At 31.9% G+C, this 65,342-nt stretch overlaps 3 protein-coding genes across 3 annotated transcripts; 1 reads left to right on the forward strand and 2 right to left on the reverse strand.

The window, feature by feature from the left end:
• Nucleotides 1-2,213: 2,213 nt before the first annotated feature.
• On the reverse strand, nucleotides 2,214-21,588 carry LOC139524429 (activating signal cointegrator 1 complex subunit 2-like). Its single transcript, XM_071319205.1, has 17 exons — nucleotides 21,456-21,588; nucleotides 18,975-19,130; nucleotides 16,587-16,645; nucleotides 15,725-15,836; nucleotides 15,037-15,234; nucleotides 14,336-14,568; nucleotides 13,746-13,820; nucleotides 10,687-10,794; nucleotides 10,288-10,353; nucleotides 8,802-8,876; nucleotides 7,133-7,331; nucleotides 6,137-6,244; nucleotides 5,433-5,536; nucleotides 5,169-5,282; nucleotides 4,595-4,795; nucleotides 3,648-3,723; nucleotides 2,214-2,596 (listed from the first exon to the last, which is right to left on the reverse strand). Exons 1-17 carry the CDS (start codon nucleotides 21,531-21,533, stop codon nucleotides 2,306-2,308), a joined length of 2,253 nt encoding a protein of 750 aa, XP_071175306.1. The 5' UTR covers nucleotides 21,534-21,588; the 3' UTR covers nucleotides 2,214-2,305.
• Nucleotides 21,589-21,744: 156 nt separating this feature from the next.
• LOC139524407 (BUD13 homolog) lies at nucleotides 21,745-33,313 on the forward strand. Its single transcript, XM_071319181.1, has 6 exons — nucleotides 21,745-21,914; nucleotides 22,687-22,874; nucleotides 25,527-26,191; nucleotides 27,260-27,414; nucleotides 28,362-28,543; nucleotides 32,852-33,313. The coding sequence occupies exons 1-6, from the start codon at nucleotides 21,802-21,804 to the stop codon at nucleotides 33,025-33,027; spliced, it is 1,479 nt and encodes a 492-aa protein (XP_071175282.1). The 5' UTR covers nucleotides 21,745-21,801; the 3' UTR covers nucleotides 33,028-33,313.
• Nucleotides 33,314-44,536: 11,223 nt separating this feature from the next.
• On the reverse strand, nucleotides 44,537-54,431 carry LOC139524430 (uncharacterized). Its single transcript, XM_071319206.1, has 7 exons — nucleotides 53,276-54,431; nucleotides 50,105-50,231; nucleotides 49,092-49,200; nucleotides 47,837-48,035; nucleotides 47,208-47,296; nucleotides 46,491-46,730; nucleotides 44,537-45,967 (listed from the first exon to the last, which is right to left on the reverse strand). Exons 1-7 carry the CDS (start codon nucleotides 54,225-54,227, stop codon nucleotides 44,666-44,668), a joined length of 3,018 nt encoding a protein of 1,005 aa, XP_071175307.1. The 5' UTR covers nucleotides 54,228-54,431; the 3' UTR covers nucleotides 44,537-44,665.
• Nucleotides 54,432-65,342: the final 10,911 nt, after the last annotated feature.

A 65,342-nucleotide genomic window follows, 5' to 3' on the forward strand; every position in this document is an offset into this window, starting at 1 on the left:
TTATAGATAGAGATAAACTGTAAACAGCAATAATGTTCAGCAAAGTAAGATCTACAAATAAGTCAACATGACCAAAATGGTCAGTTGACCACTTTAGGAGTTATTGCCCTTTATAGTCAATTTTTAACCATTTTTCGTAAATCTTAGTAATCTTTTAGAAAAATCTTCTCTGAAACTACTGGGCCAAATTTAACCAAACTTAGCCATAATTGGGGTATCTAGTTAAAAAAATGTGTCCAGTAACTCGGCCAACAAACCAAGATGGCCGCCATGGCTAAAAATAGAACATGGGGGTAAAATGCAGTTTTTGGCTTATAACTCAAAAACCAAAGCATTAAGAGCAAATCTGACAGGAAGTAAAATTGTTGATCAGGTCACGATCTATCTGCCCTGGAATTTTCAGATGAATCGGATAATCGGTTGTTAGGTTGCTGCCCCTGAATTGGTAATTTTGAGGAAATTTTGCTGTTTTTTTTTGTCATCTTGAATATTATTATAGATAGAGATAAACTGTTAACAGCAATAATGTACAGCAAAGTAAGAACTAAAAATAAGTCACTATGACCAAAATAGTCAATTGACCCCCTAAGGAGTTATTGCCCTTCATAGTCAATTTTTAACAATTTTGTTAAAATTTGAAGATTTTCAATAACATTTTCCACAGAAAGTACTGTTATAGATAGAGATAATTGTAAGCAGCAAGAATGTTTAGTAAAGTAAGATCTACAAACACATCACCATCACCAAAACACAATTTTGTCATGAATCAATCTGTGTCCATTGTTTAATATTCACAAAGACCAAGGTGAGCGACACAGGCTCTTTAGAGCCTCTAGTTTCAATATATTTCCAATATTCTGTTCGTAATTCTTTTTGTACTATTTGTTTTAACTTTTTATATTTTTCTGGATCTTTCTTCCTTTTTTGATAAGCTTTGTTTTTCTTATTTATAAGCCTACGCAGTTTGTCGGTTACCCAAGGTAATCTATGTTTGTAGGTTATCATTTTGTGTGGTACATTTGTTTCTATAGATTTTATGAGGTCTATCTTAAAGTATTCCCACAATTCATTTACATTACTGTGTTTGTATTTTTCTTGTATTGTTGTTAATAATACAGTGAGATCAGCTTTTATGTTCTCCCAATTTGCTTTATTAAATTTCATGATATATAGTATTATTGCCAATGAGAACTCCACAAGAAACCAAATGAAGCAGAAACTAACAACTGTAGGACCTTCAACAATGAGTAAAACCCTTTACTCATAGTCAGCTTTAAAAGGCCTCAAAATCACGAACATCAAACAATTCAAACCAGTAATCTAACAGCTTGAATTATGTGTTTTGCCTACTTACCATTTCATCTCAACTGCTGTTATTTATAGGACTATTATTTTGTTAAGCTTTATCAATGGAATAATTTGAGAATTGTGATTGAAGAGATCAAAGGTCAAGTGAACCATGTCCAGCTACTATATATGTACACACAAAGAACCTGAAACCTTGAAATAATGTCAAGGTCATCATGCCTTGTGGAAATGTACACCAAAAAAGTACTCTACAGAACAAATATTAACCTAGAATTGATTGAAAAGTTTAAACCCCTGTAAGTAAAATGATCATTAAATTTAAAAAAAAAACAACAAACCTACCAGTAGTCTATGCAGTTGTTTAATCATGAAAATGAGGTCAAGGAAAATGGCCATTAGCCAGATGGAAATGTCAGATGACGAGGCATCTAGAATATTTAGCTTTACTACCTTCTGAAATATATAGCTCTACACAAATAGTATACACTGCATCCACTGGATAAGCATAATTTTGCCTCTTATTCTAGATATGCTGCATTCATTAATAGAGATGTGGAGAAAACATTTTCATTTCCCAATTTTGATAACAACAAATCAAAACAAGTGAAACTGTGAGCTACTGCTCACTGATGATACCCCTGCTGCAAGTGGATAATGTTAATAGTGTAAAAATATGCAAGTGTTAGGTTAACAGGACGGTGTTGAGTGATGAATCTGAAAACGCATCACACGGTATAGCTGACTTATATAACCCCTGAAATTAAATTTCAGAAATCCTTGTATTGTAGTTCCTGAGAAAAATGTGACGAAAAATATTCATGGGACGGACAAACAGACTGACAGAGGTAAAACAGTATAATTCCCCCTTTTAAAGCAGGGGTATAACAAAGGTTTTAAAATATGCCTTAATGGTTGATATTTTAATAATTTAAAATTCCAATGACATTTTGTCAATAAATGTATATTCATATTGCACACAAATTCAACCACAAGAAGTTTATGCCATCCGTTTTCTATCTGCTTGCTGACGTCTGTTTCCTCCCTTGTGCTGTTCCTTCCATCTCCTATTTTGTGAAACTTTAGCATCCTGACCTTGACCTTTTGGTTTACCAACTACATCACGTCTTCTTTCAGCACCATCTGGATTTGAGGGTCTATTTTGGCCACGGTGATGACCTCTACCTCCTCTTCTCTGTGCCTGCCATCGTGCACGCTCCTCAGCTCTTTGTCTTAAAAGTGCTGGATTCTGACAAAATTCATCTCTAATAGGTTTATCACCATCTGAATCCTATAAAGAGAAATACAACCTTCACTAAAAATGTCCTTGGGGATAATTCAAGTTATAAATTGTTGAGAAAAAAATATCAACAGACTTTCATTACAAAACATTTCCTTCCCGTCAAACTTTTTTCTATTGTATTTTGCATAAATTAAACTGCAAGCAAGGACTATAACTCCTACCCAGAAAATATAGTTATTCTCAGCAAGTAGGTTGTTTATCATTCTCATGATGACATGTAACTTGCACTTTGTTGATTGTATTTCTCAAAATATAGATTTCATTTTTTATTTTTTTTTACATTCATTAATTGCAGTTTTTATTGACATTACCCCTTATCTTATTCTAACCATATTGTAAGGGAGACTAATCATGTTAGAAAGTGGAACATTGAAAATGATTTGTAAACAAGAATGTGTCCCAAGTACACGGATGCCCCATCTGCACTATCATTTTCTATGTTCAGTGGACCATGAAAATGGGATAAAATCTCTAATTTGGCATTACAATTAGAAAGATCATATCATAGGGAACATGTTTACTAAGTTTCAAGTTGATTGGATTTCAACTTCATCAAAACCTACCTCGACCAAAAACTTTAACCTGAAGCGGGACAGATGGACAGACACACAGACCAGAAAACATAATGTCCATTAATGGGGCATAAAAATGATGTTGATATAGCAAATCATTTTGTTTTAATATGAATACCTTTGTAAAGTTAGAAATTAAATTTTAAATGAATTACCGGTAGTTTTACGATAACAATAAATGTGTAACATACTGGTACATAGTCTGTGTTATCATGAACAAAGAATCTAAAAGAAGTATTGCATCCACAAGCAGCTGTTATGTTTATAGTGGAATTGTTAACATGCAATTGAAGCATTATTTTTTTTATACTGATGTAGAAGGGAAATTCATCAATGACTTGTTTTACCCTTTTGGCCTCTACATAAGGGCATTTTTGTTTGGTCCAGAGTAAAAATAATCCTTAAATAATCATTATAAAAAAATAATTAGATAGCAGAGACACGATATATATTTGTTGTTAATTTACCTCTGAATCAGACTCAGAATTATTGTTTCCATCATCTTCCCTTTTGCCGCCAAGTATTCTAGGTGTTGTAAAAGGTCTGCAATGATAACATAAAACAAACTTGTCAATCAAATTAAAACTGTCAAGAAAAGATGTTTTCAAATCAAGTTTTAAAGATGTAAGAATCAAAATTATATGACTAAAATTCATTGACCATGCTGAAATTTTCCTTTTGAGGTTTTTTAGCAAAACACAAATAAATGGGGAATGTGTTTATGGGACACAGATGATGCCCTTGCTTGCATATTATATTAATTTATAAAGAGACATAACTGAAGAACTGTAAAAGTGACCCTACCCAAATATGTACTTGATCTGAGTTTTGTGATTAAAAGCATTGTGTATAAGTTTCATAACATGAGGTTGAGGCAAACTTAATTTAGAGAACAGAAATGAAAAATTCCACATATTTTTCCATTTGTAAAGGTGCAGAAGAGTTAGAGTACTAGTGACAACACCAAAATGAAAACTTGATATGTATTTTGTGGTAATAAGCATTGTGTATAAATTTCATGATATTTGGTTGAGGCAAACTAAAGTTAAAGAACGAAAACCTTTTTTTTTTTATGGACAAGGGTAAAACTTAATGCCCCCTCCCCTACAGCAAAGGCATTAAAAACAGAAATGAGCTAGTAAAGGTGTCAATGAACCTGTGCATTTACATCAAAGCATGAAGCATTAAACTCTGTCGTCCCGCAAAACAAATGTATTCCATTAAAATGTATGTGGGAGGGTAGGAAGGGACTTTCAAAATATCCCTTCAACCAAGAACCATTCTTTAGATAATTTTGTATAATTGTAATAGTTGCATCATGAAAAAAGACCCATGACCCACATTCAATAATTAAACTTCCCTTCCTACCCTTCTACATACATTTTAATGGAATAGCCCTAACTAAGTTACAAACCTTCTAGCCGTGAGTTCATCAGCAGAGTCAGCATCAAATGCTCCAACATTATTAGTATCATATGTATCATCATACTCATCATCATACATATCATTCTCATCCCTGTTCACTTCCTCTATCTGGTACCCATACATCTCATTCAGCTGATTCTTCATGTCTTCTGATGGTTTGGTATCCAGATCTACCTTGTCTGATTTGCTACTGTAAATTTGAATAAAATATGTTTTCATTGTCAATATTTATTTTAGGATTTGAAATAATTTCCATTCCTATAAAATTGTCATTTTAAAGGAAATCTTTATTCAAAGTAAAAATAAAACATGGATGAAGTTAAATCTCAAAATGTTTAGTCACTTGCTTATCCTGTATGGTTTCATTTACTGCAAAACCAATTCTGAATTCAACACAGCCACCTGGACTGCTTACTTGCAAGAATTTGGGTTGTCAATATTATTTTTGAATACTCCTGTTGTAGATTAAAGATGCTTCAGAATGAACCCTTGCAAAAATATTTTCTCTGATTCATTATTTAAAAGATGCCTTTAATAACGTACAGTTCTTGTAAACAACTTACCTTTTTCCTTTGTGAATTTTACTTGTATCAATATCATCTTTTCTAAACACATCAAATTCGTCATCATCGAAAACATTGTGTCTCTTGGTTAGAACTGTCTCTTCTGGCTTGCTCCTATAAAATATATAAACATTATATATATTGATTTGAACTTAAGAGACAATTGAAGTTTGATGGTAGATTCCAAAACAGATTTGTTCACCAAAAAATTGAGATTTCATTAAATTCTAAAATAGATGAATTGATATGTCTTAATACACCTACCTGGGAAGGGTTCTATCAATTTCAATTAAAGATGGTGGTAATCTTTCTTCTAACACAGCATTAATTACTTTCTCCATGCTGTATCCCATCTCCTCAAAACACAACTGAAAATTGATAAATTTCAAGATTACTTTTACACATTTCATTTACACTTTTGCCATTTTTATTCAGGAGTGTTATCAGTGTTAACAGGAGATGGACTTGGATAGGTCACATCCTGAGGATGGACCTGTGGGAGGATGGACCTGTGGAATGATTATCAATTACCTTGACATGGACACCTACAGGAAAGAGAAATGTAGGAAGATCAAAAGAAACTTGGAGATGAATGGTAGATAAGAAAAGAACAGAATTTGGATGGAGAACATGGGGAGAAGCACAACAAGCAGCAGCAGACAGACAGACTCAGATGGATGGCTTCCATTCGCGCCCTATACGACACATGGCGCTAACAGGAGTTGTAAGTTGTAAGTAAGTTATCAGTGGTGGTCTTTTCTTATATCTTAATACTTTTTTCATTTTGAATGGCAAATCTTTTATAGTTTCTGTCAAATCTATTTCTAATCACAACTTTTTCAGACATTACAATTAAGTGCTTGACATATTGTATAGAAAGAAATCTGCATATTGTTATTAAGATCGTATGTTTGAAATAAAATATATGAACTACAAAAACAAGTCAAACTGATATATTTATGCTTTACCTCTATGAAACCCTCTCCAAGATCTGGTAACAAATCTTTAACTGAAGAAATTAAAGAATCCAGTTCTATTCCCGTCTTCCTTGGCTCACTACAGGCTCCTTCATATTCCTACAAAAAGTGGTTTGTAAAAATATAATAATAAGATAGTCTCTTCCTCTATTTTTATTTACATATTTCTACAATCTAAAGTGATGTTGGAATAAATACTGTAAACAAAACAACAGAATAAATATATTTTGTATTTTCTGGAAAGAAATCATAACTTAAACGATTTAGTAATAAGAGCAGATTTATTGGCTCAAAGCTAAAATTATGTGTCCAGGTGGAGTCACATATTATGTTTTCTTGTAATACTTGTATTCTAGTGGATTAAAAAGTTGGCTCAGCTTTTTAATCTAGCATAAAGTAAGGTTTCCTGTTTAATCTTTTGGTATGTGATAAAATTGGTCAGACACAATGGGAGTAAACCAATGCACTTAAATGATAAAATGTAAACATGGTATAGAGTGATAATCATCAACATAAAAATAAAAACTAGTTTCATCTTCATTAGTTGTTCCAAAGAACTTATTTCTCAAATTTTTGTGCAATTTTCACATTTTTTGACCAGTGTTAGAAAAATATTTCTCTTCACTAGAGAAAAATCTGTTCTCTGCAAATTATTGGTTGAAATTTAATTGTGATGTTAAATTTTCTTGTTTTCTTCTGAATTTTTTTATTGTGACGTCATGAAAAGAAGGCGACCATGCCTGATGTCGTCACATCAAAAGTACACAACTTTCCTCAAATCTTTGAAAAGGAAGGATAAAAATTATAAGAGAAGCAGATTCCACCCCTGTAACTCGTGTATTTCGATATTTCTCCACTCTCAACAGTTAAATTATAATTATTCAAAAAGCTCTGCAAGCCTCGCGCTTTAAATATTAAAATTTAATTGTCTCGAGTGGAGAAATATCGTCATACACTTGTTGCAGTTGTGGAATCTATATTTCTTACACTATACGATGCAGCATAATCATCTTTTGTGTTCTGGTTCCCAGCAGGTGCCCCTCCTGCTGCTACTAAAGGTTCTGGTGATCCATCTGGACTGGTTCTTCCTCCTCTATTCATTCCTCCTGTTGGTTTCCTCCTCTTACCATAGGTGGCGAAGGCTGAGTGAACAGCTTCTTGAATATACTGGATCCTTGTCTCATCACTATTATAAGAGCTAAGGAACAGCAAATTTCCAACCATGTGAAATCAAAGTGCATTTTTTATTCATTTTATTAAGTTTCTATTGTTAACTAATTTACATATAATTTAAAAGAACTAATTCAATCTTGCAAACACTGTAATAATCAAAATTATTGAAAAAACAAATGTGAAATTGGTATAATGCTATTGTGTTACTCTGGTGTTTCAGTGAATTTGAAATTTATGAAATATTACCAGATGCTCCGCAGGGCACAGCTTTATACGACCGCAGAGGTCGAACCCTGAACAGTTGGGGCAAGAACGGACACAACATTTATAAGCTTGATACAGCTCTGAATTTGGATTGTGATTAAATAGTTGACACAACACAGGATTCTGACACAGAATGAATGTGGTCTAACAACTTCAACTTAAAAACTTTAAAATTTTAGACCACATTCATTCAAAATCTAAATACATGGTTAGATTATGCATATCATAGAGCCCAAATAATTCAATTTTTGATGAAATCAAATAATGTTCAATTTTAGACCCTTAAGACCTCAATGTGGACCAATTTGATAACCGGGCCCAAGTATTAAAAATCTAAATACATGATTAGATTCAGCATATATTCCCCATATTTACATTTTTTGTTGAAATCAAACAAATTTTAATTTTGGACCCCGATTTGGACCAACTTGAAAACTGGGCCCATAATCAAAAATCTAAGTACATGATTAGATTCAGCATATGAAAGAACCCCAAGAATTCAATTTTTTTTTAAATCTAAACTAATTTTCATTTTGGACCCTTTGGACCTTAATGTTGACCAATTTGAAAACAGGACCAAAAATTAAGAATCTAAATACACGGTTAGATTTTGCATATCAAAGAACCCCAATAATTCATATTTTGATGAAATCAAACAAAGTTTAATTTTGGCCCTTTTTGGCCCCTAATTCCTAAACTGTTAGGACCAAAACTCCCAAAATCAATCCCAACCTTCCTTTTGTGGTCATAATCCTTGTGTTTAAATTTCATAGATTTCTATTTACTTATACTAAAGTTATTGTACAAAAACCAAGAAAAATGCTTATTTGGGACCTATTTTTGGTCCCTAATTCCTAAACTGTTGGGACCAGAACTCCCAAAATCATTCCCAACCTTCCTTTTGTGGTCATAAACCTTATGTTAAATTTTCATAGATTTCTGTTTACTTATACTAAAGTTATTGTGCGAAAACCAAGAAAAATGCTTATTTGGGCCCTTTTTGGCCCCTAATTCTTAAATTGTTGGGACCAAAACACCCAAAATCAATCCCAACCTTCCTTTTATGGTCATAAACCTTGTGTTTAAATTTCATAGATTTCTATTTACTTATACTTAAGTTATAGTGCGAAAAACCAAATGTCTTCGGACGACGACGACGACGCCAACATCATACAAATATACGACCAAAAAATTTTTGCGGGCCTATAAGAAAGGATACACATCACATGTAGACTGTGTTATGATATCTAGATACACTTGTACTTGGTAAGACCCATCAAAGTCAGCAAGAAATCTGAAAAATTTAACAAAAGATTCATTAAAAATAAAATCTTGAAAAAACTTTAGAAAGTAAGCATTGAGATTTATAGCCCTCTTCGTTTTAAGCTTCAATTGCTGTACATCTTTGTTATCTTATGACTGATGTGTTTTTTCATTGGACATTTCTTTCATATCCTTCACTTCGGTTAAAGCTTTGCTTAATACAAAAATATCTATTTGTATGTATGTGTGTGTTATGTTATTTCATAAGTAACTAGATCATATAATTCAAAAGGTAACTGATGAATGAATTTAGGTACATTTACTGGTATGTATCTCTTCTCTTTTTCTTCTCCTTTTCTCTAATTTTTGTGCTATTTTCACATTTCCTGACCAGTGTAAAAAAAATATTTCTCCTCGCTAGTGAAAAATCTGTTCTTGGCAAATTATTGGTTGAAATTTAATTGTGACGTTAAATTTTCTTGTTTTCTTCTGAATTTTCTTATTGTGACGTCATGAAAAAAGGCAACCATGTCTGATGACGTCACATCAAAATTACACAACTTTCCTCAAATCTTTAAAAAGGAAGGATAAAAATCATCAGAGAAACAGATTCCACCACTGTAACTTGTGTATTACGATATTTCTCCACTCTCAACAATTAAATTTTAATTAATTAAAAAGCTCTGCAAGCCTTGCGCTTTAAATATTAAAATTTAACTGGAGAACTATTGTAATACACTTGTTGCAGTTGTGGAATCTATATTTCTGTAATAACTTGAGTATAAGGCAACCTATTTTGTACTAGTAGATGATTTAAATATAATATAATTTACCTCCCTTATATGCAATTCTAGAGATAATATATATCTACCTGTATATTATACTTGAGTGAAAAATGCCAGCTTAATTCAGAATGATGATTCATCATAGAATCAAGACACTCCATTATAATTGTTATTCCCCTATTACAACTTTGCCTAATGACTAAAGGGATATAAAACACTGACAGAAAGTTTGAGCTTGTATCTCTTGAGATGATTTCAATTGATTGATCAATTTGAGTTTTACTCCACTTTCAACACTATTGTGCTATTTCATGGAGGTCAGTTTTTTACTGGTGGAGGGAAACTGAAGTGCATAAAAGAGAGCCACGACTCGAATAACCTATAATATATATATTTCAATATAAAATTATTGGAAACATGTTTTGTACATTATCATTGCTTATGATGGTTAACAACAAAATTCACATCCTCAAAGTTTATGTATGTTATCATTTAAAGTTATTGAACACATATGCTTGTAAATTATCATTGATTATGATTTTTAACACAAAAATTTACACCCTCAAAATTTTCATGCTTTTACAAGAAACACTGCACTACAACAAGTAACTCATTCAAAGCTCTTAAAATTCAGTGAGACCGTGATGTCATACAAACCTTCGGTCTCCAAGCAAGCCAGAAAAAGTTTCTATAAATCCTTCTATACAGTCAGTATTCTTTGCACTAAAAAAAAATAAGAAAACATACATCATTGCTTATATCAGATTGTTTTAACAAGGGCATAAAATACAGTTTGATCCCAAAGTGATTTTGACAAAAATTTGCATGAAAGCTAGTTTTCACCTAAGCAATTCAAATATTAATATAAAACATACCTTTGTGTGCTACTTTAAGAAATAAATGGGTTGAACTTTTACACATTAAATCAAAATTATGTTCTTTTGGACATTTTTATCGATATAATTGGTATTATTTCATGAGGAAATCACAGTAATTTAATGCAACCAATGCAATAAACCAGGTTTAAATGCAGAAACAGGTTTAAACATAACAAACCTTTGATCTAAAACAGGCTGTATGAAACAGTGGGTGACAATAGAATTCACAACCTTCATAAACGAAACAGAGGCTTGCTTTAATTTTCTCTTTAGTAACTTCTGATGGCTGTAAAAATAATATATATGGCATAAGAAAAGCAAACAACAAATCAACTATGTAACATAAAGAAATATATAAGAAAACATAACTGCAACACATATATATAGGAAAACACCAAAACGCTCAAAATCATAGTTTCAGTTGGCAAGATATTTAATCAAAGCGCTGTAAGCACTATAGGCAGTTAACCAAAAACCAAGGCAAACATAATTATGAAAACTGTGGCAATGTTGCTTCAATTTTTTTTTTAAAGATTTAAAAGAACAAACATTTAACATTCTTATATACATGTACATTTATGTTTATTTAATGAATTAATCATTAAGGCAAATAATTCATATTTTATCAAGGTTTTCAATAGCAACGTATATATCAAGTATATTTTTTTTCGTGGTCATGAGTCTTGAGTCAGCAGTGGTACAAATTCGCAATGATATACAAACAATTACGATCTTCTAGTTGATCGTAATTGTTCGTATTAGTTGACTGTTAGTAGTTCAAGTTGACTTTCGTACGAGCTTGTAAAAGTATGAATGGACTTGCTTCCCTGGAAAGAAAACTGAGTTTGTGTTCTACAGTACAAAAGTTATGAGACACAAATCAGACAAATGTTTACTACTACAGGGATCAATGGTGAGGTCTGACTGACCTGTCCATAGTAAATGTAAATGACTCCCACCTTCACTGCCAATGATGTCTAAGTTTGGAATAAAATGACAGGTGTTAGGTCTAACAAAGTGATATGCATATGTGACGCCTATGAGATTGACCTTGTATATCATTCAATATTTTTGAAATGACAAACAGGAATGAATATGGTTTAGGAGTTGGTATCTCAATCTTTTACAAGTTCTCAAAATACACACAAGAGGTTATGGGGTTACCCTAGGGACTACCCCTATTTTTCATTCAATTTTTTATATTGTCCCATACATGAATATATATGGTTTAGGGGTGGGGATCTCGACCGTTATCAAGTTTTCAAACAGGAGGGGGTGGGGGGACCCCAGTGACTTCCCCTATATTTCATTTGATTTGTTATATTGTCCAATACATGAATATACATGTATATGGTTGAGGGGTGGGGATCTCATCTGTTTCCAAGTTATCAAACAAGATTGGGTAGGGTGACCCTTAGGACTCTCCCTATATTTCATTTGATTAGTCCTTTTGTCCCATACATGAAAATATATGGTTTAATTTAAAGGTTTCCAAGTTCTCAAACAACAGGAGGGGTGGGTTGACCGCAGGGACTCACCCTTTATTTTATTTGATTTGTTATTTAGTCCCATACATGAGTATATATGGTTAAGGGGTGAGGATCTCGACTGTTTTCAAGTTCTAAAGCAGGATGTGGTGGGTGACCCTAGGGACTTCACCTTTATTTCATTTGATTAGTTATATAGTCCCATACATGAATGTATATGGTTGAGAGATGGGGATCACATCCGTTTCAAAGTTATCAAACAGAAGGGGGTAGAGTGCCCCAAAGGACTCCACATACATATCATATGATTTGCTTACATTAAGGTATCATATAATCTAGTTGCACTATATGTGTAAAATAAGAAACTTCCAGCTATTTTAACTGACCCATCAAAATTGAGAAAAAAAATACCCATTGAAATTGCAGTAATATGTTTACACTTTAAAAGCATCCAACTTGCTTTACCAACATTTATTACTGATAAAGAAAATTTATACTGTCACCAGGACCATATATATTGTTAGATATACTGTTCTCAGCTGTCACAAAGACTCACATTGTATTGGATTTTGACAACAAAATTTGTCAAAAAGTAATTTTGAGTTTCAGTACAAAATATTTTCTGTTTTTTCATTCTTTTACATATATCTTTTGGTTTTCAATTCTAGTGTTTATATTTATTTACCATGCAAAGATGTATTTTGTCATCTGTCTGATTTTTTTAAAAGTTCATCGCCTAAACCCGAATTACCCATATCCGCTTCCGGAATCAGATCCGATATTGTAATTTTCTTCTCATGTCAGCCATTTTGTTTTCAATGTTGTTTTTGTCAGATACGATTTTACTCGAATTTAAACATTATTTGTCGCTGATTTTCTGTATAAAGCTAGCGGCTGAACAAAATGAACATCGCTGTCATGAATAATAATGCTAAAAACAAGTTTTGAGATCGGATATTAGGAGACTTTGGTAAAAAGGTTTGCAAAGTAATTTTTATTTCCTCTCAAGTTTGGCATGTCGAGCGTAGCTAGTAACCAAGTCGAAAGTCCGACTGCAAAAGTGGAAGGTCGCAGACCTCAGACAACCGCTAATTTGAATCCCTGCCTCCAAATTGAAAAGATACAAAAATTTCGTCTTATAATTTAAAATTGCCCCCAACAGCATGAACAGTGGAACTTATTTTAAGACTACTGACGTAGTTGCCTACATATTGACGACAAACAATATTCCTACGACTTTTGCCATTTGGGAAATCTAAACTACTTGTCTTTAGAGATGTTCGACGATTAAACATTTCATACGTTTGTTCTTTGACAGCTTAGCCAAAATCTCTGGGGATAATAAACTACATAAAGATTTCTAATGTGCCCTACTTCCTATGTGCAACTTTAAAACTTTTGGATAAATCGACGATCATTTAAGGTTTTTCTGGTCATATTTTTTGTAATCAAGAATTGAAAGTTTGAAAAAAACTGTCCAATTAGTTATAAATAACATAATATCCAGCTAGATAATAACAATGGCACATATTTCATCATTTATTGGGTAGAACACAAATCTAGGGCACTCGCATAAGGCAGCTTAACTGCCTAAAAATATTTAAGATATATAAAATTATCAACAAAATCCATTGTTAATGCATTTGAAGTATTATGTTTGAATATTTGAACATATTCATTAATTCATTTTCAAGTTGAATCTAAATGAATTAGGAATAAAGACAAATATTTCCTTAGTCTAAAAACTTACTCTTTATTTTCAAACATTCTCAACTTCAATGCTTGAGAGATTTCAGGAAACACAACATCATAGAACTCTGCTAACCTGGAAATCATTAGAAGTATAAAATAATATTCTTTTTTAAATGTATAAGTGCATGTATGTAAGAATATAACATTATAAGATCTAATCTCAAGCAACAAGATATCATCTGTTTTATTATTTTGTTTTACTAAATAGCAAGGAGAAAGGCATTTACAATATTGAAATAATTTAAAAATATATGAATTCAAATTGTCATTACCATTTTGCTAAAAATATATATTTTAAGCTGCCCAAGATTATGGAGAAATTGTTAAGTTGACACATCATAACTCAAAGTTTGTTTTAAATCGGAAAAATCTTCAGAAGTCATTTTATTACCCTCCCATCTAATTCTTAAAAGTGCTCACACATTACAACTAATCACTGCTAATCTGCTGACCAAATGTTAAGTCATGAAAAGTGTGTAAAAATATTTGTTGGACTAAAAAAACGAATGTTGGAAAAAGTTAAAAGCAATATTGCCCCTTCTTTTAGAGGCGCTTTAAATACTTCTCTTTTAAGCAACTCAGATTTACCTTGGTATAAAGTGTTCTTCAAGGAACAGATCACATGACTGAGGATGGATTTCCAGAAAATTTGCTAAGGTCAAGGCTATATCTGCTAAATATAGAACAATATCCTGGAAATCAGAGATAATCATGTTTACTAATGGAGAGTTATCTGTCCTTGGACTGCTTAATTTCTGTGGTGACAAGCTTCCATGTTTGTCTATTGAAATTCCACATTTTTCTGCAATATCATGAAAGACCTACAATAAAAGTTAATCAAAATTACCAACAATTTCATTACATTTACTACATATATATTTTTATCTGAGTTATGAAAAAATCAGTTCAAAATGTTATTTACATGCATAAGATGAAAAAAAACAAAAAAACAGTAAATACATTTTCAAGAATCATTGTCAAAATTGTTTGTTCATGGTTTTCAAGTTTAATGTTTGTATGCAGAAAACAAATTTTAAATGGGTTTTTAAAACATTTCACATAATAAAGCAACGGACATAATCATGATAATGGTTTTCATTATGTTTGCTAAACTATGATTTCATGAAATCCCTGAGTATTAGTGAATTAAATTTCTTCCATTGTGTTGTATCATTACATTTATTTTCATTTACTTTAACAATCCATTCAAATGTTTTATAAACATTCATTCTTTTTGTATACTTTTTTTTATGACATTTTACATACAACTGATAATAGGAACACATTACCTGTATGACTGTAGGAATAGCACAGCGTAAATCATCATTATATTTCGGTTGTTGTGTAAAAATGTTATCTACCATCTTTGTCAACAGTGGACCATTTCCCTCGCCATACAGTACACAAAGGTCAAATATCTTAGGAATGTCAAATAAAAAGTTTTCATACACAATCTCTCCAAACACACAAGGAGTTATATGATGTTCCTACAATGAAAAATACAGGATAACTTAACAATAAATTTGACATTTGTCCAATCAGGACTGTAATTGTTGAAATAGACTATAGCAAGCAGAGCAATATCCTTGACAAGAATATAAATAAAAGAAGCTTGAATTAAATAAGAAAGGGAACATTTTCATTGTCTTCAATATTGTCATCATCATCATCATCACCATCATGTTGCTCAAAATGAGTACAAACTTATGTGAGAATGACATGGTATCAATTAAAGGTTTTTTTTTTTACAATATGATCTTACTCTGAGGTATAAACTTTTAAGAAACTATATAAATGCAAAAAATTAAATCAGTATTTCTTTAAACATATTGACTTTAAAGTAAAAGCTTAAAATATACTGGTAGTAGAGATTTCATGATAATAATAGAGATCTACTCATCAATTTTGGAATGTCTACAATAAATTCCAATAAGTGACACATTAAAATCTAACAGTAAATAAGACAATTTTGTATACCTGTGATTCTTTAAATGTTGCCATTCTCAAACATGTCATGAACACCAGTCTATGGACCTCATTATGTATGGACTGTATGTCATCTGTCAAGTGGTATATTACATCATAGGACCTGTTAACATGAAAATAGTCTTGGAATTATTTTTAATTTTTTACGGCAAGAAAGATGTTTATATTTCTTGCTTTTAGTTTTTTAGTACATTAAGACAGATAATTTATTGATTTAGCATGTTTAAAGTTAACTAATGCCTACATTGTAAATACAAAAAAATAAAATGTTTTAAAAAGTAAATTTCTTTTCTCTTGGAAAGTTACAATTTAGTTCAGAACCTAATAATGTACTTGATAATTTATAAGTATGTGCACTGAATCACAAAGCACTTGTCAGGGGTTTCATTATCTTTTATGTTGACTGGTACTTTCCACGTTTCTAGGTGGTACTTTTCAATTTATTCCATGAATATCTTATATAAAAATTCCTACATTTAGGCAGTACTTGTCAATAGCAAAGGAGGGTAAAAGTACCGGGTACCGCCTCCTAATGAATGGCCTGAGTCTTGTACAACTTGAAATAGGGTACTGACTCCAAAATTGACGTTAACTGATTTGAATAGTTAATTTTGAACATTATATAACCTTAAAGTTGTACAGTGATAACAAAAGAAACACTTTCAAATGTATGTAAGTACTTTTAATTTATTTACCACATTTTCTTATATCATGAATGTTAAGAGTATATTGATGTTGAAAATAACTTTAACAAAGTCTAAAAGATGATATGCATCACAAAGTAAATAGCATAATCCAATTAAAATGGGTTTCATCTATTTTTGAATGAAACATTAAGAATATAATTACTCACCTAGGTGAAAATCGCAGGTATGTATCCAACAAATTTTGTAAGGTGCTATCATGTATCACCTAAAACAAAACAAATATATATATAGCTTGTTAAATCAATTTTTCATAAGCGGAAATAATACTTGTAAGTTGTATATACCAAACATTACCTTGATGGAGCATTAGACAAGATATCACTAATTTTAAAGGATATAATGTATATTAATTGATGAATCCCAACTTAATGTCCAACAGCAAATATTATATACATGACTAGATGTACATATCATAAACCTGTTCAGCAGCAAATATTACATGCATTTCCAGCAGTAAATATCAGATTTATGCCCAGCGGAAAATATTACATGATAGTACAGCAGCAAATATTACAAGTATGTCCAATAGCAAATATCTAATATATGTCCAACAGCAAACATTATATACATGACTAGATGTACATATCATATACCTGTTCAGCAGCAAATATTACATGCATTTCCAGCAGTAAATATCAGATTTATGCCCAGCGGAAAATATTACATGATAGTACAGCACCAAATATTACATGTATGTACAATAGCAAATATCTAATATATGTCCAGCAGCAAATATTACATACATGTCCAGCAGCAAATAGTACATGTATTCCTTGCTAAAAATATTGAATTCATGCCCAGCAGCAAATATTACATGTATGTCCAACAGCAAATATCTAATACATGTCCAACAGCAAATATCTAATACATGTCCAGCAGCAACTATTACATACATGTCATGCAGCAAATATCATAGCCATGTTTTGTCACAAACATTACACATGTTTCATGCATGTTCTGCAGCAAATATTATATCCATGTTCATAACGATAACATATTGATGTCATGGGTGTGAATATATACCCTGCTTTTTTTCTAGATCAACACATTCAGTCTGATTTTGAAAAAGATTATATAAACAGTATGAAGACATGTGTACCTAAAAAAAGTATGAGCCATTTAGTCTTTTATCTTATTCTAAATCCTAAATGTTGATATGTAAGATCAGTGATATACAGTTATTACCATGATTACTAATCTATCAACTTCTTTAGTAATGAATGGACATGAAAAAATAAGGATAAATTCATTTGTTTCATCTCCTTTTGATAGAAAATATAGAATGCTTACGATATAGTTGTTGTAAATGTTTTACAATATTCTATATACAGTTAACTCTCGTTGTCTCGAACTCGGTTAACTCGAAATTTCGGATGAGTCGAACTTTTGGTCCCGAACTTTATTTCATATAAATGTATGTAATTCGACTCCTGATGAGTCGAAATTGGAAGAGTCGAAATTTCAGTTGAGTCGAACTAAATTTACGATCCCAAGGTTAACAAAAGCATTAACAATTTATTATTTATCTCGAACTAGTACACATATGTCAAAACATGACCTCCGGCATTTAAATGGATTGAAGAGTTAATCTGACAATACACGTGTAAATAAATTTCCAGTCACTGACCACTGTATTGATTTATGACATGCTATTTCCACGAGTGTTTATCTAAGATTATCTTTTATAGAATTTTTATAAATAATTAGTCATGTTAGTGATGCATTGTTAATGTTCATGAAAAAGTATTTAAAATGTTTACAAAACAATAATTAATTGTGATTTATACTATTGAACTTGGGTGTGTATAAAGTAAGGATTATGACTTCCGTTGATGATCACCTAAAAACTACTCAATCAGCGTCTTTAATCTTGTTGTATTTTCTTTTGAAAAAAAAGAGTGAGATAAAACAAAATGAAGAGGAATCTAAATTTGCTAAAGTCTCTTGTATCCGAGAATAAACAATTTTGTCAACTATGAACAACCTGAATAACGGAACTATCGATTGGAAATTACTCTCTCGGATAAAAGCCATAGGAAAAGGTTGTAACTGAAACAATTGAAAAAGTAAAAATAATGTTATTATAATAATGAAAGACCTTGACATACAAGTATTTTACATCGATCTGATACCAGAATATCGATCCCCTTATAATAGTCAACCAGATTTATTTTAGCTTTATCAAGCTAAGCAAGAGTTGTGTCCCTTGTTCTGTCAAACTTCCAGTTTTCGTTTGAGTCGAACTATGTGTATCTCGAAATATTTCTCTGGTCCGGCTGACTTCGAGATAACGAGAGTCGACTGTATATATGGTCTATGTAATTTGCTGTTAAAGGAGGATCAATTCAATTAACAAACAATCTGTTTAGACTGCACAATTTGTGACATGTAAAAGTATATGCATTAACCATACATGTACAAAATACATTTGAATAATATGCCTGGGACATAACAAGTTTTTGCTTGTTTTATCATGACAACAGGTACATCTATGTACAAAACATCTAACTTTCATATTTAATGAAACAGCCTACCTGACACCAAAATTTATCATGGGGCTGTTGTAATAGCCAATGTAGATCCTCAGAAATAAAGTTCAGTCTATCTTTCCATTCTTCCATAGTTGCTCCATTATTTACAGGCGGTGCTTGATAGGAAACAAACTTTAAATCTTCTTTCCACCTTGGATCCTGTTAAAAAATACTACTAAAATTAAATACAATTCATATTTCTGACACGGAACAAATGTGTGTGGTCTTAGAACTTCAAAATTTATAATGGACATTCACCTGTTATCATGGTTAAGGTCCAACATCCAAAATCTAGATTCAGAAGATTGATTGGTTGATTTGTTGGTAATTGCTTTACACTGCATCAGCACAAAAAAAAAAAGGCTATATTGTGGCGAGTTCGGGTCAAATTCCAAGAATTAATTTTTCAAGAAATCAAATGAAGTGGATTTTTTGGAACGTTTGAACCTCAATATTTTCAAATACCAATGTCATATGATTAAGGGCCAAAATCTAAAATATTGTAATGCCATATAACTGGTAAGATGTAAAATTAATTGATGGTTTAATTATTATAATTTACTGTTAAGTTTTAAAAAAATAATTTGAATAATCAATTACATCATTGTAGAGGGGGGGATAGGATCTTTATCGGGACTCCGGGATCGGGTGTTTTTAAGCTCAGGATTTCGGGTTTTACAAATTTCGGGATCCAGGATTTAACTATAATTAAATTTAGGACCTCTGGATTTCATGTTTTTAAGCCCAGGATTTTGGGATCAGGACCCCTCCTTACCCCCCTCATTGTATATGGGATTAGTTCTCTTTCCCAGTTAACACCTTCCATATATTAGGCATATATTTGTCATGTCTGTGGGCATATATTATATTTTTACAAAGAAAAGGTCTGTCTCATATAATATATATGTACATGATATTAGTCAAAGACAAAGTTTAGCCTAAGTTAGTAAGTATACTTACAAAGTCATGTTTTTACACTAAATTCATTGGATGTTGGATGTGTAATGATTGATAATTTAGTCTTTAATGCACAAATTTTTTTTTAGTTGTTAGTGGTTTTGAAGTAGCTGTCACCATGGTCACTGTGTCAGTATAACTGTGAGGAGTCTCAGATCTGTACGAACTCCTAAGTGTCTTTTTGTTGTTGGGATAAACAAGTACATTTTGTAACCAGTAACTTCCACTTTGTGTTTTTGTTAGATGTATTTCTATTTGTATCCATCTGACAAGTTAAGCCTTTTTCAACTGATTTTTAAAGTTTCTTCTTATATTGTACTGTTACACCACTGTCCCAAATAAACATGATTAAGGGTAGGGTTGGGATCCCGCTTACATGTCTAACCCCACCAGCCCACCACATTCTGTATGTATGTGCCTGTCCAAAGTCAGGAGCCTGTAATTCAGGGTATCAGGATTGTTCGCATCCAATACACTTTCGCACCCTACATGTTCGCACCTGGCATGTTCACACCCAAGGTCCATTCGCACTCTACACGTTCACGCCCAATTTTAACTCAAATTCCAGTTGAATAATTGGAAAGTCATGATTGTAGTTTTAAATTGCTTTGGTGTAAATACTGAATGTATTTATAGCTTGGTATGTAAAACATTGAAGATTTTAAATGAAAAACACAAAAGATAATTGTTTTTAACAGCTTGCTTCTTGCATTGGTCCCTTTGATCTGAAACATGCAATGAAACAATAAAATATAGGAATCAATTAAAATATAGCAAAACATTATTATAACCAAAACATGATAAAATTTATTCAACACACAACAAAAAAACGTAGTCAGAATCTCACTTCATTTTGAAACTAGTCAATGAAACAAAGTTATAGCAAAACACTAACCAAAACATGATTAAGAGTTATTCAACACAAAATAAAACGTTGGCAGAATCCCACTTTTTTTAGAAAGGATTATTATTTTTTTTTTTACCAATACACTAAAATCCAAAACATGATTAAGATTTCTTCACATGACCATTCAACAGAAGAAGAAAAAATGCTGTCTCACTTTATTTTGACAACAATTATACTTAAATAGAATACACTTGCTTACAAAGTTATTAAACACAAAACCAATTAAGATTGGGCGTGAACATGTAGGGTGCGAACGAACTTTGGGTGCGAACATGTAGGGTGTGAAAGTGAAAGGTTGTGAACATGAGTGGGTGCGAACGTGAATGGGCGCAAACGGACCCGGATTCGTAATTCAGTGGTTGTGGTTTATTGATATGTCACATATTTGTTTTTCGTTCATTTTTTTGTTCATTTTTTTGTACATAAATTAGGTCGTTAGTTTTTTCGTTGTTTTACATTTGTCTTTTCGGGACCTTTCATAGCTGACAATGTGGTAAAAGGTTCATAGTTGAAAGTCATACGGTGACCTATAGTTGACATAGTTGTCATTTGGTCTCTTGTGGAGAGTTGTGTCTATAAAAGCTGAAACAGGTTATATAAAGGTATAATCGATACATTACCAACAGTGATACATTTTCTTTCCGTCCTTTATTTTCAACAATGACATTCTGCTTGTCTAATGGAATATTAAAATCCATCTTGCACTACAGACTGCAACTTTCACTTTAATGCAGGACAGTAAAGATAAGATTTGATAATATTTCAGGGCAACATAAATAATAGAGTATTGTAATTATAAAATAAAATTAGCATCATTTGAACTTTATTTGAAATATTAATTAAATTTTGCTATATATTTTTTTAATTAGAAATCTTCTTTTTGAAATAAATTGGGGCATTAAAAAGTACGTATTTCGAAAATGAACACTTTACCATACTAAAAGGAGATTGAAGAGCGCAAAACGAATGGCAGAAATTAGCAAAGCGGAGTATTTAAAACGTTATTTATCTGGTCCAGAGGAAAATGAAAAGAAAAAGAAAAGGAGAAAAGTTGTAAAATCGAATTCAAAACATATAAGGTGCATTTCGTAAATATGAGGCTTGTTTTACCTTGTAAAGGAAGCAAGTCAAGTCGCCCCACTGCAAAAATCGCCCAACACTCTACATCTACATCTACGACATAGTTCGCTATGTCGTCACTCGAAGTGGGTACTTCGACCCATCACTCAAGTGAAGTTTAACTTTTGACTTCTAATCTCAAATAAATCACTTGGTTTTCTGAAACAAAATTTATAAATAAAGTCTCAAAACACTTGAATAAACATGATAAAACCCAGACTTACCAGGTACTAGCTACATGTTTATATAGTAAGACCTAAACTAGAGCATACATGTAAGAAAGACCGACAACTATAACTTGAAAAGGTACAGACATGCAGCTCAGTATGAATACAACATGTTTTTGACACTTCTCATATATATACAACTACAATTTGAACACAAAGAAAAAGAAAATAAAGGAGACATACTTTAAAATGATCTGTGGATCCGTAGCTGTTTTGGTGATTTGCTCCTTCATGTCCTTTGTCTTTCCCAAGAAGGGATCTTAAAATTTAATATTCAATTTTATAAAACTAGGCATTGTTTCAACATAACAACTTGTGCTTTTTGAGTTTTAGAAATATGTACAGTAATTTACTCACTTCAATAATGTGTATACAGTATTATAGATCAACATACAATATCAATGTCCTCTCTAACTGGATTGTGGATGGGCATATCATGTCTTTGTGCCTTTTTATTAACACATGATATACAATAATTGTATATTGTTTAGTTTATTTTCTTCAGATCAACGATTATAGATGATGATGTTGATTTAAAGTCCCTACTCCCAGAGAACTTAGAAAATACACTAGATGAAGATATTGGGGAAGATGACCCAACCATTGTAGCTATTATTGACGAACGTCCAGATACTATACAACAGTTGGAAACTTACAGACATAGTGATGGTCGATGGAAAACACTTGGGAAAGGTGACATATTAAAGTTGTTATTGTATTTAATATGAGATGTGATTTTATCCTGCTCTTTATATTCACACTTTTTTATATTTTATTCAACTGATTTTAGAAGGGTCTGGCGGTTGCAGACATTTAAAAAAGAATCAGATATTTTAGCTTATATAACCCTTTTCAGCGCCACATTTTTAGCTCACCTGACCTGAAAGGTCAAGTGAGCTTTTCTCATCACTTGGCGTCCGTCGTCCGTCGTCCTGCATCCGTCGTCCGTAAACTTTTACAAAAATCTTCTCCTCTGAAACTACTGGGCCAAATTCTACCAAACTTGGCCACAATCATCCTTGGGGTATCTAGTTTAAAAAATGTGTGGCGTGACCCGTCAAACCAACCAAGATGGCCGCCATGGCTAAAAATAGAAGATAGGGGTAAAATGCAGTTTTTGGCTTATAACTCAAAAACAAAAGCATTTAGAGTAAATCTGACATGGGGTAAAATGGTTGATCAGGTCAAGATCTATCTGCCTTGAAATTTTCAGACGAATAGGACAACCTGTTGTTGGGTTGCTGCCTGTGAAATGGTTATTTTAAGGAAATTTTGCAGTTTTTGGTTATTATCTTGAATACTATTATAGATAGAGATAAACTGTAAACAGCAATAATGTTCAGCAATGTAAGACCTACAAATAAGTCAACATGACCAAAATTGTCAGTTGACCCCTTAAGGAGTTATTGCCCTTTATAGTCAATTTTTAACAACTATTCTTCATTTTTTGTAACTTTTCTAAAAATCTTCTTCTCCAAAACTACTTTGCCAAATTTAACCAAACTTGGCCACAATTATCATTGTGGTTTATAGTTTAAAAAATGTGTCCGATGACCCAACCTGCCAAACAAAATGGCCGACATGGGTAAAATTAGAACATAGTGGTAAAATGCAGTTTTTGCTTTATATCTTTGAAACTAAGACATTTAGGGCAAATCTTTCAAGATTTAAATGTCCATCAGAATAAGATATATCCCCTCACAAATTTTGAGTTGAATCGGACAACCTGTTGTTGGGTTGCTGCCCTAAAATTGGTGATTTTAAGGAAATTTTGCAGTTTTTGGTTATTATCTTGAATACTATTATAGATAGAGATAAACTGTAAACAGCAATAATGTTTAGCAAAGTAAGATCTACAAATAAGTCAGCATGATCAAAATTGTTAGAGGACCCCTTAAGGAGTTATTGCCCTTTGTAGTCAATATTGAACAACTTTTCTGAATTTTTGTAACTTGTATAAAAATCTTTTCTAAAATGACTTGGCCAAATTTAACCAAACTTGGCCACAATCATAATACTAGGGTATCTATTTTAAAAAAAAAAGTGTCTAATGACCCCGCCTACCAACGAAGATGGCCGACATCAGTAAACACATTAACAGGTGAGCGACACAGGCTCTTGAGAGCCTCTAGTTAACCCATGTAAGGGAAAAATATCACATCAAAACATTTAAAAAAAATATGTCCATTAAAATACTGCACTAATTGTCTAAAATGTAAACTTTAATGATAAGATATAAAAAAAGAAGATTTGGTATGATTGCCGATGAGAAAACTCTTCACAAGAGTCCATATGATCATGATAATACATTTGTAGCCTGAATTTTTTTTATCCAAGAGCATGTATGTAATGCATTATGGGAATATGATCATCATGATAATATTCCTTATTCAACTTTAATCATAAAATTGAGACCTATTCCTTCTCTTTATCTTGTCTAGATTATGGGTTCAGATTCATCAGCATTTCTTATTTTACTTTATGAGCTGTGTCAGATAGGAATTAACTTTTGCCTCCATTGGCAAATGAATATCATAACATCTGTTATCCTATTTCAGGTTGAAAAAAATCTATATGCAAAGTCTGTTACTGTTTGAAAATTTTTAATGTTGTTACAATGTATAAAAGGTCTACAAAACAGACCAAAAATTCACCTTTTATATTGTATTTGAATGTTCAAATATCAATCAGTCGTTTACCTGCACTTGCATTATGTTGATTTCTAAATGACGCAGATTTTATGTTGTTGTTTATAATCTGATTATAGTATCCTAAAAAACCTTCACATATTGCACTTTTATCCTCTTTTTTTTAACAATATTTAATCCATGCTTAACCAAATTGTAAACAACTTTTACATTTAGCCAGCATACATTACTGTTTACAGTTGTATTATCTATGGTGGATTTCATTTAGTAAGCTAAGTTTTCTTGAAATGGGATATAAAAAAACATGGATCTATTCAAGTAAACTATACTGATATTGGTTATCATTCAATACTCAACAAATATGCATGTTATTTAGGATATAACTGTATTGTATTTTAAGCTCTGATGGCATCAATTGGGGATTTGATTGTCACAAATTAAGTTTACTGGCGACGCGTTAGCAATATTGTTATCTCCATTCTAATGAAACTATCAGAAAACAACGTTAAAACCTGTATTCAAAATATGTCATATGCCGTCTGTGCTTGCGCGTACGTCCCATAGCATCAATTGTCAATTGATGCCATGTAAATAATTGACATTATCCAATCAAAATGAACGTTACAAACGTTGTTGCATTAGAATTCAAATTGACAGTATCTGACAAGATCTTAATCATGTTATTTTATTTTTACAGATGACGATTTTGACCCATCCTTGTTGAAGAGTATGAAAGATGAAGACATTTTAAAAAATACAAAATCCTTTTTCAAGAATAAAAGGGAAAGTGAATATAACAAAAAAAGTGTTTCAAGACAATCTGATCTTCCTAGAAGAAAAAGACATGATTCAGATTCAGATAATTCATTACCAAGAAAACATAGACATGATTCAGATTCTGACCAATCATTACCAAGGAATCAAAGACATGATTCAGATTCTGACCAATCATTACCAAGGAAACAGAGGCATGATTCTGATTCCGATTCATCACCTGCAAGGAAACCTAAATCCTTAATCCGTAAATCTCGTTTTGAACCAAGAAAAAGATTAGATTCTGATGAATCACCTCCAAGAAGGCAAAGACATGATTCAGGATCTGACAAATCGCCACCGAGGAGGAAAAGACATGAATCAGGGTCTGACCAATCACCACCCAGAAGAATAAGAAAGGATTCAGGATCTGACCAATCACCACCAAGAAGGAAAAGGAATAATTCAGATTCTGACCAATCACCACCCAGAAAAAAAGATAAGATGAGTAAAACATTATCTGGTAAAAAAGCTGGATTACAAAGTGCTAAAGATATGAAAATGGAGGCAGAGAAGATGAAAAAGAAAGAAGATGATGCTTTTAAAAAGGTAGTGTCTGCTGCATGTGTTTCACCAATAACAAAAACAAATGTATTGGTGGATCTTCGACATTGATTTAAACTAATGGGGAGCAGGAACTGTAACTCCTTCTGTAACACCTGAGTTTACCCCTTGTTTTTTGTTGATATAAAAGATCAGATGTAGTAATGTTGCTATTCATGCTAATGAGACAAAATTAGTCACAGTGCAGCCTTAAACAATGAGCAAAACTCGTATTACATAGTAAGGTATAAAAGGTCCTGAAACAACAAATGCAAAGCAATTTTAACAAGAAAACCAACAGCCTGATTTTATGTACAATACAAACAAAAAAACATTTATGATATACTGATTTAAACATGTTAAATAACAACATAATTACAGGCTCCTTACTTGGGACAGACACATACAAAATATGGAAGGGTTAAGTATATAAGTGGGGCCCAACAGTCCCTCAAAACCTGGGATCCGGGTGCACAGTAATTATAAGTTTTATAAATGTAGTCTGCTAAGGAGAATACACCTAATTAGAAATTATTGTAAATTGAGAAATTATTGTGTGTGTTTATTATTGCAATTTTAGAAGATTGCACAAAAACACTTGTAGTTATATTGCAAAAACAATTATAAGTAGGAAATTTGAAATATGTAGTTACAATATGAAGCAATGTAGAGATTTAGTTTAATGTATATTATAGTGAAAAAAACAAAAAAAATCTGCAAAACAATTTTCATGTCTTTAGCACCAAAAACAGTATGACATCGCAAGTCTGCTACCAGAGTCAATCATTAAAATCAGATGATTCAAGATTTCTGTACGATATGAATTAACACAATTTTATAACACCGTTATAACACATTGCAAGGTAGGCAATAGTATCAATTAAATACATAGTAATAGGGTTGACAATATTACATTCAGTTATAACACATTGCAAGGTAGGCAATATATATAGGAGCAATTAAATACATATTAATAGGGTTGACAATATTACATTCAGCATGTTGATCAATGTAAATCTTGGAATGATAAAAATGAAATTTGATGCAAACTTACATAGTCATACATAATTTCAGATAAGCAATGATGCTCTAGGAAGAGATGCCGTGACAGTTTTCAGAGACAGAAAAACAGGAAAGAGAAGAAACATGGAAGATGAAGCAGAAAAAAATGCTGAACAACTTGAGAAAGAAAGACAAATGAAAGAAAAATATGAAAAATGGGGAAAAGGGTGAGTTAAGTGTTAGAAAATACTCTGAATGGCTAAAATGTATCAACAACAAACAGCAGCATCAACAAAGAGGACTGAAAAAAACTTTTAAATGTTATTTAAGGTACACAATCCAACGAAAAACCGATTCTGTAAATTCAGAAATTATTGCAGGCATTTATTATTTCAACACAATAGACCAAAATGTGAGATTAATTATTTCAGAAAAAGCTACATACAAATATGAAGGCGTCAGATTTTATTATGCTAGTCCTTATTATTGCCATTCTGCATTGTACTGTATATTAAAGTATTTCATGTTGTTGTATACATGTACCAACTTAATTTGTTGTGTTTCTGTGTTCTACACGTCACACACAAAGAGTTTATTGTACACTGCTATTTAACAGTAAATTACATCTGGAACTTGCCATGCATTCATAAATAACTCATACAAAGTTATATTTGTAAATAACATTTTAATCTTATTTGAAAGGACATAGTTGGTTTGAATCACAATCTGCTGTAATAATGAATGGAAATCATGTGCTTAAAAATGGCAGAATTGAAAAAAGTAAAGGTTGACATTCTTGCCTTATCCTGCATACACTTACAATGTACATGTACTTTTTTTCATTAAACTATTTTGATAAACATGATGAATGATGTATTCTTTAATTCAGAGTACTGTAAATTTAGAAAATATAGGGAGGTTTTTATTATTGGGAAAAATGCGACAGAGAACACTGGGTAAACGCAATAATTTAATGTCGCATTTTGAAATATTTTATATGAACTAAACAGGATTTTTCTGAAAATCGCATTTAAGTCTTAACTGACAAAATCGCAATAATAAATGCATGCAATAATTTCCGAATTAACAGTAATAAAGATAACTGCCAATATTCAATTTTAAAATTTGGGTTATTTCTATAATGTTTTGTCTAATATTGTTAAATTTAATGTAGAATGAAACAACAAGAACAACAACAAAGAAATGTAGAAGAACATTTACATGAGGCGTCTAAGCCTATGGCTAGATTTAAAGATGATGATGACTTAGATAAACACCTTAAGGAGATAACCAGGGCAGATGATCCTATGCTTAAATTCTTAAAGAAAAAGAAACCAAAAGATTCGAAGAAAAAAGGTTTGATATACAATGATATACATATATATGTATTAATTTTTGTTGAGCCTGCGACTTTTGTTGCAGGAAGCTCGATATAGGGAGAGTGATCCAGCAGGGGTGGGGGTGGCGTTAGCTAACTTCTTAAAAGCTTTATATTTTAGAAGGTGGAAGACCTGGATGCTTCATTCTTTGTTTATAGATTCACTTGACCTCGACCTCATTTCATGGATCATTGAACAAGGTAAAATTTTGGTTGTCAAGTCCGTATCTCAGATACTATAAGCAATAGGTCAGGTATATTTGGTGTATGGAAGGACTGTAAGGTGTACATGTCAACTGGCAGGTGTCATATGACCTTGACCTCATTTTCATGGTTCAGTGGTTATAGTTAGGTTTTTGTGTTTTGGTCTGTTTTTCTTATACTTTATGTAATAGGTCTACTATATTTGGTGTATGGAATGATTGTAAGGTGTACATGTCTAGCTGGCAGGTGTCATCTGACCTTGACCTCATTTTCATGGTTCAGTGGTCAAAGTTAAGTTTTTGAGTTTTGGTCTTTTTTTCTAATACTTTATGCAATAGGTCTACTATATTTGGTGTATGGAATGATTGTAAGGTGTACATTCTAGCTGGCAGGTGTCATCTGACCTTGACCTCATTTTCATGGTTCAGTGGTCAAAGTTAAGTTTTTGAGTTTTGGTCTTTTTTTCTAATACTATATGCAATAGGTCAACTATATTTGGAGTATGGAAATATTTTATGATCTTTATGTCAGTCGGGCAGGTTTTATTTGACCTTGATCTCATTTTTACAGTTTGTTGCTCAGTGTTAAGTTTTTGTGTTTCTGTCTATCTTTCTTAAACTATTAGCAATAGGTCAACTATATTTTTTGTATGGTAGGATTGTTACCAGTTCATGTTTGCCTGTCATGGGTCATCTGACCTTGACCTCATTTACATAGTTCATTGGTCAATGTTTAGTTTTCTTGGTTAATGTTTAGTTTATGTGACAGTTGTAAAAAGCTTTATATTTAGGATTATCAACACAGTGTTCTCCCCAGAAATTTTGGATAGCATCACATTTTGCGTTAAAAAAAAATAACTGTATTTTTTTTTAATGTCATTTGTTGCGTCGCGTTGATGCTCTATTTCCTTTATATGTTTTAGTTTATATTATTCAATTCATAACTGAGAATACAATTAAACTATAACAACAAAAACAGTTGTTTCAGTTTATGTTTTCTTGATTCATTTATAGTTACAGAATTATTTTTTTCCTCTTGTGCCAAATAAAAATAAACATGTGCTTTCAGTTACCCAACAATAAGTCAAATGAATGAATGTTTCATTATAGTGCAATCTGTATATATACAAAACTAAATATCTAGTACACAAAATTAACTATTTTTTTTATATTATATTAAGTAAAGATAAAGTACTAGTAGCAAAAGTAGCAAAAAAAATATCAATTTAAAAACTTTTTTTTATCATGTTTATGAAATTCATTGTTTCATGGCACTGAATGAATTAGTCCCTGTTATTTCTTATCTTTACATCAAAATGAAACGTATTTTTAACAAAGTTATCTAACAAATAGTCTATTAATGCATAGTTTTCTCTATTGGTATATTTTTTCTGTCTACCGTTCGTCTGTTGTCATTATCGTGAAAATGTGGATTTTTGTCATATCTGGTCCGGTTCCGATCCGTAGTTTACACAAAAATGTGCAATGGTGGCCGTAGAAAAATTTACGAAAATGAGTCCGAGAATAAACATTGTTTGACAAGAGATTGTGAATGAATAAGACGCTTTTAATGCATTAAATGAATTAAACATAAACCTAAGCCAATTATGATCACTTTTTAAAGAAGTATAAAACTTATTTTAGCTCAAAACCAAAATTCTCGCTCTCGTATTACCGGAAGAGAAAGAAAGTATTTTTTGGAGAGTTGCATAAATAAACTACCTTTTAAAAAATAAAAAATCGTTTTAATCTTTGAAATTTCGTAATACAAAACATAGATTTCGAATTGTTTTTGTGATTGCATTTTTCCATGTCCAAATTGGTGATTGCAGACACGTGGTATTAGTCATGTCACAGGCGTCAGCTTTGGATATTTCGCATCCAAACAGTTATCACCCTGAGGGCAATTAACACCTGGCTATTCAATCTCTTAATTGCCTTTAGTGTTCGACTTAAAGGGATTACAATCAAAAGGTGATATAATTTTTATGATCATGATCGATAATAGATGAAAGTTCAAAATTGAGGACAAGTAAAATAGCATCTTCAAAATAATTATAGCGTCGCGGGAATTATTATAGCATCACAGTGAAAAAATATAGCGTCGAGGTACCGCGACGCTAAAACGGCCTGGGGAGAACACTGCAACATAAAATCAACGATTAGTATAGAAGGCAAGACATTTCAGCATTTGCACTCTAGTGTTTATATATACGCCATTCATTATAGAACTCAAATGAGCTGTATGATGTGTTAATGGTGTCAATTATAGCATGTGACCACTTTGATTGTCTTGTGTTTGAAAACCCTTGTATTTAGTCCCATGCAGGGTAATCTCAAACATTTAAAAAATATTAATTGCTTAGAATCTAAGCTTGTATTTTTTGGGGTTAACTTCAGACTGGCATTCTAAGATTTAGAATAATGGTTCCAGTTAAAATGTTTTCTTCAGACTTTTATCTTGTGATTAGAATTTTAAAATACCTATGTCTAAGTACATAACAGCATTTATCTTGAACTGTGCATCCTTCGGGAGAATTTAAGTATATATAAGATTTTCTGTTAGACTGTTATTAGAGAGTGCTTTTTGTGATATTTTTATACCACCTGCAAAAGGGTGTTTTTATTGGGGGAGGGGTGTCACTTTGTCCATCTGTCTTTCTCCTTTTCTGTCCATGTGCCTTAATAGTGCAACTCCTCCAAAACGACTGGGAGGATATTGATGACACATTTATAGTCCAGTCAAACTAAGATTTAACCTCAAACTAATTGCAACAGAAAATGTTTTAGTTCTAATCTATAGCATTATGGCCTTTATAAACACAGAAAAAAGTCCCATAAAATCTAACTTGAGGTAAACTCAAAATCAGCATTTTTAATTTTCTATGGAAATTAACCTTAGAGGGGGAGATAACTCTTGCAAAGAGTCTTTTTTGGTCAGTTTTTGATTGTTTTTCTTAAAATTTATGTAAAGTATGATACTTTGATGGGGTTATAAGTTTGTATTTGACTAAATTACACAATCTTCTGCTCATGAAATGTACAAAACCTAAGTGTTATAGCTAGTTTTATTTTTTTCGTGCATTTTTCATTAAAGAAATTGCTAATTTCAAGCTACCATTTTGAAAAAAAGACCATTTTGAAAAAAATAATGTGAAAATTTAGTATTGTCTATATCTGTATATTTTATTTTTTCAGCAACTTACTTCTCTAAAGAAACGTTAAACCACAAAAAGAAGAATACATGCTTAGTTATTTTTATTAAATTTGAGATTCTTAACTTTGACATGTTGAAAAATTCAATAAATGGTCAACTAATGAATTATGAAATCTAGATTATAGCTTGATAAAAGATATGAAAACACCTTTAGAGTTGTTTGTTATACTCTAAAGACAGCTAAAATATCAAGAATCAATACATTCTGATGAATAGAAGCGGTAAAGTTATAATTTTGTATCAATTTTTATTGATATTTCTGCCTTTTTTGCAAGAGTTATCTCCCTTTTCAATGCAAATCTCCATAGGAATTTTAAATAGTGATTTTTTTTGTCTTCCTCAAGTTAGATTTTATGGGACTTTTTTCTGTGTATATTTGGGGTATAATGCTAAAGATTAAAACTTAAAAATATTTTGTTGCAATTACTTTGCTTTAAGTTCTTGTCAAACATGTTAACGGGGAGATAATAAAATTTGCTGGTCAGGCTATTCATATATTCATTATACAGTATACACCACAACACAACAATATATTTGCATAGTAACAGCCACACAAAAACATACAAAAAAGGAAGTTGTATTTTTATGTCCTAGCTGATGGAAATAGATGCATTAAGCGTTACCCTTGGCTGTCTTTTCATCTGTCCATTTTACCTGTAGCTAGAAATAAAATTTTTAGGTGTTATATAAGCAGAAACCCTATTAACAATCAATCAAATGAGATTGTAAACAGAAACATTACAGTTGAACGTTTGTATTCTCATACAGCCATTATAGAATGTTTCCTTGTAAATTAATTTTAAAATTGTTTATATCTGTCAGTCTGTTAAAGACCGGAGATTTTTAAATATTTTATTATTTTTCAGAATTACCAAAGTATAAAGGGGCACCCCCACCTCCAAACAGATTTAATATGATGCCAGGCTACAGATGGGATGGTGTTGATAGATCTAATGGCTTTGAGGCTAAATACTTTGCCAGCATTTCCAACAAGAAAGCCATAACAGAGGATGCTTATAAATGGAGTGTTGAGGATATGTAAGGGAATGAAGTGTTGATTTATGTTTTAAGAGGCAGCTTGAGACACAGTTGTGTGTTTGTAATTTCAATGGCAGCTGTGTAGTGAAGAAACCTATTGCTGGTTGTCAGAGAGCCAGTCAGTATTAATGGATTGTACCAGTCTCGTTAGAACAGTAGAAGTGTGGAGGAGACAGCTATCATTCAAGTTCAGGAGTTTAAGAGACTAAGCCTTTATTTGTCTGATGTTTCTGTCAGGATATTAATAAAAATTGTATTTTTACACCAACCACTTTATAGATGCTTACATATACTATTTGCAATAATGAGGCCACCACAAAAAAAATGTATACTAATTTAATGTCTGTTTTTGAAACATCTTTTTTAATCACACTTTAAATTGCTTGTGAAAGATCTTGTGCAAATTTTCTTTTCACTTATGCATGTATATTTTGTACAAGTTATGGATCACATACATGTTACTATCCTATGGTGTTAACTAGTTCCAACTTTTTTGATCCTCACAGCTTTGGAGGAGGGGGATATACCCCATGTTCTCTAGACCACTCACTGACTTTTTTGGACCTCTGCTATAGAACATCCTGATAACAGCCCTAAATATGCAATTTTATTGAATATTTTTTTGTTAAATTGTTAAATTTCAATCTGGAATTCGATGTTAATTTTTATATTCATTTAAAGAAATATATATGTTTCAATGTGAAATTTTGTAACCACAACATATGTTTTGGCAGTTAATGTACATGTATTTCTATCAATGAATGTGTTCCATCCAAAAACTATCTTATACATATCATGCATATGTCATGTATGTGTTGAATGTTTTGATCAGATAATGAATTTAACATGTATTAATATGCATATTATAAAGTTATAATTGAATGACATTAGCATATATTGTGACTGATTTAAAATGAGTTTGCATACAACTTGGGCACATATAATTTTATATAACAATAAAAGAAAATAGTCCATTTATGTTTTAACTTAATATAAAGTTGTACCTTGAGAGTTGATTTGTTCTGAGTATGTTTTTGTACCTTTTGGGAGAGTTTTTAGAGTTGCATAAACCTCAAGAAGTAGGAGATTAATGTATATTGTAATACAAGCTCTTACGGAATCAATAGGTTATTTGATGGTTGGAAAATAAGTTTACTGTAGATGCGTTTGCACTTTGCAGAGCCAGAAAAAATAAAGTATTTGCGACCAACAAATCACCAATTGATTCTGTCAGAGCTTAAAATACAATATTGCTATCTCCACTCTAATGAACTTGACATAAAGCAAATTGAAATCATACATTGATTCTGTCATAAGCTTAAGTCATCTGTGTTTGCTTGTACGTTTTCATAGTATCAATTGTGAATTGATGCCATGAAAGTTAGTGATGTTATCCAATCAAAATGAATGTTACAAACAATGTTGCATTAGAATACTGTAAATTCAGAAATTATTGCGATGTTTTTGTTATTGCGAAAATGCGACAGGGTTATAATCGCAATAATTTAAACTCGCATTTTGAAATATTTCATACAAATAAAAAAGGATTTTTCTCAATATCGCAAAGATTTAAATCGCATTTAAGTCTAAAATGACAAAATCGCAATAATAAGTGCACGCAATAATTTCTGAATTTACAGTACCCGTTTGTAAACTGCACTGACATAAAACTATTGAAAGTGGGTGCCAATATGCAAAATAAAATATAGTTTTCAAAAAATATGAGTGAACAAACGAAGTAAGACAACAGTCATATGCCAGGTGTTCCATTCAAATCAATTAACGAGATATGGGGAACATGGTAAACAGACAGCAACTCACAATCCATTAAAGTCAGAAAAGACAGGACAGCTCAATACATAGATTTTTTACTCTTTTTCAAAAGCAGATTTGAAAAAAGGATTCATTTATTTTCCAGGGAACAAATTTTTGTGTCTTGTAGAAAACTTTCATTTTCTTAAATATTTGATTTTGGGAGTTTGCCAAAGACACGACTGGAGAGCACATACTAAAATCACCTGTTTTACTGACCATGATTCAATTTTGTCGATAGTCTCAAAAGACAAAAGTTATCTACAAGTTTTACATAAACTAAACATCAGAGCATTTGTTGTCATTGCTAGTTTTTAAACAGTTCTATTGTTTGTCTTTTTTCTGGGCATTTTTATTGTCTTCCTCGAGAAGCATTACAGGGGACATGGAAATACCAGGCGTCCATCTGTGTTTTCGTCTACTTACCCTTCTGTGTTTCTGGCTCTCAGTCCATCTGATCATGTTAGCAATCTCACAGGTACAATTCTTGCCATGTTCTTATGAAACTCATACTATAGGTTAACATGGTTGATATCAGCAATATCTCAGACAATTGACATTTTAGCTCACCTGGCCCAAAGGTCCAAGTGAGCTTTTCTCATCACTTGGCATCTGTCTTTTAACTTTTACAAAAATCTTCTCCTCTGAAACTACTGGGCCAAATTTAACCATGATTGCTCACAATCATCAATGGGGTATCTAGTTTAAAAATTGTGGCTGCCATGGCTAAAAATAGAACATAAGGGTAAAATGTAGATTTTGGCTTATATCTCTGAAACCAAAGCATTTAAAGCAAATCTGACATGGGGTAAAATTGTTTATTAGGTCAAGATCTATCTGCCCTGAAATTTTCAGATGAATCGGACAACACATTGTTGGGTTGCTGCCACTGAATTGGTAATTTTAAGAAAATTTGCTGTTTTTGGTTATTATCTTGAATATTATTATAGATAGAAATAAACTGTAAACAGCAATTATGTTTAGCAAAGTAAGATCTACTAATAAGTCAACATGACCCAAATGATCAGTTGACCCTTAAGGAGTTATTGCCCTTTATAGTCAATTTTTAACAATTTTTGTAATCTTTTGCAAAAATCTCTTCCTCTGAAACTACTGAGACAAATTTAACCAAACTTGTCAACAATCATCATTAGGGTATCATCTAGTTTAAAAAATGGGTCCGATGACCTCGTCCGTGAACCAAGATGGTCGACATGGCTACAAATAGTACATGTTAAAATGCAGTTTTTGGCTCATATCTAACCAAAGCATTTAGAGCAAATCTGACGAGGATAAAATAGTTCATTAGGTCAAGATTTATCTGCCTTGAAATTTTCAGACCAATCAGGCAACCTGTTGTTGGGTTGCTGCCCCTGAATTGGTAAATTTAATAAAATTTAGCAGCTTTGGTTATTATCTTGAATATTATTATAGAGAGAGATGAACTGTAAACAGCAATAATGTACAGCAAAGAAGACCTACAAATAAGTCAACATGACCAAAATGGTTAATTGACCCTTTAAGGAATTATTGCCCTTTATATTGATTTTGAACAATTTTCATAAAATTTGTAAATTTTTGTAAATTTTACAAAACATTTTCCACTGTAACTACTGGGCCAAGTTCATTATAGATAGAGATAATTGTAAGCAAGAATGTTCAGTAAAGTAAGATCTACAAACACATCACTATCACCAAAATACAATTTTGTCATGAAACCATCTGTGTCCTTTGTTTAATATGAACATAGACCAAGGTGACCGACACAGGCTCTTTAGAGCCTCTAGTTTAAAAAGAGTTATGCCCCATTGAAGTATAAAATACGTGCAATGCAGGATACATTGGAACTCTTTTTATACGACCGCAAAAAATTTTTGGCGTCGTATAATGCTATCATGTCATCGGGGTCTGCGTCGTCGTCTGAAGACGCATTTAGTTTCCGGACAATAACTTTAGTTTTAGTGAATGGATCTTTATAAATTTTTACCAGAAGGTTCAATACCACTAAAGGAAGGTTGGGATTGGTTTTGGGGGTTATGAATCCAATAGTTTTGGAATAAGGGGCCAAAAAGGGGGCACAAAATAAGCATTTGTGTAGTTTTCAAACAATAACTTGAGTTTAATTGTATGAATCTCTCTGAAATTATACCACATGTTTCCATACCATGAAGGGATAGCTAGTATAGATTTTGGGGGTTATGATCCCAATAGTTTAGGAATAAGGGGCCCAAAATAAGCATTTTTGCAGTTTTCAAACAATAATGTTTTGTTTAAGTGTATGAATCTCTCTGAAATTATACATCAACTTTCCATACCATGAAGGGATGGTTAATATTGACTTTTTTTTTGGAATTAGGGGCAAAAAGGGGGATAAACTAGGTTTTTCTGGTCAATGAACAATTAATACAATTTAAAAGCAGTGTAAGGGAGATAAATCAAAAACATTTAACATAAAAAATGTTGGGTATGTTCAGATTTACCTCTCTTACACTACTTGTAAATTATGTATAAAGACAGGTTTTGGACTTATTGCAAAAAAATTGGTTGGTAGTAGTTTACAATTTTTTTTTCTAAACTTAAATTCCAAATTTTCGAAAAGTTTGAAGAAGAAATCTTTAATTGCGCAACAGATTTGTAAGATCTTGACATTTGTTTTGTGTCAGAACTCATATAATGTCAAAAATTTGATCACAATCCAAATTCAGAGCTGTATCAAGCTTAAATGTTGTGTCCATACTTGCCCAAGCTGTTCAGGGTTTGACCTCTGCGGTTGAGGTCAAAGTCAGATGGAACCTGTCAAACTGACATGTACACCTTACAAATGAAAAGACAATGGACAACTTATGACAGAGAGAAACTTCCTAACATAAGGCAGCTGTAAATAAGGTATGAAGCAGTCTGCACTGTTTGCCACTGTTCTGCTACCCCAGACTTGTACCACTTTATTCGAACAAGAAAGTTTTTGCAAGACCTCTATCTAGTAATAGAAGACATTAGTGCAGATAGTGAAGTGTCCAGTCTTCTTCTAAAATATGAAGCTTTATACAAATAGTGTGTGCCTAAGCTAGATTGTAATTCCTATTCCTAGCACTAGGTGCAAAAAAAATATGTGTGTTGTGGTAATTCAAAGTATTGGAACCATGCAGGAAGTTAGTAGATATCAGACAAGTCCAAAAAGTGCTCATATTACAAATCATCAAAGCCAATCTGCTAACTTAATAAAAATATATTCTATAATGGAGAAATATGTAAATAGTGGAATTCCTAATATAATATTAGTTTTTTTTTCATAAGAAACCTGGAACAGCGGGCTCTTTCCATTGGTCTCTAGAGATTCAGAGAATATTTACGGATCCAGAAATTTTCATAAGTGGGGCCCCATTGTCTACATATAAGAGGGCCCGCTTCCGTCATGCTTCAGTGATTCCCTATATAATCTTCCACATTTTCCCCAGAAAATGGGGGGCCTGGGCCTCCCTCTAAACCCGCCTCTGGTATATATTAACTGCAACAGCATCAAAACTGTTTTACTAGTATGATTATTTAAATTAGTGAAACTTGTTCTCAACAAAACTTTATAACACATTCAGATATATTGGAAGCAGTCATATTTTAATATTTTATTTTTCTTCGCCTTCAACAATAAGCAAAACCTATATTATAAAGGACCTGACATGAAAAATGTGAAACAATTCATAAGACAAACACAACAACCTGATTTATGACAAAAGAATCGATGAAAAAACAAATACCACAAACGGCAAATAAATTGGTACCAATAACAACCACTGAATATGCATAAAATATTTGCTGCTTCAGATTTAGCAACAAGTAATTACAAGAGAAAATGAGTGAAAATAAATAACAAAAACGTTCATAATGTACATTTAATGATGCAATAACAAAATTTAAATGCAACAAAAAATGCTGCCAACAAATTAATGGTTAACCAGACATACAACACATTCAAGCATACTGTAGTAGTTAATCTGGTAATATATATATATAAGTAAAGATATGTGAATTATGTTAATATGGCAGTTATCTTAAACTATCTGAAAATATAATCAAACCTATAGTAAGTCATTACCAGAATTTGATAAGTCTACTATCCTTATTACATGTATTACCAAACTCGTAAGCAGCAAAATGTTTAAGTGTGTTTATAATGACATGATATAAAAGCATAAGCAGCTGATGAAGATCTAACTCCTCAATCAAATCAGAATATAACAACATAGATTTGTGATTAAGAAATAAAGAGCAGATTTGGTAATTTAGAAAATTTATTTAGACAATTATCTCTTCATTTTCCCTATCTCCAAAAATTAACCAAAACTACAAACAAAATATTAGAAATTTTCTTGGGCAACAATCTTTATATATAGATTCTTGAAATTTAAAATGCTGAGTATGAAAGGGATTTTAATTTTATATTGGTTATAATGAAACTGTTTCTTATTATAAATTTCTGTCCAAATACACATGCATTTACTCTTATACCAACAGCATACATTTGTACATCTCCTAGTCAAACATACATTCCATTTCAGTGTGATGATTACATATCTAGACTACTATGTAATAAGTATTCTACTCTACAAGAATCTTAAACTTAACATCAATATACCATCAACCATCAGTGAGAACTGTCTTGCAAGAAAACTAATAATAAATTAACTAATTTAGCATGTAATAAACTTTTCTAAAAAGCAAAGTTGAGAACTCTGAAATGAAAATCATTGGTAGTTATTCAAAGTGAAAGCCAAGTTCATTTTATTTGTTTTTCAATAGTCTTTTGAAGTCTTATTGATAAACCAATATACATGTATCTAAAAGTTTTTAATTTTTCAGACAAAGCAATGCAAGACCCTCTTGGGTAGTCACAGTTGCAAATAAATATCATATGTTTTTCCAAATACATGTAAAGCTTGTTTATTATTTCAACAGTTGCACTTCAAAAGGTTAAGCTATAATCATGATAATGTATGTCAATGGTGATGACATCAATTTAAAATTCCATAGCTCCAAATTACTTGCTCTACTTATATGTTGCATTACATAAACAATAAATTTCCATCCATCAAAGGCTCAAAGCTACAACTGATATTCATAAAATGACAATTATACTGTAAGAATAACATAAATTTAAATTATCTTTTTATAAACTTACCAATTTATTAAAGAGCCCATACCATAGTTGACAGGTTTTCTGTGTAACACAAATGTGTATGATAATTCATTCATTAACTATACTCATGTACAAAAAAAGCTAAACTTCATCTTTGTTTTTTAAGTTTTTAACATTATTAAAATCTTATAATTACATATGTAACTAAATCGTATGCAATGAACAAGAACAATCTTACTGTATAAAAAAATATCTGAAAGTGAAATCATCATTTTTTTAAAACAAAAACAATAAGACTAGTATAAAATAACAAAAAACAATAGTTGAGCCAATTTGTTCAACTCAAGTTGCCATATTGTGATACAGAAAAATATAAACACTACTTTTGCTAGAGAATACATCAAACATAATTTGATTGCATTTAACAGTAAAAATGCTCTTTTGATGAAAATAAAATTGATATGTTAATAAATTAACAAGTTTAATGGACCAGGTATGTTATCTGGCTAGTCATGCATGAGACATTAAAAAAAAATATTCAAATCATCTTCATACCTTTTTTAATATTAAACTTCGGTTCAGGATTAAATCTTTAGAAAATGTGAATATAAACTTGAACATTTATAGAATTTGAAATAACATCATGAAAAATTTGTATAACACAAAAAAAAATAATGCATTTCACAATTTTCTGACAAACCATACAAACAGTAAAGTAATAAATAGATCATGTGGATAAAGATTATTAGACATATGTAAGACACTAGATATCTTGCTGACATCAATCTTACATTTTATTGCCACAGATTTAAGCTAGTTCAAAATTTAATTGTTGCATGTTAGGTTAAGTATCAACAATGACCCATTTTTCCAAGCTGTCAAAAAAGTGCCATGGATATATATATACTGGAATTTCCAAATGGAATTAGGCCAGGATTTTTTAATTTGTTGGTTTACGGATCCGCCGACCTGATTTTGCCGATTTCCAGAATAAAAATAAAATTGACTTTTCATGCTTTTTCATTCCCGCCGACCCTAACAAATGCATTATCCCTGAAAAATAAATAAATTATCCTTTTTTTATAAAATGAAATGCATTAATCACTAACAGAATTGATAACACTTTCTGTTGTGAAAAAATGAAACTTCCAGTTTACGTTTCTAAAAATAGATAAATCAATTATTAATGACCTTGACATGTCGTTTGGACAAATATTTTTGTGGAACGAAACCCGTGTTTAAAACCAATTACACAATAAGTTCGTTTCTCTTATTTGTCAACAGTCCGTAAGATGCATCTTCTCATAGAAATAGACTTGTCCAAATGTGGACAGGTGGAAGTTCAGGACATCAAGTTAAAGTACTGAATATTAACAGATCATTTAAAATTTTCTTGCTTCATAGATAATAAAAAAATTTCGTCCATTTGGATAAAAACGGGAATGCGTGACAACAGATTAACCCGATATTCTCATTTTTTCCAGTGGACGAGTCTATTACGTTTTTGACACGTGTGTTGAAAATTATTTTCTTACCACGCTTTTACATTTATTTCTTTATCAGTTTTCGTTCTTGAAGATCATTATTCACCAAGTTTTCTGGAATTGATTAAGAGCTATGTGAATTTGTCTTCCTTTATGAAATTTAATTACGTCTTTGTCCGTGCACCCCCTTTTTTACGGGAAATTATTAGGCAATGTCATGCAATTTTTATTACAACTGAGCAATAATATTTCATGAAACTAAAATTTAAGAAATGATGACAAAATAGGATAACAAACATATTATTATAGAAAGGTGAAATATATCTTTATTTTGCATATCAGTTTTCTGTCTTTAAAGATATTTTTTTTATTTTTTTCCCGACCGACCGACCCGACTTTTTTATGGAGAAAATCCGTAAACCAACAAATTAAAAAACCGTGGCCTTATGTCTTCAACCATCACATGCACAACTTATTAAAAATATATTCCGAAGTTACGATTATTAGCTTAATCAATCATTTTTCATTTGATTTCAACTGATAACAATCAAAATGCTTTTGCACAGACAACTTGCAACAAAATTAGTTTACGTTTAAAATAAAAATGCTTTTTAAAGAATAAATTAAGGCAGCCATGAGCATGGATTAATAAATTAAGGAAAGGGTGAGCAGAAGCATTGATGCAGTTCTACTGTAATAACATTGGTGCCAATGCAATCTTTTAACAAAAAATCTTACGATTGGAAATAATTGTCTGTTATATATACAGATATATTCATCAATTTTTTTACTCCTAAGATTTTATTAAGAACCAGGTGCTCCGCAGGGCGCAGCTTTATACGACCGCAGAGGTCGAACCCTGAACAGTTGGGGCAAGAATGGACAAAACATTCAAGCGTGATACAGCTCTGAATTTGGATTGTGATCAAATTTTTGACATTACATGGTTTTTTTTTACACAAAACAAATGTCAAGATTTTACAAATCAATTAAAGATTTCTTCTTCAAACTTTTTAAATCTAAAATTAAATAGTTGACACAGCATAGGTTTCTGACACAGAATGAATGTGGTCTAATGAACTTAATAGTTTTTTTTGCCTTTGAGCAATTCACTATGCTGTTGAATATTAATCCTCTCAAAAAAATGTTTGAAGAAATTGTCTTTTTATTTATGAAATCTGAAATGAGAAAAATTTAAACCCCCCCCCTTTTTTTTCACATCCCCGTTTCCCTTTTTCCAAAACTGATATCAATTCAAATTTCTAATGGAGTTTGCAACAATAACTACTCTTTTAAATACATCATAAAATATTAAAATGTAAAATAAAGTGCTTGTTATCACTGAATGGTAAAGATTGGTTGGTAGTAAAAGTGAATATACATTGTTTATTGTATAAAACAATAAAAAAAACTTCATCAGTAACATTTTATATTGGCAAATTTCCAATGAAGTTATTTACATAAAGTTATTGGCAAATAAAAATAGAAAATGACATCATAGTCATGTCTGGCAAATGTCCAACATACATTATCTAAAAACATTTTAGATAAGATAAGGGAAAAAAGCTTCATCAGCAACATTTTATATTGGCAAATTTCCAATGAAGTTATTTACATAAAGTTATTGGCAAATAAAAATAGAAAATGACATCATAGTCATGTCTGGCAAATTTCCAACATATACTATCAACTACTATTCTATACAAAGAAAGATAACTCCAATTGAAATTTAATTGCTATTGCACAATATTGTGCAATTAGATATTTCTTGCTATTGTGCAATACTGTGCAATTGAAAATTTCTTGCTATTGCACAATACTTGATATGGAATCCTGATTTGGTCCAACTTGAAAACTGGGCCCATAATCAAAAATCAAAGTACATATTTAGATAAAGCATATCAAATAAGCCCAAGAATTTAATTTTTGTTAAAATCAAACTTAGTTTAATTTTGGACCCTTTGGACTTTAATGTAGACCAATTTGAAAACTGGACCAAAAATTAAGAATCTACATACACAGTTAGATTTGGCATATCAAAGAACCCATTTATTCAATTTTTGATGAAATCAAACAAAGTTTAATTTTGGACCCCCATTTGGACCAACTTGAAAACTAGGCCAATAATTAAAAATCTAAGTACATTTTTAAATTCAGCATATCAAAGAACCCCAAGGATTCAATTTTTGTTAAAATCAAACTAAGTTTAATTTTGGACCCTTTGGACCTTAATGTAGACCAATTTGAAAACGGGACCAAAAATTAAGAATCTACATACATAGTTAAATTCGGCATATCAAAGAACCCCAATTATTCAATTTTTGATGAAATCACACAAAGTTCAATTTTGGACCCTTTGGGCCCCTTATTCCTAAACTGTTAGGACCAAAACTCCCAAAATCAAACCCAACCTTCCTTTTATGGTCATAAACCTTGTGTTTAAATTTCATAGATTTCTATTTACTTATACTAACGTTATGGTGCGAAAACAAAGAAAAATGCTTATTTGGGTCCCTTTTTGGCCCCTAATTCCTAAACTGTTGGGACCTAAACTCCCAAAATCAATACCAACCTTCCTTTTGTAGTCATTAACATTGTGTTTAAATTTCATTGATTTCTATTTACTTAAACTAAAGTTATTGTGCGAAAACCAAGAATAATGCTTATTTGGGCCCTTTTTTGGCCCCTAATTCCTAAACTGTTGAAACCAAAACTCCCAAAATCAATCCCAAGCGTTCCTTTGTGGTCATAAACCTTGTGTCAAAATTTCATAGATTTCTATTAACTTAAACTAAAGTTATAGTGCGAAAACCAAGAAAATGCTTATTTGGGCCCTTTTTGGCCCCTAATTCCTAAAATGTTGGGACCAAAACTCCCAAAATCAATACCAACCTTCCTTTTGTGGTCATAAACCTTGTGTTAAAATTTCATAGATTTCCATTCACTTTTACTAAAGTTTGAGTGCGAAAACTAAAAGTATTCGGACGACGACGACGACGCCAACGTGATAGCAATATACGACGAAAATTTTTTCAAATTTTGCGGTCGTATAAAAAGCTACAGGACCTTTGAATCATCTGACATTTAAGTTCATACACAAAAAATGATTAGAATGGCAACTTGTAATGAGTAAAACAATAGGGTTTGAATAAAAAAGTTTAGAATGCCACAAAAATCTGTTTATACGGTATATATCTCATAAAGATGAAAAATCACTATGAGGTGTTGCTGCTATCTTTCCCAGTGCTTAAATTTAATGGTTTATTTTGTTTTGCTTGAAGCATCTGAAGTAGAGTTGCCTGTAAGGAGGATGAAACATTTGTCACTCGCCCGAGCTGGTTCATTGCAGCGTGACCAACTGCTTTGCCAGTTTTTGTTGCACTATTAAATGAATTATCCGGAGTACTACTCCTGGAATCTGACACTTCCATAGGTTCTTCAACTCTTGTATTGTCCACAACTTTCTGCTTCTTTTCCGTCACTTTTCCAGCGTCATTATTTTTTACATTCAGTAACTGCTGTAACACAGCATGCTTAGTTTTAGTCTTTTCCTTTGACTTTTCATTCCCTTTACTAGAATTAGCGCTATCCTTTTTGCTCTCATTAGTACTTCCATTTTTAACCACTTTTAAATCAAGTGGACCTTTTTTAGGCATGTCATTTTCTATCATGCTATTATTTGTATCCATGCTAGTTTTGGATTTGTCATTTTCTATCAAGTTATTTTTAGCAGGACTTGGTTCCAAGCTTTTATTTTGGGTATTCAGAATATTAGCACTTATAGCATTTAGTAAAATACTGGAAAGGTTCATACCTGTCACATTTTGCAAGGGTACACCACTTTGTGTTGTATTATTCTGCACTGATACACTTTGTTGTGTACTATTCGGAATGGATACACTTTGTGGTGTACTATTGTGTATCGACACATTTTGTGGTACACCGTTTTGTTTCGATACACTTGGAGATGCAAAACTCTGAACCATTGGACCTTGTGAATTGGCGTTTTGAATTGCATTCCGCAGTAATGTACTTTGTATTGACTCACGTTGCAATAAAGGATTTTGTACTGGTAAATTTCCTACATTTTGTAAGGAGGATGGAGAACTTGGATCAACGCCAGCAGGCTGTTGTATTTTTTGCATAGTTAGTAGAGATAACATTGTATTTTGAAGTTTCTCCAATAATTCCCTGGGAATCAGAACCTGATTTTGCTGTTGTGGGATGACTACTTCTAGTTTATTTTCCTGAATGCCATTTTCAACAGGTTTCGTATCTTCCTCTGTTTTTGTACTTTCTTCTATTTCCATTGTCTCTCCTTTGCTCTCTGTATCTTGTTTATTAGAATCTTTTTCTTTTTTCCCATCTGTACTTCTTGCTCGTTTTCTCATGACTGAGAACGATTGTGATGAGTCATTAGAATCAGAGTTTGTTAACTGTTGAAAATCGACCAATGCTGGTTTACTATCTATACCTTGAATCAGATGTGATTTACTTGGAATGCGTGGAATTGGTACCTAAAATGAATCAGCAAAATTATTCATTACAGTATTAAAATTGAAAATGGAAATAGGGAATGTGTCAAATAGACAACCTGACCTATTTGTTTTTTTCATGCAATTAATATCAAAACTACAAAATTGACAAAGAAAAAAGATGCAGTTGCTGAGACCATTGCAAGAAATTAAAGGAAACTGAATATTGTAAATTACCAAATTTTGCTGTTTTTATATCTAATCATTATTGCAAAATTAATGATGGAATATATAGGGATCACAAAATAATTTGCATTCTAAATTCTGAAAGCATTATTTCATGAATGAAGCATTTACCAACTGGTCTCATTCCAAAAATTTCTGAATGACGTCTGATATGGGTCAATAGACGATATTAGGAATACTTTTTTCTACAGATGTAAGATCAGCTACAAAAAGTATAGTCCTGTAAATGGAGTTAAGAAGCTTGAATGCCTTACAAACCTATACCAATTTCATAAATATAAAGGAGAAAATATAGCATATGGAGTTTAAAATGTTATACCTTTTTGACAGGTGTTCCTTTTTCCCTTTCCTTCATTTCTAGATAAGCTTTGGAGTCCATACATCTCAGAAGCATGGAAGCTATTTCATGGAAGCCTCGGGCTTGGGCAGCCATAACAGCAGTAACACTAGCATAGTTAGGAAGATCTAAATTAGCTCCAACTTTCTGAAACAACTCAACCATGGGTATAAGGTTACCTTCAACTGAATAAAATAATGGAGTTCTTCCACTTTTACCATCCTGAAATATATTAATCAATTGGTTAGAGGGAGCATAGTACATGTACTAATTAGTTATGATTCATTGTATGATACTATAGTAGGTATGTCAATTCAGGACATTCTATACAATTTGCAATGTCTGATGACCATGATAAAACGTGAGAAAAAGATATATTTTGTTCGTCTTAATAACCAACTTCTCTCTTTACCTGTCGGTAGACATTTTTTTTTCACACAAATTCTCAGTTATCAATAAGTATGATTTTACCCTTTATTCTCCATGAACTGGTACATCAAAGATCTTTGTAAATAGGATTTAAAAAAATAATCCCATTAGTTTTGTACAGTTTTTTTATTTTCTATATTTCTGTTTCTAAGCATTCCTGATGCAGAATTCAAGAAATTTGTTTAAATTGTAAAATGTAAAGATTTGGTATTTTCAATTTTGATCTATGTATATATCCATCACCAGATTTTACAAATCTATACTTATTACCTGAATATTAACATCAGCTCGCTCAGCCAGTAGAAACCTGACAATTTCCATGTTGTTTTTCATTACAGCTATGTGAATTGGAGCAAGACCTACAAAAACAATTTTAGTTAATAGGTCATATTTTAACAAAGAAAAAAAAATTAATAAAATTTTGGCCCTTTATTCTTAGACTGTTTGCCCCATAACCCTTAAAATAAATCCCAACCTTCTACTTAATGGTATGAACATTGTGATACAATTGAAGTTATTGAAGTACTTAAACACAACTTAATGTCCTGAAACAAGATAAATGCTTGTTTTGGGCCACTAATTCCTAAACCGTTGGGACCATTACCCCCTAAATCAATCCCAACCTTTCTTTTGTGGTTATAAACATTGTGTTAAAATTTTATTTATTTCTATTCACTTATACTAAATTTATTATCCAGAAACCGTCCGTCTTTGGACAACGCTGACAACGCCGACGACAACAACGTCATACCAATATACGACCGCAAAAATTTATAAAAATTTGTTTCTTATAAATTTTAGAAACGATTTTTGCAATAGCACAATAATATATGCTAGCATTAATCAATTTTTGAATTTACAGTATGAATATTCAGTAGGTAAATAACAGGTGTACATACCATCAAAGTTTCTTGCATTGAGGTCTGGTTTCATTGTATATTTGAAGATGAGATGAAGACAGTCAACTGAGTTTGACTTGACAGCTATATGGATGCAGGTTTCTCCATTCTTATTAACCAGATTAGGATTAGCACCAGCTAGCAACAATGTATGGACTGCCTGTATGAATTTCAGCTCTACTGCTATGTGCAATGGTGTCTACAAAAAGTAAATGTCATATAATTACTTCAAGAGTGGTATCTTTCCACTTTCTGTGGATCCATTATTATCTGATGTATACCAATTTTCATAGGTTTCATGGGTACAGGTGAACCCAAAATTTAAATGTTCAATGAATTAAAAATTTTCTATGTGGTTTGTATACAGAGATTAACAAAACCATGAAATCAAATATCCATGGATATGCAAATTTTCCTCAATCCACAAAAATTATTACCCACAAAAATACATGAATCCCCAGTAAGTCCTGGTTGTACAAAAGATTTTTTTGCTACGTGTAATAAGTTAATCTATTATTTGAATGACAATGGGTACACAAAAATGTAAGTTCAACATATGGTAGGTCCTCCATAATGAATATGCCATGAGGAAAAAACAAAATTTTCAATTGTATAATTGGAGAGAAATTAAAACCTTAAATATTGTATTCAAAAGTAGTGGGCAAATACATTTGAAGTTTTACTGCCTAATGGGGAAATAGTTTGGTAAGCATATATAGGTAAAACAAGAATATGTCCATAGTACATGGATGGGGCATCCACACTATAATTTTCTATGATTAGTGGACTGTGAAAATGGGGTAAAATCTCTAATTTGGCATAAAAATTAGAAAGATCATATGATTGGGAACAGGTGTACTAAGTTTCAAGTTGACTGGATTTCAACTTCATCAAAAACTACCTCGACAAACGAACGCACAGACAAGAAAACATAATGCCAATAAAAGGGGCATAAAAATCTATGTAAATCATTACCATGATTACCATCTGATGTCAATCATCAATGATCATTGACCATTAAAATGAAAAAAGTTTCATGGGTTAAAACTTTTCATTAATAATAACATTCTATCTTTGTAGATAGTAGATTTTTTTATTTTAAATTGCTAATTCATTTTTTGAATAAATGATTACCTAATTAATGTTTAAAAAAAAAATAGGGCTTGAAAATCCAAAGACCAAAGCATGTAAATTTAATTGGCCTGACATTAGATAGATCTTGAAACCTGTCACAAAATAAAGATATAACATTTACCTGTTGTGCTTTGTTGAATTTGTCCACACTTTTACCAGATATACTCATCAAATGTACAAACTTTTGGACCATAACAATATTCTCATGAACAACAGCTATGTGTAGTGGTCTGAAAATATAATACATTTATTCATACTATAGACCATGACAATATTCTCATAAACAACAGCAATGTATATCTCTAGCCAATGTAGAAAAGTAAACGCATAACAATATGTGCATACATGTACTACAGACAATGACGATATTCTCATGAGCAACAGCAATGTGTAGTGGTCTGAAAATAAAATACATTTGTACCTACTATAGACCATGACAATGTTTCCCTGTGTACTACAGTGATGTGCATTAAAGGACAAAAAGTATAAATTACACAAACGCTTTATTTAAGTAAATTATTAAATGGACAATAAAAACTTCTTATCTGTCATGGTTTTGTGCAGCAATGTTCTTGAAGTTAATTTGTTCAAACTTCAAACTGTATGTACTTTGACCTATAAAGGTTAACTTTTTCGAATTGTGACTTGGATGGAGAGTTGTCTCATTAGCACATCTTCTTATATCTATGATCATTTTTTCTTAGGTACAATTAAGGAAGTCTGTGTCTATGTTTTCATACATGAGTTACCAATCATGTACAAGAAAAGAAAATTCTGAGAAATCAAAATTGTTATCCTTTCAAATATCATGAATATATTTCTGTTGATGACTGTAACTTTTTCTGTTTAACAAGTCTGGGCTGATCATTACATTTTCAGTCTTTTACTGGAATTTTGGATTTTCTTTTATTTATTTACTACAATGTATTGCTATTGTTGTACAACAGACAAAAATATGCCATTTGTTATTGTGATTTTAAGAATTGCTGCAAACATACAATGCGGCAAAATCATGATGAAATTTATATCTTTTTTTAAAACCTTTCCTCTTCCAATTGTTTCATAATAATAAAACTATACCACAAATGCATGAAATGCCTGATTGACAGTATATAAATTTATTGTGTAACTTACAAATCTCCATCATCATCTTGCTGTAGAGCTACCTGCATCTCATTCAGTAACATCAAACTCGTAGAAGGATCTACAGCCACAGGGTTCACTCTCTCTTTTGCTTCATAAGCATTTTGTACAGGTGAAGCTGAAAATGTCAAATATACTTGATAATAACCAACAAACAATTAAATAATCAACACACAAATTAATAACCAACACACAAATACATGTAAATAACCAACACACATGACACACAAATAAATACATGTTTCTCATTTTCATTTTTTAAATAGATTAGTTTGTTGGTTTTCCTGTTGGAATTGTTTTACACTATTCATTTTGAGGCCCTTTATAAATTACTGTTTTGTGTTAGCCAAGGCCTCATGCAGTTTTGACAAATACATGTTAACTTTTTATACACTGTGATTTGGACATGTTAGATGGAAAGCTGTCTCATTGGCACTCATACCACATCTTCCCCTTATTTACATATATTGTATATATGCCAAATAAGTGTTCCTGAATAGAACATTTTAAACAAGAATGTGTCCTCAGTACACGAATGCCCCACTCGCACTATCATTTTCCATGTTCAGTGGACCGTGAAATTGGGGTAAAAACTCTAATTTGACATTAAAATTAGAAAGATCATATCATAGGGAACATGTGTACTAAGTTTGAAGTCGATTGGACTTCAACTTCATCAAAAACTACCTTGACCAAAAACTTTAACCTGGAGCGGGACAGACGGACGAACGGACAGACAGACAGACAGACGGATGGACGGACGAACGGACGCACAGACCAGAAAACATAATGCCCCTCTACTATTGTAGGTGGGGCATAAAAATTGAATCAATCTTGAGAAATTTGGATCTTTTGGCACTAGAATAAAACATGTATAATTACTTTACAGTAAGAATTTGAAAATAAAATATCCCTCTGCTACATGTACCATATTAATTTATCATTTATCACTAACAGAACAATGTACATGTATACCTATGTTTTAACAATGAAATACCCCTAGGCCCCTTAAAGTACTCATTTACAAGAAAATTGGGGGGAAATTGTTTTAATTTCCAATATTTGTTTATTTATTGGCCTCAAGTCATATCTACTAGAAGAATATCGTTCTTGGCTTATTTCTTCTGTTTAAAAAAAACTTTCAACTTAAAACAATGAACATGATTCCATAAATGTTGTGTTTTGGGTTGTGTAATTAATTTTCTGTTCAATTATGTAATACAAGACGTGAAGTACATTTAAGTACATAGTTACATCCTTGTTGGTGAGGTCCATGTTTAGTAAAGATTGGAAAAAATAGTATTTGTTAACATGGTTAACAGTCATGAATGTGGGAATCAACTTTGATATCAATACACTGATTGAACCAAATGTTATGTAATTACTTAAAGTCATAAGAAACCTCAAGTCCAAAAAAAATAGTGCATATGTTTTTTATAACTCAATGGATAGTTTTCATTGTAAAACTTATGTTCATATACTTTTTTCTGAAGAAAATTCTTTAATTTATTCATATTTAGAAGAAGTTTACTTTATTTGAATTGCTTCCTTCCAGCAAGCTATTCCCCCGATATATTTTCCGTATGCAAGATGACCTCAGTGTGACCCATCTCGTTATAATCCGGTGACCACAATACGCATGGATGTCCTTAAAATAAACTATTATCTGAATTTACATGTTAAACACGTGCTCAATTTCCATGCTTTTTTGTTTATTTTTCGTCAATTGTTGACAAACAGGTGACAATCGTTAAACTTCGGCTTTAAAACACGAACTTTAATTACCTGCCATATTTTCACAACAACACTGACCGATTGAAAAAAAAATTGACGATTATACGATATTTACACGAAAAAAATGATAAATTCGAGCACAGAAGACTAAGTTTATGATGTTTGTATGCATTGGTTTAAGAATTGGAAGAACAATATTTTTCACCGGTCACTCGTTTCTTATGACTTTAAATAAGCTTAAGATACTAATTACATATAAGTGTTATCCACAGTTTGAATTTGATATCTTTCAGTTTTTATCCTTTTCCTTTAATGTTTCATTAATTTTGATTGTGAAAGGAAATATATGCAAGAGTATTTATTTAATAAGATAAATAATAAAAGAAGTTTCCTAAAGTGTACAATGTACATTCATAAAACTTCAAACTGTATTAAATATACATGTACATGTTTGCATCTTTTAATACTTTAAAATTGTTAATACAAATAATTCAGAAATATATATAATAAATGATAAAACATGATAAATGTATAAGTTACTTTGTATAGAAATCTATGCTTTTCCCATCTGTGTTCAATAATTTATAATTTTTATAAAGAATATAGTTAATCTTTTTAATTTTATCATTGAACCCTGTCTGACATGAATATTGATCAGGTTGTTTATAAATAAACTCATCATCATGATCATAGATACCAGGACTAAATTAAGTATATACGCCAGACGCGCGTTTCGTCTACAAAAGACTCATCAGTGACGCTCGAATCCAAAAAAGTTAAAAATGCCAAATAAAGTACGAAGTTGAAGAGCATTGAGAAGCAAAATTTCTAAAAGTTTTGCCAAATACAGCTAAGTTAATCTATGCCTGAGGTAGAAAAGCCTTAGTTTTTCAAAAAATTCAAAAATTTGTAAACAGTAAATTTATATGATTTTTGATTGATATGAACAACAAAAATAACCAAAAATATCTTGCCATAACTTATGTATTATAATATATTCCAAATAAAAATAAAATCTCTATACTCAGACATATATGGTCATATTGCCATAAGTTATTATTCATAAGAAAATTTCAGGTATAAATTATAGCAGAGACATATAACAACATATACATGTATATATATATATATATATGTATATGACCATACATGTCTGTCTGAGTATAGTAATTTACTGTTTATCATAAATACATTTTGCAGTATTACATTTTGTAGCTAATAATCTCCATTAATGATAATTATTTTCATGTATACATTTGTTGTCTCATTAAAAAATATTTTTCAATTAATATTACTTTTTATGTGCATGTTTAAATAATTTAATCAGTAGCAAATCTTAAATTCCATATTTTCTTATGTTGCATTGTTTGTTTTTGGTGCAATTCTTCAAACAATGAGAATATAATTATACAGAACCAAATGGATTACCTTCCGACTTAGCAGGATCTTGTTCTACTGATGAATCCTCTGCAGGAGGTGGTGCACCTTCTTCTTTATAACCTTGTAACCTCCTCTTCTTTAAAGGCAAAGATGATTCTGAAGATTCTTTAGTAACTGCTATTTTTTGTTTCAATGCCATTTGAGTTAATATTGAATCTACAGCTGACTGAGAAAGTTCAACACTTTCAGTACTAGCCAGATTAACAAGCTTAGATGCTATCTCCTTAGTAACTATGGTTTGTCCATCTACACCGTCAGATTTTACTTGGAATGGCAATTTCCCAGCTAATATTTTGTTCAGGTCATTACTAGACAGGTTGTAAAGTCCATGGCCTGGTTTGTTGTGATCCACTTGTATAATACATTGTGGTGCAACTAACGGTTCAATTTGTATATATGATGATGGCAAGTCTGGTTGCTGTACAACTTGGTCTTCAGCATTCTTTGGCTCTTTATTGTGTGATTTTGGGGTTTCAACCTTTTTCAGTTCATGGTTTGGGTTTCTTGGGTTAATTGTCAATGATAAAACCTGGTCTGGCAATTTGTTTTGTTTACTACTTGAAACAGCTAAAGTTGAAGCATATTTTGGTGATTTCTGTTTTTGTTTTATTGTTGATGCTGCACTTTTGTCTTTTTCGGTCTGGGTTTTTTTACTTGATGGAGTCTGGGAATTTTTGGTCGCCCTGGTTCTGGTTTTTCCCTTTTTGTTGGCGTTACTTGTTGCTGACTTAGCATTGTTTTTTGTACCAACAGGTGTACTTTTCGGTACAGTTACGTTTGACCCAATACTTAAAGAAAATAATTCGTCTGAATTTGATGGCAAAAGAACCATAGATGATAAGCATGACATTGCCTCCGCGGCGGCAATACGATCTGCGTGTTCTTTTTCATCGATCTTTGTCGCCTCATTTTGTTTCTTCGATTTACGTCTGGTGGCCATTTTGTGTAAATATTCAATATTAAAACAATATGCACATGTGTAAATACTTATTCATTTTGTCCATTTACAAATATCTTGTCACATCTGAAAATGAAACAAGCCTGGTTTTCCAGAAAATCTAACAAGCCTGGCTAGAATACATAATCTGCTTGACCTCCATGGAAAAAATAAAGCATCTTGGGAAAATCCCTACAACATGTGATCATTTAAACCAATCGCAATCTTTAGATTTTATAATTCGGGGATTTCCCTAATAGCAGATCGGACTGAATCGTGGTACATGTCTATAAATAGACTTCGCCATGTTATTCATCATATAGTTCAAACTGATTAATTGAATATATTTTTTTCTTTTTCAGATTTTTGTTTATGGTTCATTATTACAATTGAAGGAAATCTAAACATTTCATATCTTATTTCTTTCAGTTTTATCATGTGATTATTTGTTGCTTGATAAACCAGGGGCTGTTCTATAAATAGGATAGGTGGTTATTTTCCTATAGTCCTTTTCTTATTTCTTTTTATAGTTGTTATCTGAAAACTGCCAGCGTGACACAAGTATTCCAAATTTGCACTATCAAAGTTTTCGTATTATACTAAAATCAAATGTGATATTACTTTTTAATACATGGAAAAGTCATGTCATTTTTGTAAATAGAAATTGCATAGCTGACCACGCATAATATAATTTAACCAAAAATAGATATTTCAGAAAATAAGTTTAGACACATTTATCATTATGTGACAATCATGAAACAATCTTTTATATAAAGTTAGTCTCATTGCTTACTTTTTGATTTAAATAAAATCCTGTCAGGTAATGAAATAAAATTACATGTAATGCTTTGCATAGACCCATATCTCTGTGTAATGTTATATGGACTATTGTTTCCCGGGTTTCTACTAGTTCGATTCAGACATATTTTTAGCAATCCTGGATTTTCAAGCCTACTGCTATAGAAAAAATATTTTATTACACAATATCTAACAAGGAACAAATCAAAAGGGTTATCACATTTTTAAACCAAGATTGAGTGCATACCGTGAATTTTGATAATGACAGAAAAAGGCCAACATCCAGTTAAGTTTAACCACAGATGAACGAATTTGCAATGTAAGTAAATCGGGTATTCATGATAGAAGACGATAATCACTTTTTTTTACCGAAATGTGAAAAATATTCTAACTAAAGAATTTTTTTTTTTTAAATATTATATGATATTTGAGACTACTTTAATACTATATATGTGTATAGTCAGTCTCTGATTGGATATACTTCTTACAAGTCATAGTGGGAATCAGGTCAAGATAAAAGTGTTGCAATAATTGACTTCATAATTGCAATTCTCTAAAAGTCTAGAACGTGACTTTTTCTTATATGCGTAGAGGAAACTTTATTTTTTAAATTATAACATATTATTTCATTGTATTTGTTGTAATATTGTACGGAAATATGATAAATATGGACCATAGAAAATGATTGTAATTGTGCTTGTGCCAATAAGATATTTGTATGTTTTGCATAATGCATAATGCACCCACTGTAGATTTGCCTTTACTCTCCGAAACACGAAAATCTTGTCAGGGCCATGTCATCGGTTTGCTAAACTGTAAGAGCAGTTCATCCCGTATGGATTACTTCCCAGTTACTATATTTATCAATCCTTAGTTTTCCATGTGCCATGATGTTTTGTGGACTGTTGTTTGTCGGTATCTTTTCTATACAGATATTATTACCATGGTGTTCATATATTATACTTGAAGTAATTTTTCTAGACCAAAATTGTTGTAAAAGTTATTTTGGCTTTGATATTTCATAGTTGCTCCAACCGCTATCCACGAAAGAAATTTTGATTGTGTAATTCTGTTTTCAAGAAAATATGCATCTGATGGTGATAATTTGTGTACCTATGAATTATACATTTTTGGTTTGTTTTTTCTAAAAAACTAGTAATTACGATGCGAAATATGTTCTAGTTACCCCCCTTTGACCGATCATTTGATATTCTCGCATAACTGATTTCGAATTGTGTTCACTCCACCTTTAGTTTTAAAGTAAATTATTGCTGATTTTAGGGAACTTATTGTTACTATCAAATCTTATTCATCCAGTATTAAAATTTTTATATCTTCTATTCTGCCAAGGCCTGTTGATTTTTCTTATACAGGTAATAAGTGTAAAAGTGTTAATTTAGAATTGAGCAGGATGTGTTCTAAGAGTAATTTAAGCTATATTAGGTCTTTTAAAAGATTTTTTCATAAAGGCTTTCCAGTAAGGTCATTATTTGCTTTTAAAGATGGTGGGCTTCACCTTAATGAAGCTGGGCAATATGAATTGCGCCAGTGTTTCCAGCATGCTATTAATCATATGTAAATAATTTAGTATTTTGTATTTTGTCTTCATGTATGTCATTATTATTATTTAGTTTTTATAGGCTAGCCTAAAGGGAGTGTTTCATTCCTTAGGTGTTTGAATTTTCAAGGGAGTGTTTCATCCTTTGGATTCATTAGTGTATATATGTCTCTTTAAGGTACTCTACTTTTAGGAGAGATTTCCGTGAGTATCTCCTAAGTAGATCTAGCAGCTGAAGAAGTGTTTTATTCTTCCTGCTTGGAGTTGAACTTTCAAGAGAGTGTTACATCTCTTGGGTTTAACCACATCTGTAACTTGTTTGGTTTTGTTTGGCGGGCTAGTTTGGCGGATATTTAATTTTTGTGGCCCGCCTTAATTTATATTATTCTAGTTTAACTGAATAAGTATTAATATTTGTATATGTATTGGTAATTGTTCTTTATATTATTGTAATTCATGTATGTAAAGATTTATGTTTTCGGCCAAATAAATTTATATTATTATTACAGTCTTTTATGAAGCCAAGAAGTAATTGGTTTGTTTTTTCTAAAAAAACTAGTAATTACGATGCGAAATATGTTCTAGTTACCCCCCTTTGGCCGATCATTTGATATTCTCGCATAACTGATTTCGAATTGTGTTCACTCCACCTTTAGTTTTAAAGTGAATTCTTTTTCCTAGTCATTACATTAGAATACGTTAGAGTAATCAGATCGAAATTTACCCACCCGCCCTCTCCTTTTTTTTTTTATTTTTGTCAAATTTCTAGTTTATTTATTTTATTTTATTTTTGCATTTTATGCATCAGTAACTTATGTGGCGGATATTTAATTTTTGTGGCCCGCCTTAATTTATATTATTCTAGTTTAACTGAATAAGTATTAATATTTGTATATGTATTGGTAATTGTTCTTTATATTATTGTAATTCATGTATGTAAAGATTTATGTTTTCGGCCAAATAAATTTATATTATTATTACAGTCTTTTATGAAGCCAAGAAGTAATTGATATTTTCCCTATTTGCATTTACAATTTTCTTCATAAGTGGCATTTAGGTTCCCGTACAAAATACGGTTGACATGCATTTTGTAGTCGAACACAAAGACGCAACGATTAATTATAAATATTGAATATAGTAAGTCCAGTTTATAGGTTTAATTATTTGATACAAATTGCGTGTGCTCTAATGTAAATTCTAAAAAAAATTGTGGCCAATTGAAATTAAATATGGTTACAAATGATCGTGCTCTAATGTAAATTCTAAAAAAAATTGTGGCCAATTTAGATATAGTTACAAATGATCGTGCTCTAATGTAAATTCTAAAAAAAATGTGTCCAATTTAAATATGGTTACAAATGATCGTGCTCTAATGTAAATTCTAAAAAATTGTGCTCAATTTAAATATGGTTACAAATGATCGTGCTCTAATGTAAATTCTAAAAAATTGTGGCCAATTTAAATATAGTTACAAATGATCGTGCTCTAATGTAAATTCTAAAAATTTGTGGTCAATTTAAGCATGGTTCAAATTGGCTCAGTAGTTTCTTGGCCCATTTGAAAGTTAACGAACGACGGACAATGGACGCATAGTAATGAGAAAAGCTCAGTTGGCCCATTGAGCAAGGTTAGCTAAAAAGTGAAATGAAAGTATAATTTGAAGTCAGAGTAGGAAATAAACCTACGTTTCTTTTAAATAAACTATTATCACAGAGATTTGTTTCGCTTTTTTGTAATTTCGATAATGAAAATGTTGAAATTAAAATAGCAACCCTTTAACTGTTTAACATGCAATTTTTGCAAATATTCAAAGTCAATGAACCATGACTGAAGGTACATGGCTAAAAAAAACTCTATGGAAACTTGATATTAGCCACTGGTAATACAACTGAATACCAAATACCATTGGCTTATCATCAGTAGTTCTCTTTAAACAAACCTAAACACAAACTAATACAGTAAAATAAGCAAACAAACCATAACTGAGGGGACAGGGTCAAATAATCTCCATGGTAATGAGATATTCCAATGCAAATACAACTGCATACCAAATATCATTGACCTACCACTAGTGGTTTCCAATAAACTAGACCTAATCACAAACTAATACATTGTTGATGCCGCCGACGCCGGAAACAGCACAACTATGTCGCGCTTTTTGACTCCGTCAAGCGAGACAAAAATGAGTGTTATAGGCAAGAATCCCAACAAAATTGTGATTAAAATGGTCATTAAAGGGCAATCACTATAAAATTAAGGAGACATCGGACGATTTCGACCATGTGGAGTTATTTGTAGATCTTGTCTTGTTGCTACCATTTGATTTTTTTTTGGGGGGGGGGGGGCATTAAATATAGTGGCAACTGAGGGTCAGACATAACATTTTTTTCCTCAGGGTCAAAAAACAAATAATTTTATTCTCCAAAAACTGGAAATAAACTTTTTTTTTCCAAAAAATTCCATAGCCTACCCCCCCCCCCTAGAAATTCAAATGGTTGCTGCCTAATATCATACATGTGCAAGAATATGTCACATTTCCAAGCGGGATAACCCAATCTCTTTATATTTGACAGTGGCGTCTTAACGGGAGTTATAAATTACGAAGTTGAGTTAATAGTGGTCTTTAAAAGGGCTATTACATTGAGATCAAAACCGCGTCGAGATTGTAAATCAATGGACGAAAGGGAAATTATTTTAAAATATTAAGGGGAAAGTCCATAATTTTGGTTTACTGATCTTGAATGACATTTTTTAACAAACACTGATCATTAAACCATTAAACGTATCAGAGGCGGATTTAGAGGGGGCACCAGCAAACACAAGTTTGTCCAGCTTTCTAACAATATATAGGCTATATACATGTATATATGTAAGACTCAGATCGACGTCCGGTCTCTAATGGACGTCCGTTCTCAAATCGATGTCCAAATGTGACGTCACAATAAAATAACATTCCAAATCGACGGCCAATTTTATGCCTGTCTTATAGACGTCCATTTTTTGGCATTCTCTGATCGACGTCCGATTTTGAGCTTCTCTTTTGGACACATACTACAAAACTGAACTGATCTGGTAGCAGCTGAAGCAGTTTGCCAATTATGCCAAGATAATGTCAATTATTTTGCGTTTACGTTAAAAAGAAGATCTTATGTGATTGCCAATGATACAACACTCCACAAAAGACCAAAATGACAGAAATTAACAACTATAGGTCACCGCTCGGCCTTCAACAATGCGCAAAGCCCATACCGCATAGTCAAATATAAAAGGCCCCGAAATGACAATGAAAAACAATTAAACGAAAAAACTAACAACCTTATCTATGTCCAGTAATTAATTATTTATTGATATTGGACATTGATTTAAGACGACTACAATCAATCTGGCGAAGTTTTGGTAATAAATGCCGTCACATTGGACGTAGATTAGAGTATCAAAATATTGGACGTCGATTTGAGAATGTGACGTCAGATTTGGACGTCGATTGAGAAAAGGACGTCGATTTGAGAAACGGACGTCGATTAGAGGCTGGACGTCGATCTGAGTCTAACATATATATTCATTTATTTCAGTACGAACATTCATTTATGTCTTGGACAAATAAGTTTGCTTTTAAATGATGTTATATATGTCTTTGAAGAAATAACTAACAAGCTAGATGTTTTTGATTTTTTAAATGTTTTATGTAAAAATGGCTAAACATATCATGCTCAATCATCTTTAGTTAGGTAAGGCGTAAGCAGACACAAAGGTTCAATAAAAGTCAATTGGTGAAAATTAAGGATATAAATTCGAAGACTAAATAATGGAAGAATAAGTCATTCAACAGTTAAAATATATATTCACTGATATTGATAAGTAGAGCTCTCTCTCTGATTGATAAGTGAAGATTTCTCAATGGCAATAACTAAAGAGTTATACATCATCATGAAGAGAGATCAGGTCGCAAGCGCTTTTGTAGTGGGTCTCCCTTTTTATGTGTGTTTAGGAGTAATTTCAACTTATTTTCACTTATCTAAAATTCTGTAACTGCTGAAAATGAACTAACGGAGAGTGTCAGAGCAATTCAGCATTTAACATTGTTCATGAACAATAGATTATAAAAACTTGGGAACACTTTTTCTTGTTTGAGATTTTTTTTTCACACATAAATTAAGAGAGAACGAAAACTTACGCCGGACAGATGAACAAACGGACGCCGGTCATTTGTACATGTATACCATAATACGTCCCATCAAAATTTTGACGTATAAAAAGAAGTTGTGGTATGATTGACAATGAAATATTCAAATATCTACAAGAGATGACACAGAAATTACCAGCTATAGGTCACCGTACGGCCTCTAACAATGAGCAAAGCCCATATCGCATTGTCAGCTATGAAAGGTCCCGAAATGACGAATGTTAAAACAATTCAAACGAGAAAACTAAAGGCCTAATTCATGAACAAAAAAATGAAAGAAAAACAAATATGTAACACACCAACAAGCGACAACCACTGAATTACAGGCTCCTGACTTTGGACAGGCACACACATACAAAATTTGGCTGGGTTAAACATGTTAACGAGATCCAAACCCTCACATAACCTGGGACAGTGGTGTAACAGTACAACATAAGAACAAACTGTAAAAACACAGGGTAGAAGTGGCCGTACTTGTATATTACAACAACATAAGGAAACTAAGTACATATCTTAGAGTATTCGCAGTTACTGACAGCTAGTTAAAAGCCACACACAACCATTTTAATGTCTCGCTTTCTTTACTAATCATTGATATTATGGAGATATATAGTCCTAAATATAAAGCTTTATTACAATCTTAAAATTAATCCGGAAAACTAAAAATTGACCAATGAACCATGAAAATGAGGTCAAGGTCAGATGAACCATACCAGGCAGACATGTACAGCTAACAATTCTTCCAAACAACAAATATCTTGCTTATAGTTTAAGAAAAACAAACCAAAACACAAAAACTTAACACTGAGCAATGAACCGTGAAAATGATGTCAAGGTCAAATTAAATCTGAGCGACTGACATATAGATCATAAAATATTTCCATACACCAAATATAATAAAATAGAATTGAGAAAGGAAATGGGGAATGTGTCAAAGCGACAACAACCCGACCATAGAGTAGACAACAGCCGAAGGCCACCAATGGGTCTTCAGTGTAGCGAGAAACTCCCGCACCCGGAGGCGTCCTTCAGCTGGCCCCTTAAAAATATGAATACTAGTACAGTGATAATGGACGACACGTCATACTAAGCTCCGAATTATACACAAGAAACTAAAATTAAAAATCCATACAAGACTAACAAAGGCCAGAGGCTCCTGACTTGGGACAGGCGCAAAATTGTGGCGGGGTTAAACATGTTTATGAGATCTCAACCCTCCCCCTATACCTCAAGCCAATGTAGAAAAGTAAACGCATAACAAAACGCACATTAAAATTCAGTTAAAAAAAATTCTGAGTCCGATGTCAGAAGATGTAACAAAAGAAAATAAATGAAATGACAATAATACATAATACATGAATAACAACAGACTACTAGCAGTTAACTGACATGCCAGCTCCAGACCTCAATTAAACTGATTGAAAAATTATGTCTTCATCATATGAATATCAGGCACAATCCCTCCCGTTAGGGGTTTAGTATCATACTATCATAAAATATATGTGAAGAACATAACCCGGGTCATGCCAACAACTGTTTAAAAAAAATGTGTTTAGTTCCGATGCAAAGACCCTATAAGTGAATCAATACCAAAATATGCAATCGTTAATGATCCTGACAACAGTATCGTAACTATATCCCTTCTTGATAAGTCTGTTTAAAGGTTTTGTAAGCTTTTGAGGTGAATACTGACTTTTTTTTTTAAAGATTATTACCATAAAAGATTGGATGTGAAATACCTGAACGTATAAGATGTCTGCATGTTGAGTTATATTTACGAATTATTTCCTTATACTGATGATAAAATTTAGTAAATATTTTGACTAGTTTGTGATATCGAAAAACCCTGGTGTAATAATTTTTCAGTAATACATAAATTTCTCTCGCTAAAATCTAACACGGTGTTACATACACGAGCGAATCGTACAAGTTGAGATATATAAACACCATAAGATGGTGACAAGGGAGCGTCACCATCTAAAAATGGATAATTAACGATATGAAATGAAAAATCATCTCTTTAATCATAAATTTTTGTATTAAGCTTCCCTTTAATAATATATATATCAAGATCGAGAAAAGGGCAGTGGTCATTGTTAGTATTAGCTTTATTTAAAGTAAGTTCAACATGATAGATTTCTTTAGTATACATACTGAAGTCGTCATTATTGAGAGCCAATATATCATCCAAATATCTAAAAGTATTGTTAAATTTTTGTATCAAATGTTGTTTCGATGGGTCTTTCCTAATTTTAGTCATAAATTGTAACTCATAACAATACAAAAACAGGTCCGCAATAAGTGGTGCACAGTTAGTCCCCATTGGAATTCAATAACTTGACGATATACGGAATCTCCAAAGCGAACAAAAAAGTTATCAAGTAAAAATTCAAGCGCATATATAGTATCAAAGCATGTCCAATTGACATAGTTCTTTTGTTTATTGCTACTAAAAAATGACCTAAAAGAGTTTTAACATAGTTGACTTATTGCATACAGTATTAGATAAAAAAAAAAACATAACTCAAAAACTTAACTTTGACCACTGAACCATGAAAATGAGGTCAAAGTCAATTGGCACCTACTAGCTAGACATGTACACCTTACAATCATTCCATACACCAAATATAGTGGACCTATTGCATATATACAGTATATGAAAAACAGACAAACACAAAAACTTAACTATAACCACTGAACCATGAAAATGAAGTCAAGGTCACATGACACCTGATAGTTGGACATGTACATCTTACAGTCCTTCCATACACCAAATATACTAGACCTGTTGCTTATATTATCTGAGATATGGACTTGACCACCAAAACTTAATCTTAGTTTAAACAGTATTTATTAATGAAAAATTACAAGATATATATTACAAATTTACATAAAGTTCAAATATTGGATTCAGAAACAAGTTTGGATTTTTTTTTTATAAATCCGTCTCCCTAAACTTAACCTTGTTCACTGATCCATGAAATGAGGTCGAGGTCAAGTGAAAACTGTCTGACGGGCATGAAGACATTGCAAGGTATACACATACCATGCAAATGTAGTTATCCTATTATTTATAATAAGAGAGAATTTAACATTACAAAAAATCTTAACGTTTTTTTTCAAGTAGTCAATGAACCATGAAAATGAGGTCAAGGACATTGGATATGTGACTGACAGAAACTTCGTAACATGAGGCATCCATATACTAAGTATGAACAGAAGCATCCAGGTCTTCCACCTTCTAAAATATAAAGCTTTTAAAAAGTTAGCTAACGCCGCCGTCGCTGCCGTAACCGCCGCCGGATCACTATCCCTAGTCTGGGCAGAAATCAATATCGCTGGCTCAAAAACATCTAATGTTGAGTTCACACGTAATTCGAATTCGATTAAACGTCAATTCTAATTCGAATTGCAATGCGCGTCAAATTCGCCAATCTGTCCAAACGACGTTAACTTTTAATTCGTATTAAAGCGAATTATCAATTCGATCGAATAAATAAAAAAGAGTATGTGAACGCGATTGGCAAATCCTTGTACATGATTGTCTCTAGAGCAACTCCATCAATCTCTAAATCGTACCAGCAACCCAACATACATCAGTAAAGTAACCACACTACCACCAACAGGTTCAAGCGACCACGATATTGTCTGTGCTGAAGCAGACATCTGGCTTAAGAGAATAAGAGAAACCCCACAAAAAGTATACAAGTACAATAAAGCCAACTGGGACGAAATTAAACTTGACTTAAGTACCATCTACAAAACTATCATTGACAACTATGATTCTCTTAACACCAATGAGCTATGGGAACTATTTAAAACTATAAACTCATCAGCTCTGTCGAAAAAAATATTCCGTCAAAGATCCTACGAAACAAACACCGATTACTGTGGATATCTGAAAAATTAAGACGTCAAATAAACAAGAAAAACAAACTATTCAAAAGGCAAAAAAAAACAGCGAATACACTGAGAAATATAAAAAGATGAAATATTAGGTACAAAAAGAACAAAATAAAGCCTACTGGGAATTCATAGAAAAACTCATCTGTGATCTTCCCATCAATGAACCAGATATTCAAACACAAAATCAGAGTAAACCTAAAAAACTTTTCCAATACATCAAGTCAATAAGAACTGACAAATCTGTCATATATCTGCACTAAAGAAAGACGGCAACATCATTAAAGACGCTACAGAGAAAGCAAATCTCTTAAACGAACAGTTCCAATCTGTATTTACCCCAGTAACAAATGACCCAATACCAAACAAAGGCATCAGTTCTCATCCTAAAATCAGTGAATTATAAATAACATCAAACGGGATCGAAAAGCTCTTAAATAAGATCAACCCACATAAAGCCACCAGCCCAGATAACATCAGTGGCCGCTTACTCAAAGAAATGCAGACAGAAATTGCACCAATTCTATGGTCCAAAGGAGAGCTGCTCGGTATGCCTGCAACAGGTATCATAACACTAGCAGTGTATCAAACATGCTGAACACACTCAACTGGCCTCAATTAACACAACGCAGACTTCGTGCACGCCTGGTTATGATAAACAAGATCCAGTGGCGGA

Source organism: Mytilus edulis, chromosome 5 (assembly GCF_963676685.1).
Source record: "Mytilus edulis chromosome 5, xbMytEdul2.2, whole genome shotgun sequence".
NCBI lineage: Eukaryota > Metazoa > Mollusca > Bivalvia > Mytilida > Mytilidae > Mytilus > Mytilus edulis.

Bases quoted from the DNA above. Each gene is read 5' to 3' on its own strand.
- LOC139524429 (XM_071319205.1), bottom strand. From the start codon at position 21,533: ATGGATTTTAATATTCCATTAGACAAGCAGAATGTCATTGTTGAAAAT. The intron at 19,131-21,455 runs GTAATGTATCGA...ATTTTTTAACAG, and splicing joins AAGAAAATGTATCACTGTTG to GATCCAAGGTGGAAAGAAGA. The intron at 16,646-18,974 runs GTAGGCTGTTTC...GTTTTGTTTTAG, and splicing joins ATGATAAATTTTGGTGTCAG to GTGATACATGATAGCACCTT.
- LOC139524407 (XM_071319181.1), top strand. From the start codon at position 21,802: ATGGCAGAAATTAGCAAAGCGGAGTATTTAAAACGTTATTTATCTGGT. The intron at 22,875-25,526 runs GTGACATATTAA...TTATTTTTACAG, and splicing joins ATGGAAAACACTTGGGAAAG to ATGACGATTTTGACCCATCC. The intron at 26,192-27,259 runs GTAGTGTCTGCT...ACATAATTTCAG, and splicing joins AAGATGATGCTTTTAAAAAG to ATAAGCAATGATGCTCTAGG.
- LOC139524430 (XM_071319206.1), bottom strand. From the start codon at position 54,227: ATGGCCACCAGACGTAAATCGAAGAAACAAAATGAGGCGACAAAGATC. The intron at 48,036-49,091 runs GTAAATGTTATA...TACTTTTTGTAG, and splicing joins AATTCAACAAAGCACAACAG to ACACCATTGCACATAGCAGT. The intron at 47,297-47,836 runs GTATGTACACCT...TTGTTTTTGTAG, and splicing joins CAATGCAAGAAACTTTGATG to GTCTTGCTCCAATTCACATA.